The 60948-nt window shown below is 37.3% G+C and overlaps 1 protein-coding gene across 1 annotated transcript; it reads right to left on the bottom strand.

Annotated features, from left to right (window-relative positions):
• Positions 1–731: 731 nt before the first annotated feature.
• On the bottom strand, positions 732–46871 carry DPY19L1 (dpy-19 like C-mannosyltransferase 1). Its single transcript, XM_050317121.1, has 23 exons — positions 46565–46871; positions 45573–45641; positions 40457–40481; positions 39857–39944; positions 39096–39233; positions 34158–34278; positions 32431–32524; positions 30228–30285; positions 26761–26852; positions 25238–25337; positions 23840–23917; positions 22153–22239; positions 20651–20710; positions 18056–18136; positions 17224–17325; positions 16452–16523; positions 14960–15009; positions 13586–13610; positions 12143–12262; positions 5850–6024; positions 4927–5026; positions 3354–3479; positions 732–2328 (listed from the first exon to the last, which is right to left on the bottom strand). Exons 1-23 carry the CDS (start codon positions 46854–46856, stop codon positions 2172–2174), a joined length of 2310 nt encoding a protein of 769 aa, XP_050173078.1. The 5' UTR covers positions 46857–46871; the 3' UTR covers positions 732–2171.
• Between the last annotated feature and the right edge of the window lie 14077 nt (positions 46872–60948).

Here is a 60948-nt window from a genome sequence, read left to right as displayed (position 1 = left end):
TGATAAGCCTAATGTTTAACATGGTGGTCCTATGTGTAAAATGTTGTGTTATTTAAACTCAAATTCTTTCCTTTGAAACTGCGAGCAAATTACTGAGACAATAAGAAATTCATAACATGAGACACCTAACTCAAGAATTCTCGTATTTCTTCCCCAAAATCATATATTGCACTTTTTACTTCATATTTTTTCATGACTAAATTTTATCATATTAACATCATATGACAATTATTTGGGTTTAACCAGTTTAAAGAGAGGGACAGCATAATATACCTCAAGACAAGCTGAAAATTTACAGTGTCTGGCTGTGTACTCAGTAACAGTCACCTCCTCATCAAACGATGAACACTTTTACTAAAGCACGTATTTGAACTTTAACTTTCAAATGTTTCTTCATTCTACCAGTATTAGAGCTTCACTCTTGATCACTAGAGCTTAGAAACTCAGAACAAAACCAGAATAATACTGAACTGCCTTCCAAGTTCACTTTGCTTTCTAAATAAGTATTTGACGTTTTCTCACTGCCTTTTCAAATATTCTTGCACCGATATTTTGAATAAAAAAGGAGGCTAGAAAGAGGTGTGTGGGTTTGGTTTAATTGTCTGAAACACTTCTGTGCATTTTTCAGTTGAAGGTTCAGCTTCAATCGTATCTGCTGCAGTTAACTGTATTAAACTTCAGTTTACAGACATAAGAGACAAGTGTAACATCCATCAGAAACATGAGAACAATTTCTATCTTTCTCTTTTTTATTTAACCACATAAGTACATGTCAACAGTTGGCATAAACTTCATAAAAATACAGTACCTTTTTGTGCCGAAACACTAGTCACAATGTTTATATAAAGATTTTTTTCCTGCTTCCTTGAATTCAATTAACATTTTAAAAAGTGACTTTCCAAAAGCCCTTTCTTTGTGAGTTTCCTTATAGAAATTTTTCCAAAAGCTATTCTGTAAAAGTTAAAAAGCTAATGCATTTTCAGCCATTCTCCCTCACCCTCTCAATAAAACAGATTTTAAAAAAATAAGAAGCTTTACAATACTGATCAGTTGTTATACTACTACTTTATCACAGGTTCCCATTTAATTGATACTGTTATAGGCGTGATGGATGGTATCCCTATAGCATCTAATATTGCTAGATGCTATTAGGGCTAAAAAGACCAGTCATATCAATAGACTGATGTCTGAACAAAAAAAACCAAAACAACAAAACTAAGTCAAAACAAATCCAAAACATGAATGATATACAGCAAAACATCAGACTTTAGAAGTCTTATACTGTAGAATCACAATTACTGTGATGCTTCCCAATGGCAATAAACATACAAAAATTCTACCAAGTCAGGTAAACGACTAAAGGGTGTCCTTGCACTGGGTATCTTGGAAGGTGAATTCTCTATCTAATTATAATATTGGTGTGACACCAAGATGACAGAAAAACTGCAGAACCAGTCTAATAATGTTGGAGCAATTACACCCACACAACTGACTACACCCATATCACAACTGGGGCTTAATTTTTCTTTAATGCTGATGATAAAGTCCAGGCAGGATCTAATATGTGGGGAAAGAAAACAGGGCATAAATTTTGAAAGTAATTTCTTATCAAGTTAGGCGCTGAAGGTCTAGTTAAGGCAGTGAAGGATTTATTTTAGTATCTTTCTAAGGCTATGACAGATTTTTCCTGAATAAAGCATTTTCCCTTAAAAATTTCATGTATATTATGCCAGCTTATTGTGAATGCATAACAATGCTAAAAACCCTCGGACACTGAGAAGCTAAACTATTGCTTACTGCAAATATTACCCTTATTAGTCTTCTTTTTTAATATCAATAGGATTCCAGGAACATGCACCAAAAAAAAAAGAAGTTTCAAGTCCGTCTACAAACTTTTCCATAGCTACTTTTAACTCTTTTTGGATCAGTGTTAAATAAAATGTGCAAACATATAATCATTTGCATAGCAAATCTCAAGGGACTGACCCTGAAATAGAAATTCAAACTGTTAGGTTCAAGATATTTCTATAATCAGAATTCACTTAAAATGGTAAAAAATAAAATACACATTTTTCCATTTTAAGTCTAGTAGAAAAGGTATTTCTGATTTAGAATTCTTATAGTTACTAGGTTAAAGATTTGAAAGACTGATGCTTCATTGCATTGAAATGTTATTCCTTTGGAATCTTCAAGACTCTGTAATTGCTATTTTCAAATACTGTGATGAAATACGGCCTGGAATTCTTGCTCATAAGGGTACATAAAGGAATTTTTCCTCTATTGGCAGGATCTTCGACATCCCAAATTTCAGGCATACTGCAACCAGGCCTAGAAAACATACGAATATGAAAAGAGAAATTAAGAAATGCCATAAAGAACTCCAAACATACAACTTGCTGAACTCAGTTTTATAGTGCCCTATGAATACTTGATTGTGACATCTATATTTTTTTGTCTTTATACTAGACATTACCAGATTACAAAACTAGTAAATATAGTAGTAATTTAAGAATAATATTGAAAATGTGTAAAATGCATCTGCTTTTGTGTTTACGTAATCATTAAATAATTAATTTGGAGCAGGAAGCATATAAAACAACACAAACTATACCATACACTTTACCAGAGACCCTTAAGTCTTATAAAATGGAGGGTGATATTCACATTCCTAACATTTCTAAAGAAAATTCAGGACATAAAACACTTTAAAAAAGTAACTTCTTGCTTTTTATTAAGGATCATAGCCAACATCAATTCACTATACAGCTGTCTTTCAAAGTTAGAATTACTGAAAATTTTCTAATTTTAACAAAGATAATAGCAAAGAAATAGAACACATACATTTAATTTTATTCTAGATGAAAAGAAAAGAAAATAAAAAATCCAAACTAATTGTGTTCTGGAGGCCAGAAAGAGAAATCAAGGTGGCGGGGAGGGGGAAGGAAAAAGCATAGCTCTTTCTGAAGGATAACTTAAATGTGACAAAATTTTTAGTGACTAGTGGTCATAATATTTTGGTGCTCCAACTATCTTTTACTCTGCACCTTTTATTTAGAGTAGGCTTTCATTATACACACACATATCTGTTCTTGCCACCACAGGATGATGACTTGTTTCCTTAGTGAATCACATATACAACGCAGCTTTTCAGGTGCGCACCAAGAACACAAGGTTGATAACGTGAGTAAAGTCAATTATACCTATTAACATCTAGATGCTGGACAAAAATGTATTTTGGACACTTCTAATAAATAAAGCACAGACCAACATTTCAAAACTACCACCTGATATGAATCTTACACTACACATTTGAGCGGTGTGTCATTCTTGTGAGAAAGAGGGAGATTACTCACTTTTTTCTGCTCACACATAATGACTCTTCAAGAATGTAGTAATTCACTCCTAGTGCCACCAGTTCTCTTTTTACTTCGCTTGCAGGTTTCCGACTGTACATGGAATACACTACTTTAGTTCTGGCCCTTCAAAAAGAAAAATATCACAGTTAGCTAGCAATGGAGCATGAAAACGTAAGCTTTAACTTTAGACTGGAGAGGAAGGCTTTTTATTTCCCAAGATAACTATGCTAAAACAAAGTTTACATTAATAGCACCATTTGCTTAAACTTGATTATTTCTTCACAAATCTAATGATTCCAAGCACAGTGTTTACAGCCCTTTGACTTTTTGTAGCAGGAGACAACTTAGTAATGAGATCCATGGCTACTGCGAACAGAAAGCATGAAGATGTCAAAGCAATGCTTTCACTATATAATACTCAAGGCCAGAAACAACCTTGCTTGGACTGTAGGTGATCAGAAGGAATCATTTGCCAAGCCTCTCAGCAAAAGGTCACACTCACTGCCCTTTTTCAGACTCTGTTAAATGCAGAGTGCAAGACCTGATGTCCACCTATGCTGATCAAACAAAATCTGCACTTGAACACCATGATCCTGTTTCGGAACTAGATGACCTTTAAGGTCCCTTCCAGCCCAGGCCATTCCATATCACCCAGTAATATTCTCCTTTGAATGTGCAAAGCATGACGTTGTTCACTCACACGCATTTTATGATAAAGTACCGGCAATACAAGTATTTTCCCCAGACATTCCCTGTCCTGTATTTTTACAGCTAGAACAGAATAGGATATTTCAATTGGAAGGGACGTGCAGCAATCATCTAGTCCACCTGCCTGAAACAAATCAGGGCAGACCAAAAGTTAAAGTGAGTTAATGCCGACAGAGGACTAAGGACATAAGGCACATAAAATGAATCCCTGCCCCTTTTCTTTTATCCCTCTCTATCTTGCTGTTTTCTTGTGTGCTGGGTTTTTTAACCAGTTTTACCAAATTAACAAGAAATGATGCTACAATATTAAATTTATTAGAATAAATTCTTGACCTTTTCCAATAGATCAATTTCAGTTTAGGAAAATATCCTGATTTTGAAAACAACAGAATAAAAAGCTTAGTAATTCCATTACAAAATTTCAGCCTCAGCTACTCCTAGTATTTCAATATTTAATAAGTCATCCCAAAACAAATGACAGCAAATCACAGAAAGCTAGCAGAAATAACTAAATTCGCTATCTCAAGAAAAAAAAAAATTGAACCCATCTACAATGTCAGGAGTAACTAAAATGAAGAAAAGATATAATAGTACATATTAAAGTCAATTCCATAATTTAATTCTGATTTTTTTTTTGTATGTAAGTTTGAAGCCATGTCTATCCCTACAGTATATCCCTTTTGATGAACATAAATCCTGAAGAAATAATGCATGAGTTTTCAATCTGACTAAAAATAGCAAATCAAGTTCTATGGCGTTTTAACAAATTTTACAATATAACACAATTCCATTCCTAGAGTATACTGCAAACATTAAGAGAATTAATTGCAAGTACAAATAAACCCTCAACTGCAAAATTTACCTTAAACCTGCATCTTCATAGTGAGGATGATTTACAATAGGACGCAGTGTAGACAATTTAACACTTGCCATTGTAGGCATTGCTCCTGCAAACACTGCATCTGAAATGCACAATAAAAGGCATGTTTGACACGAAGAATCAAACAGCAAAAGCAGAGAAACAGTTCAAATATTTAAGCAGTTATCCTATAGAAAAACCACAGACAGGGATTTTAAAAGGCCTTACATGGCACCAACAGGAGATGCATAAAATCTGTTTTCTTTTTAGCCCTGAATTCAACATAAGCCATTAGATAACTCACCATCTAAGAGTGGAGATTTAATGCATCTTATTTTTCTTGAATGGGTAGAATATTTATTATTATGACAACATATTATTATGACAACATACATATTTATTATGACAACACACTTTTATTTGTCACTTCTTACACTAGTGTTAAATGGACAATAAAATCTCAGTCCACTTTGGCTTGAACATATTTTACTGCTAAAAAGGTAACTACTTTGTTTCCATCCAGTTTTCTGACTTTTCCTTATTTTAGGAAAAGGATTGGTGCAACCACAACAAACACACATTTTTAATTCTCTTCTAGCAAAATGGTGATCATGGACGCACACACAGGACCAGCACCATTTAAGCAAAAACCTATTTTAATTGGACTCGGCAAAGAGGCTTTTGTTGAAATACTGTACCAGTGGCTAGAACATCCAGACTGGTAGCCTGAAGTCCAGCAAAGCAAGTTTTCAGTGCTTTTCTCATTTGAAGTAGCTTCTTTATGAACAAGTATACATGACTTGGCTTTAGGACAGCCCCAAGGCAAAGCCACAGATTGTAGCAATATCTCTGCAGTCATTCATGACAAGTTCTACGGTTCCATCTGACAGTAAATGGGGAACATCCTACACTATTAAATAGGTTACCTTGTCTGGTATTGACTTTTATCCACTCCAAAAGTTCTTCTTGTGGCAAATTGCTAAATTCTCCCATGATGTTCCACTGAGTTTGAAGGTTTGCAGATCCCTCTATTGCCATCAATGCTAAAATAGCAAAGACCAATGTTTTGGGCTGGATTTTATAGAAGAGCCATCCAAATAACTGAAATGCAAGAATCAATTAATTCCTAGACAGCAATTCCGTAATGTTGTATGCAGAACAATTCATTTTTATTTCTCTATGAGGAACCTAAAATATATTACAGTATGAAATATCCCTGCTATTGCTTCTCCATTAACCTTCCATGAGACCTCGTAAGAATTATTCATGTTTACTGAATGTTGGGCATTAAATTTGTAATCCTCAAAATTAAAAATTACATCAATGCACAGCTTTTAAAGTTGTAGCTCAGATGTCAAATTCTGCAAGTAAAAGATGGTTCAATAAAGCCAACTGCACTTTTACAGTATTTTATCTCCTATCTACATCTAGAGTTTCTATCTGTAGTACACAGATTAGACATTGTTCTACAAAATTCTGATACACATTAGAAAAACAGGCTCTGGGAATATGAAGTTTAATGCTGCTTTATATCCTACTTTGAACTGGTGTTTGAATTTTTTCCTAAAGATAGTTTGCTGGAGGCTCTAAGCAAATATTCATAAATACGTGAAATGGATAGTTAAGAAAAAAGCAGTACTAAATTTGCTGTGTTGAAGTTTAGTTTGAGCAGGAACAATTTATCTCATCCATATTTGACCTAAACCTTAAATAAGACAAATTACAATTTTTTCCAAGCTATTGTAATTTGAAGGCTCCACATTTCAAAAATATTAAACCTGCACTAAATAAACACATTTCATTTACATTACCTGGGTTTTTTTACTTAAAGCATTAAACAATGAAATAAAGTCTCTCAGTAGAAGCTTCCATTAGGCTGATTATACACTTAGGTATATGTGTAGCATGTGTTGTCTTTCTTATAAACTAACCATAAACTGCTTTAATTATTAAAATTTTCCAGCCACCTCTGCAAAAATACAGTGTACTCTACTGTCCTCCTCAAAGAGTTGCTAAACACTCTAGAGCAAAAGCACTGATACTATCCAGGTATTCATTTGTAGGCAAATTTGTAAGCTCATTATAGGCTCATTTGTAATTCATTTGTAGGTTCCTCTATGTAAGAAAACCTTTTTTCAGAACAGCTGCAAAAAAAATGTCAATTCATGGACACCTTAGAACTTTGTAAGCTCCATGGTTTTTCAAATCAAAGAAAATCACATTCCTGTCATGTTTTTATAAAACCTCATTAATGTTCAAAGTCTCTGAATTTAGCACTATTTTGTTTATATAAAGAGCCTAGAATGGTCAAATATATATGCAATGCAAAAGAAGCACTTCTTTCATGGGATGCTGTTCCTCTTGTGTTTTGTTGTTGTTATTGTTTTGGTTTTTTTTATTTATTTTCTTTTTTTATCAATTCAAGTTTTTTAGTTTTTGGTTTGGTTTGGTTTTGTTTTTCCAAATGAATACTTTAAGTCTTTCTCTAGTTATTTTATTTTCCTTTCGAAATTTCCACTCAAGATCATATAATTTCTCCTAACTGAAAGCAGGAATGTGCAGATGTAAACAGCTAAAAATCTGAACAGAAACAACAGCAGGCTTGGGCCTAACTTGAAGGACAAACTTGAAGGACTTCTGAGTTTCATTAGTAAACTAATGAAAGAACTGAACTGAACCCTATTTTAATTATTCATCTTTGTTTAACTTTCAGAAGAAAAGGTTCTAATCACAGATTTCTAATACCTAAAATGTAGTTGTAGAGAAGATGGGACTTCACTCCCTTCAGAAAGATGCACTTATTTTTTTCCTTTTTTTTTTTTCTTTTTTAATTAAAAATCTTTCTTTAAAGCATGTTACAAACTGAATTACTTTCCAGTGAAAATCAGCATTAGGTCACTTTTTCATCACAAAGCATTCCAGACAATGAAAATACTTTTTATTAAGAAAAAAGGACATTATTATTTTTATTGTTTATCAGCTGCCGTGAGATGATGGTAATGGAAAGTACAAGGATTCATGCAATGGGCTGAAAGAACACAACATATAAAATTCCTTTTCCATGTACACAATAGTAATTTTTAGCCTCCAAATACATTAATTATACTAACATAACACTGCAGGTAAACTTCCATGGTCCACTAAATGAAAGGACAGTGTTGACCTCAACTGCAATAAGACAACTGCCTATGTTAAATTTCCTTAATTTTTTCTTGCATCTGTAAAACCAAATTGCTGCTTATTAACATATACTTTATTCAAACATCTAAAACTTTATCTAACGATAAATGTACCGAGTGTTAATCAATCATTTGGTCACAAGTTCCATCTTCCCCTCCATCGCAGCAATTCTGACTCAGTATTGCACACGCAGTCAGATTTTTCAACCTTAAAAAAACTACTTCTGCTTAGTAGCAGGATAGAGAAAGCTCATTAAAAACCACTTGATATTTTCCTAATTTTTCAAAAACAAACAAACAAACAAAATGAAACAAACAACAACAACAAGTTTCCTTATTGTATGCTGAAGTTTTAGAAGTGGTCTGCTCAATTGTAGCTGAACAGCCTTATGGGTCAGCACTTCTCTATCACGCTGAAGCCAGTCCTGTATTACCCGGCAGATTACCAGCCTCTCCCTGCTAAAGAAAGTATGCATCAGTCAGACCAGAAAAAAATCCAGCTTGTCTTCTGTAGGTATCAATCAGCAGCAACCATGGGGACATGCTCAACAGGCAAAAGAATCTTCATTGATAACAAGAGAAGGGAATTGATTTTATTTTTACTTAGACTGTTTACCTAAAGTTAGGTACTTCAACATAGGTATGTTATTCTCCTAAGGCCCAAGCCAGGGCCAGGATATTCCCAAGCCACAGTGTATGTGGCAGTTGGTCATTTATCACTTTCTAGCACAGAATAACTGTGCTAACTGCAGCGATCTGACCTATTGCTAGCATTCATGACCTATTGCTTTCAAACCAACTATGCCTCCATGATGCTGCAAACAAGGAAGAAAATGTCACTGAAACTGAGTCACCTAGTCCAACAAGGACAGGTTATCATCTGCAACAGCAGCTTTTCCAGAAGCTTACTCTCACTCTACAACCATCGGAAATAGTTGAACAACTGAAGTGCCAAAATGCAGTTGACAGCAGAAGAAAAAAAAAATGTTGATCAAATACTCTGAACCTATATTCCCTGTCAATATTTACACAGTAATTACATGTGCCACCCTCTAAGATACAACAGTTACCAAAAGCACCAGTTTTCATTAACCAGCCTGATGACTTTAGTTGCAGCGTTAAAGAACAACAGTGATCCAGAAAGAATTACTGAAATGCTACTACTCAGGTGCTTTAAAAACAAAAAGATCGCTATGTGGCCAAAACCAGAAGTACACATTTTATTATTTTTTCATTCTCAGAAGGCTGAGATGCCTTTTCCTGTGGCACAAAACATAGAAATACTTTTAGTTCTGAACTTCACTAGAAAATTCTACTACTACTACCACTACCACCACCACCAACACCAGCAGGGCAGAAAAGCCCATCAGTTTTCTTCTAGAAAAAACACAGTTAAAACAAGAACTAAGAACAAATTAACTTTGAGCAGAACTAATTTATACTGTAATTGTTATCAAGAAATCATGTTAAAAGAAATTGGACTTTTTCTTTTTGCTTTTGAAAAGCAATTTTCTGACTTTTGAAAAGCAACTTCATTTCAAATTACTTAGAAACACCTCATGAAAGTTCATTTGGAGAAATCTAACCAGTGTAACTACTATTACTTAAATAACCAGACCATCTAAGACATTGCCAGTATTTCAAGAACAACTAAGAACTGGAAAACTGAACACCTGTGAACCTTACAGAACAGCAAGTGTGTAGAGCAAAATCATCAAGACGCAAGCCCCAATACTCAGTTACGAGGTGGCTAAATAAATTTACTTTTTGAAGAAGTTTTGACAATTTTTTTTTCATTTTATATTTTAACTGTACAGATTCATTTGATGTTGTCCAACATTAAACACTTCTACCTAGGCCAAGTAACGAATCAGGCATGAACAAAGTGATGAGCACAATACTTAAGCAGATTGATACTGTGTAACCCGTCCAGTATTATAAAGAACTGTCCTTCCCTTAAAGAACCTGCAGGGAAAAACAATTCATTTTTTTGGGAAACAATCATTTGTTCATCTGGTTTAATATGGGATAGCTTTCCCCTCTTTGCATAATTCTGTCTCATTCACTCATCTTCCCACTGTTTGACACAGGTATGAGCTGTTTCACAGACAGTAAATGCCTTCATCATTCAATCCTAATTCACCTTTAGGACACTTTCTAAAAAATTACTGCGCAGTGGAGGGTGACAGAAACCTCTGAAGATCCAGCCCTGCTGCTCAAGAAGGGTCACCCAGAGCCAGGTGCCCAGGTCCATGTCCAGACAGCTTCTGAGTATCTCCATTATTTTGGGATTCATTTACTTATACAAAATTCTCCTTGAAGTCAGGGTCCAATTGAAAAATATGAAGCCCAGCTTGCTTGTGCATTAAAAATCCAAACAGGTCATTATTTACACAACTTTTTCATTTTCCCAGTAATCAAATGCTAGCTGGTAATAATCCCCAAAGGGCTGATTATACCAGCAAGATACAGCAGCTCTCTGACCACATCTCTTCCCTGGGAAAATCTCTATACCAGCACAAAAGGCAGCATGTTTGTAGCAGAGCAAAATTGGAATTTCGTGGTTGCCTGGAATTAATAGTTCTCATGTTCTTAGCAGAGCTGAGCTGAAAGCGTGTATCACAGAGCGAGGATTGTCAGGGGGTCTGTAACACACTTCCTTTCCAAAATTAAAAACTTGTTCTGATTACAAGCAGACTTCTCCAGAGTATATGCCTTCTCCTTCGCTCCTGAGAACAAGCCAGCAGATGCATCAGTGTTTCTAAAGCATTATGCTGCTGCTCGTCTGCATGTCTAGTGTACCAGCAGAAGAGTCCTTCCCCCGGGAATAATATGTGGCAATGTATTACGTTACAGCTGATTAAAGTAGCCTCTGCTGCTACTGTTTAACTTGGCTGGTAGTCATCCAAATATTTGCAGGCATCATCTTATAAACACAGAATACTGAAACTGTGCTCTAATCACTGTGCAAAAAGGCTGCTGAAAATGTGCTGCCTTGGTGAAATCAGGCACCCACACTAATACAGTCATACCTGGAAAGGTGAATGGTATTGTGGAGAGAAGTCTAACACAGGTAAACAAAATGCACACGTTAACTTATCAAGTGCTCAGTCACCCTCACAGTGAAAAAATTCCAAGATGTTTAGACAGAACCAGCTGTGTTTCAGCGTGTGCCCATCGCCTCTGGTCCCGTCATGGGGCACCACTCAAAAAAGCCAGCCATTCCCCCCCAGTTCTGTATCATCAGCAAACCTGCTGAGGGTACTCTCTGTGCCATAATCCAGACCATTAACAAAGGTGATGAACAGTCTGGATGCAGCACTGACCCCTCAGGTAAATTGCTAATTACTGGCCTTCAACCAGACCATGCACCACTGATCTCTGGGCTCAGCCATTCAGACAGTTTTCTATCTGCCTCCCTCTCTGCTTCCCAGACAAAGGACTACTTACCCTACTTTTGCTGCAAGTGCAAGCCTTCTAAAACAACTATCTAAACAGAGATTGAAAAAATCTAGTAACATTTTATGTTATAGATGATTTCAAACTAGAAAGATTAAATCTGAGTAAGATATACGACTTTTGATTTTTAAGACTGAAACGTTTCCAACATGCAAGACTTCAAACAACACTTCTGGAAGGAGTAACGGACAAAAATATGCATGGTAATAAGCTCTGAAGAGCTGTAAAAACACAGTGTAAACGAAGTCAAACACTGGATAAAATTAATGGTCAATAAAAACTTGCAATAGCATAGAGGTGTGTAAATCCAGTAAAATCTAGTATATGTCTCCCTATGTTCAAGCTGAATACACAGCATGTTAACTCATATAATAACACAATTGGACAAGTTGCATAAAACACATTTACTTTATTTGGGAAGAGGTGAGAATGGAACTATTTTTTTAAAGGCAATATAATTTGCTTTATTTTTAACTGCTACACACAGATTCAGTAATTACATGCAGAGAAATCTGCTTTAAGACAAACATCTTTGTAATACCGTAAGTACTGAGATAGCTACAGGATAAAAGAGACCTTACCTGTTTTGAACACACCAAGGAAGCCATAACACATAGATGTGGTGTCAAAAAGAGTTTTAGTCTCATGATTAAAATCGCTAGGACACTGTATGCCAACAGCTGCAATGCATGGAATACCAGCTGAAAGGAAAAAAAACCCCACAAGACAGGACCATAAAATTTCATACTTTTCATTTCTGTCTTAAACACGCAACTTTATTTTCCATACAGTCTAAATTATGAGCTTGTCTGAAAGAGTACAAGTCAAAGTAAGGATCTTCATATTTCAGATATAATTACTTTCTCTTATCTTTTTTTCCAAAGGGTATCTAGAATGCTAAGGAATGAAACCTGTCAAAGTGCCATAGTAAATCAGAGGCACTTTTTCAATCAGTGCTTTTATCTAAGTGATTGTTTATCATAGAATCATTTAGGTTGGAAAAGATCTCTAGGATCAAGTCCAACCATTAACCTAACACTACCAAGTTCATCACTAAGCTATGTCTCTCAGTGCCACATCTACATGTCTTTAAATACCTCCAGGGATGGTGACTCATGTCCTTCCCTGGGCAGCCTGCTCCAATGGTTGACAACCCTTTTGGTGAAGAAATTTTTCCTAATATCCAATCTAAAATTCCCCACAGGCAACTTGACAGACATCTACCAGCTCTCTGGGCCACCTGTTCCAGTATTTCACCAGTCCCGTTGTAAAAAATTTCCTCCTTGTGTCCACTTGAAATCTACCTGATTTCAGTTTGAAGTCATTATCCCTTGTCCTGTCACAACAGGCCCTGCTAAAAAGTTTGTTCCCATCTTTCTTATAGGTCCCCTTTAAGCACTGAAAGGCCTCAATAAGGTCTCCCTTGAGTCTTCTCCAGGCTGAACAACTCCAACTCTCTCAGCTTGTGTTCATAGAAGAAGTGTTCCATCCCCAATTGCTTTAGTGGACCTCCTCTGACAGGTCCATGTTTTTCCTGTGCTGAGGGCTCCAGAGCAGGACACAATACATTGTTTTGCATAATTTTACTAAAAAGAACCAAGTGTAGTATTATATTCATTATGGCATATTTCAAAACAGAATTTTAACATTATCTATCACATCAAAGCCCAGTAAAGGAAGCAATCTCCTCCTCAGTCTACAGGGAGAAAACTGAAGGTCCAGTCTAATTTCAGTGTCTTTTTGTATTGCTACAGCAAAAGGCCAAGACTCCTCTCTTGCAGTAGCCAGTATATTTTTTTAGTACAGTATATCTCCCATTAGCCAATACATTTTTTTTGTTCAACATTCCAGAATTGTTCTGGTGACATAACAGACCCAATTTAAGATGAGGGAATAAAAGATGCGAAGAATACTTAGCTTCAAATAAAGCATGTATATTGGCATCAGACCATTACAACCTGCATTTCAATATTGAGTATTTGCATTAATGTACAAGGAAAAATTGCGCAGAAAAAGAATCTTACCTCACCATGGTTAAAACGTTCTTCCCTGGAAAAAAAAAAAATCCAAACTCCACATTATTTATGTATTACAGAAGCACTGCTTTTATTTCAAAATCATCATAGTGGCACTAGACAACACAACTAATCTAGTAAGCATGAGTCAACATCTGCACAGAGGTTCTTTTCCACTCTATGAAAGTTTTAAATATACCACAAATCAGTAACTATCTTCCTCAATCCCTGTATCTATTTGGAAATATGAATATTATTTTTAGCATGGTTTTTTAATTCCATTAATTATAGAAGAGCTTATTTAGAAAATGAAACTTCAGTAATGTAAAAAAAAATTACAGAATAGTTAGGGTTGGAAGGGACCTCTGGAGATCATCCAGTCCAACCCCCTGCCAAGAAAGGGTCACCTCAAGCAGGTTACACAGGAACGTGTCCAGGTGGGTTCTGAATGTCTCCAGAGAGAGAGGCTCCCTACCCTCCCTGGGCAGCCTGTTCCAGTGCTCTGCCACCCTCAATGGAAAGAAGTTCTTCCTCAACTGAGGTGAAACTTGTGTTTTCATTTATGGCCATTACTCCTTGTGCTGTCGCTGGGCACCATTAAGAAAAAGCAGAACACTGGTACCAGAAGAAGAGCCAGTCAGACACTACATATATTGATTTTGGATTCTTAGACAGAAATACAAATGAAAAGAGTCAAAATCTTGTACACTTGTTCTCCAAAAACATCTGTGAAGACAGGATGCTGAATCCTGCTCACTTCTGTTGACATTTTGGTAATGTCCAGTAGACTACAGATACCAGACATCACTGAAATGATTGATGGTATTTTTAAAGAAAACCAGGGAGCAGAAAGACATGACAGGGAAATGATGACATTCAATTGGACAAACTGATATCTCTTTAGCACAGCATTAACAAGTGATTTCAAACAGCTGTGACAGGTAGAGTATGTATTTGATATTCAGAAAATAAAATTAATACGGTTGGGATCCCTTCCTAGGAATGAAACTCATGTATCTTTATAACCTGGGGAAAAATAATGGGGAGAAAAGAATTTGCATTCACTATTTATAGTAAAAATGCAAAAAGACATATAAATATTGGTTTAGGAACAGAGCAGAAAAGCAAAATATTAAATAGAAAATCTAGGCTTAAATGGATTAACATGTCTAAAACAGGTTCAGCAGCTAACCTTAGCTTTAGATATTATATAAAAATACCATATACAGTACATCCCAGCCACTCAGTTACTGAACTATATACAACTCACCTTTCAGAAAGGACCAACATAATGCAGAATTCTGAATTATGTAGTATATAGCAAATCAAATGAACCTTTGACAGAAAATTCAGTTTTACATTAAAAAAGAAGGCAATACTTACCTTTCACACTGGCCCGTCTGAGATAAGGACCAAATAATAGATTTAAGTGCCTGAAGAAAAGAAGGGTGAACAAAAAGTATGAATAAACTTTCAAAAACACTCCAAAGTATTTTCAACATTTGCTAAATTAAATTACACCTCGATAATCTCATTTTGAGAAAATGCTAGATAAAAGACATGCAATGTTTTAGCTAAAACTTCTTTCTGAAGATGTTTAATTAGCCAGGCAGTTAGCAGTTATCCCATCTGTTCCTGTGTAAACTGTAAGTTGTTTTTATGCAAATCATACATAATCAAATTTACAAAAGCAGTTATAAACTCCAGTTATAGCATTCATCAGCTAGGTGACAGAAATAATTTTGGCATTTAACATCAGAGCAAGTCTTACCACTGACTCAGGAATGAACCTTTGCAAAGATCTTCATATGGAGAACAAGGAATTGAAGTAAATGTTTTTGAAAACCTGTAATTTATCCAACTGTTCTGGGTTTATGTGGCAAGGGACCTGGCAGCAGAGGGCCTGGAGGGGCAGCTTCTGTGAGAAGAGACCAGAGGCTGCCCCCATGTCAGACAGAGACAATTCCAGAGAGCTTCAAACTGGATCTTACCACTGGTCAAACCTGAACCCATCGGTGACACTGGTAGGGCCTCTACTGATAGCATGTTTAAGAAAACGTAGCTGTGCAGCAGGTTTAAGAGAGGGCAGTGAGATAAATGGGAGAGAAACAACCCTGAAGCCACTGAGGTCAGTGAAGGAGGGAGAGGAGTACCACGAGATCCCCTTGCAGCTTTGGAGAAGGCCAGGGTGATGTAGGTTTTTTCCCCTACAGCCCATGAAGGACTAAAGTGGAGCAGATTCATCTGCACCCTGTGGAGAACTCCATGCCAGAACAGTTAGACATGCCCTGAAGGATGCTGCACAATTCATGGAGAACCCACAAGGGAGGTAAAATTTCTAGCAGGAACTGCAGCTCGTGAAGAAGAGCCGACAAAGGTGCAGGTTTTCTGGCAGGAACTGCAACCTGTGGGGGACCCATGCTGGAGCAGTCTGTTTCTGAAAACTGTGCCCCATGGAAAGGACCCATGATGGCCCAGTTCTTAAAAGACCTGCAGCCTATGGAAAGGACCCATTAAGCCAGAGGATGAGGGGAAGGTGTCTTTAGTTTTGCTTATGTTTCTTATAATCCTACTCTATTTTTAATCCACAATAAATTGAATTTATCTTCTTCAATTCAAGTCTGTTTTGCTCATGACAGTAAAATCAGAGAGTGATGCCCCTACACTTATCTTGACCCATGAGATTTTTCAACTCTTCCTTCCCGTTGTCATAATGAGGACAGGGAAGGTGAGAATGGCTTAGTGGGCACCTGGCAGCCAGCCAAGGTTAACCCATCACACTAACTTTTTCCTATCTCAAAACAAATAGTGATCCCTTTAAAAAAGCTGAAAACTAAATTCTAGGTAAAGGTGATCCACTAAATCAATCACTTACCCTTTTGACGATTACCCCAAAAACCACCAGGACAACTGGTAATAGGAGAGTCCTTGTGTATCTTACTGGAGTCTAAAATGGAAATTAACTGCATTAATTGCTTTCCATAAATCTGTAATTACTTCAGTGGTCATTTAAAAGGAAATAAAATAAAGAGTTCTTTCTTGAGTAAAATGTAAACTCTACCCAGCAATCATAATACTGGGGTCATCAGTAAATTATTTCCAGTTCTTTGGCAAGCCACTCAAAGACTAGAAGTAGATTGTATCTCATCTGAATTTGAGTACTATGGGCTGAGTAACCTATAAACATTCTAAATGCACACCTAGATACCGATGAACTAAAAAAGTCTGCTAACGCCATATTATGAAGTTTCAGTGCTGTTCTGTAGTCTAAATCTATGACATAAGGTCTTTGCAGCTCTCCATATATTTTCCATATACTCAAAACCAGTTACTGAGAGTCACATAAAATCTCAAGTTTGCAGAACTGTAACCTTTCATTTATCTCTGAGCAAGGACTTCTATCATTCAAGCAAGCATATTTCTGAGATCCAAAATCAGTGTTTTTAGTTCAAAACAGTGTTTTTAGTTCACTTGAATGCAATAAAAGCAGCTAAATTTAGCTTTAGCTCATTAATTTCTCTTTTCACAAGTACGCCCTTGAACTTATGATGGCAGTAGGAGGTGATGGTTCTTAGATGTTTTAAGTTACAAACAAAGATAAAACAAGAAGCTCCCCTTTCCATAATCAAATATTTTGACCAAATTACCTCTTTTTCCATGAAGTCAAACTCGGCAGCACAGGTATACATTAATGTATCAAAATCCTTGTAGCCAATAAATTTAGATTTCAATATATTTCCTATATGAGCCTGGTACAGGGAAAAAAACCAAACTGTAGTAAGCAAAAACTGTCCTGTTTTCCACAGTAAAGTAGTTTAAATGTAAGTTAGACCTGGAGTTTACACCATTTACAGTATTGTTATAAGAATTCCAAAAATCTACTTCCGTTGTATTAAATGACATCTTTGACTATAACACAGATTGGATGGTGTCAAATAAAAAGCAGAAAACAGTAGAAAAACGGATGTTATCACTCTGATTGGATTCAGGTGTACAGTTTCATATACTCATATTTTAAAATATGAGCTTCTCATCTTTTACATCTTGATAGATACCTGCAGATAAGTTTTTAACAACAGAATAAAGGGGCTGAAGTAAAGCAAGACAACCTTGTTACAACAATCATTTCAAAACTGTCCTAAAAATTAGCTTCAGAGAAGAGTGAGCTAAGAAACTGAGTAAATAAAAGGTGTAGGCAGAAGATATACAAAATAAACAAAGGTCTATAAATCCACATTTAAAAACAAACACAGAGTATTTACTAACTCAAAAGTAAAGACATTTGTCTTTTCGCAAACTTCATTAATAACATCTCAAAGTGATAATACATAATGATAGAGCAAATACACAATCTCCCATTTCCACAAAACAAATATTGGAACTTCATGGAAATATATCAGGAAGATGTCAAACTCAAAACACTAAGAATTATAAAATTTGTGGAAGACACCAACCCGATACTCCAGTAAGAGAACTTACATCATCAGCTACTCCAAGCACAAAAGAAGTCAGGTATTTCAAGGTGACTGTCCCAAACAACCAGGCACATCCTTCAATGACCTTAAAAATGTATTTGGAATGAAATAAACGCTTTTTGAACTTTTACAAAAATCTTTAGTTTTTTAAAAGGCATATTAAATTTAGCTACTACTTACAAACTCTTGTATGTTATCACCCATAAGCACAGTAATTTCTAACCAATGACACCTCACAGACTTCAGCATACTGGGGTGTTTTAAGTTTTTGTATTTTCTGTTACACTTGAAATAATTTTGTGCAGTTGATTTACACTGCAGCTGCACACAACATTGTCACAGAGGAGGCACCAAAGTTAACTTTAAACAGGGGCTGTCAGTTCCATCTGCTTTGCACACACCAGTGTGTAAGGGTTATTTTCCAACAAGAGTCATTTCATATTACCAGGTTTTGCTACTCTGGTTCAAATCTTTGGAGGAATTAGCTGATTAACAGCACTGTCGAAAGATAATCTCAAGTTAGAACTTGAAGGAAATATAAACAAAATATGTACAGTTACTACTTTTAGTCACGTATCAAGTTTATCCCCGTAGCAGAAAAATTAAATTCTTGGCAGTGACGCTTAATCTACTTAATTCTTTATAAAACCGGATCAACTGAATAGGACAACCTGTCTCAGTATCTTGTATTTGGGACTCACAGCAGATGCTTTCAGAGAGAATTCAACAAAATACAAACTGATCTTTGCCCTTATGTAACCAGGCTAGGATTTTTATGTGATGACGGTTTGCATTCAATCATCTCATTTAATGGCTGCTAAGAAACCTAAATACCTACGAGGCATCCTAATCCTTTACTGAATGCCCGTACTTTATTTTTTTTTGCTTCCATAGTAACTTTTCTCTTCCTTATAAGCTTATTGCTGTTAGCATCAGGGGCACTAAAAAAAACTATAATTATATCGTACTTCCATTCACTGGCTTTCTAATATTTACCTTTATTTTACAAGATGTAGAATTGTAACCTATTTTAAAATCTCAGCTATTTAGTGAATCTACATTAATAATTATCTTCATACTCTACCTAAAGCTGATGGTAGTAGATCTTGGGGGAAGGTATTCTAGTTCTTAATTTTTTTTTAAAGTAGGACACACTGCCTGAGACTGCATGCAATATGTATGATATCACGTGAATTTACAAAATAAAAAAAATTAGTTCTGCTTTCGCTATAGTTCCTTCTCCATGACTTCCATCATGTATTTTCCTTTTCGATGACTGCTCAGTAATGAATTGACGTATTCAGAGAATTTTCCATAAAAATACCAAGATTTCTCTGCTGAGTGGCAAGACCTTATTTAGGATCAATTATTTTATATACACATTTAAGGTGGGGGTGGTGGTCTTCCTTTGAAAACTTACCACTTAATCCCACCCTTTGTTTCTTACCTTCTGATATTTACACTTTACCCCATGAGTTTAAATTTCTTTTATAGTACCAGTTAGATAACTTCTCCAAAAGGCTTCTGAAATCCAAGTGCATTGCATCCCACACACCCTTAACTACATCCTTCAGAGAAGTCAAACACATTTGTGAGGCATGACTCCCTTCCACAAAGGCTGTACTGGATCTCTCTCTTTATGTTGCATGAACATACAGCTTAACAACTTCATCACTGCACATGTTTTTATTCTTTTACAAAACACAGATTTACTAGTCTACCATTCCACAAATGCCTTGGATCTCCTTTTCAAAAAGCTGACATGAGATATGTCTATACTGAATTTTCCTGGTACCACAGCTAACCACGCTGGCAGGCACATATACATGCACTGTAGTTTGCTATAAATATTTTAATTCCTTTCTATTCTAATTTTAATTGTACAAATTCCATCCAGTTTTCTTAACAAGTTACCCTTCATTTAATAAGAATGCCTGTCTTAAGTCAATCATAGTCTAGGTAGGCTCCCATTTCAGATGTTTTGACATGTTGATGTTATGTCTTAAGCAGCAAGTCACTTCTCATGTTTTCTACAATGTTATATTCTATCCATGACAGTTTTAGAAATGTCTCCTGTTTGGGCATGACTTCTACTGCCCTCAAACCCCACCCACACACCCTACAGTGTTTTATTCCAATATGCTTTCTTACGTAATTTTAAGATGTTTGCTGTTGTTATAAAACATCTTTTACAAATTATACAGGACACATTTTAGTGAACATCTAAAGCAGTATCTTAACTCCATTTCTGCAAGGACTGTTAGGCTTTCATTTGCCTTTTCTAAATTAACCTTTATTTTAAAGGGATTTCCATACAAATCTTAGGTTTTGTAAACATGTTAACTTTTTAATTTAATGTGTTGCCATTCAAAGACTATTTCAGTTTTCTGATATAAAGGTATGTTTCTGCCCTTTTTCTTACTTTAGGATTTTAGGATTAATTGCTGAGAACATGGCTAATCTATTAAAGACAGTAGCTCAGTTATATTTCTTGATTTTCCATTATTAAAAACTAAATCAGAAGTTATTTCTGTATTTCACTAAACTAAACTAAAGTCTTAGTTTTTCTCTAAAATTCAAAATACATGAAATTCCTTACCCACACACAGACTTCCCTTCTGCGGTCTTTCAAGATTTTTGGACTCCAAACAAGAATTCTCTAATAAAAAATGAATGCACATCTTCAGGTAACATAGTAACAATAAGATATTTTAGTACTCTGGATAAAGGTTTTTTTGTTTAGTGAGCCTATTGCAACACACAGCTCCTTATTAAAAAACCTTCTATTATTAATCCAACCTGAAATATGAATGAATATGTAGCACTACAATTTCACCCTGCACTAGCAAAACACACCAGCATAAAAACTCTTACTGCAGTTTATGTACAATTAATGGAAGACTACTTCTCTCCTTAACAAGGAGATTCTGTATTATACAGTTCTAAGCATCTTTAAATCGAAGCCAATGGGAAACCGAATTATGTCTGTGTCTGTAAATGACAAGAAACATCTGAAGCAATAAGTAAATACAAACAATTTTCAAGTAAGGCATCAGAATATGGAGAGTGGTAGGAGCTACTCGTATTTTTCTGTTTCACATTATGTTCCTTGTTTTATGACACAAGGAGGACTCATTTTAGCTAATTTGATGAACAATGCAATTAAAAGCTTCAACAAATCCAGTCCATATGTGAGACTGAGGCCACTATAAGCACCCAAATAACATGCAAACAATAAATACTTTTCTCAAAGCAGAAAATTGGCAAGGAACTCAACATGCCTGTACTTACTACATAATTACAAAAGCTGCTACAAGAAACTAGAATGCATTTATAACAAGCAAACTATACTACAGCAATTACGTAGGCCAAGGCAGTTTATCGTCAGCATAAGTGGAAAATTACCACTCTTTTGGTGATGGACAAAATATAAACAAACAAACAAAAAAGAGACAAATATAATCAGAAATTTAGATGATTTGTAGCAAGCTAAACAGATCTGTTCACACAGTCCTATTTCCTAAATACATAAACTCCTCCAGAGAAACTATATGAAACTGGAAGAGATGGTGGATTGTTTTCCTATTTAAGGAAAAATTAAGATAATGAATGACGAGATGACAGGTCTCTGGTGAATAATATCACTAACATGGCAGTATGATTCAGCAGTTTCAAATAGTCTTAAACTACTGTTATATATGTTTTAGTCAGCTGTTCTGCATTAGTGAATTCACTATCAATAAAGAAACATTTAAGTGAAACTCTTCCTTGCTCATGCTCTTATTTTACAATTACTCTTGTTAAAAATACAAACCTGGTAAATTTTATATTTTTATAAAAAGAAGAGAGCTATAAAAATAGGTGAACTGAGTCTTAATTGAATCTCTCTTATGAAGAGGTATTTGGTGCAAAACCATGATTTCTTTAAATTAGTATTTACCCGTTCACTAGTTATCTTCATGGTCTAATTCTGCTTCTCATGTGAAAGATTTCCCACCTGTCTGGTAATGCAGCAGTTTCACATTTTACATCAATACATATACAGCAGTACAGCATTACAGCCTTAGCACGTCATACAGGTTTTTTTCTTAAACAACTTACCGAGATAACTACTAAAGATGCAGCATAATATGATGTCAGTAACATTGAATTACCGAACATCAGAATAAAACACACTAAAAGAGATACCTGAAAGAAGAAAACAAAAATAATTAAATTTAATATAGAAAAGGTAAGAATTACCTGTTGTGTCAACAATTTTAAATTTAAAAGCACCCACTTCACAGCAAGTAAAAGCCTGATACTCAATATTTCTCTTTGCCTTAATGGTAACAATTAGCCAAATACATTATTGTGTTAATTTATATCTTAAAAGTATTTAAGGACAAAAAAAATATCTGATCATAGGATTAATTCATTTTATGTATACAACAGCTACATTTCTGAAGTTACTTCTGAAACATTCTTCTTTTTTTTTCAAGTTATTGTATTACTTCTCCATCCTGTTTGTTACCTTTCAGAATTCTGGACAAACACCAAAATGTTGAACAAAATATTTGTCGTGTTCTTTCTTCCTAATTGACAAGCATATATTTAAAATACAATCATCCCCAAAGTTAAGGAAGCAGAACTCTGACCGTTTGACATACGCACCTAACTATATGAGTTTGAAACCAAGGCTGAAATGAAACTTTAATCCACCATCCTGATCTCCTACTGTGCTTTCATTTTGATAGAAAGCAATCTGAATTACATTTTCTAACTCAGAGAGCAAAATCAATGAGCAATCCCTGTCTTTTATGTACAGGAATAAAGAAAAAATAACAGTTATTTTTCTACTCCCCTCCTCAGACTTTCATTTTCCACAGAAGAGAGGGGGCAGCAAAAATTGAAAACACCACAAAACAGAGACTGGCAGTTTACCCAGACTCATTAAGCTTTCTCTGTAATATAACATGATTATTTATCTACCTGAAAATAGGCTATTTATGCCACTCTAGCACCCATATAGCTATTGACATAAGCCAAAAAGTTTAAGTATTTCATCCTGCTTCTCTCAAAAAACTTTGGAAGAAATATGCTTATTTGCAAAATTTTCCTGGTAAATCTGACTGGAAAGAAGTATTTGGTGTCCAAGGTTTATATGAGAAGTGAGTTGCACAGAAGTATTACTGCCTTTAGTTTACCATTTAGAGTATTTAAAAAATGTTTCAAAACATATGAAATACAATTCAGTTTCTTTCCTGAGGTAAATATTCTTTTTTTGGCCATTGAGTTAGCGTAGCCCAATTTTAGTAACAAAATATTTTTAAAGACAATCGTATTTCTTTAAAAAAAGTTGTTTACATCTTCCTTTACATTTAAAACTGCAACCTCACTTCAAAGAGCAAAACTCCTGGTAGCAAAACTTGATAGTTATCTTAACTTTAAAAATTAAAATCAGATATTATGCAGAAACTTACATATCTTTTAATTACCCTTTCTTTCTTAACTTTCTCACCAGTTTTAAAAAAAAAAAAAAAAAATTTTTGCTCTTCAGACTAGTAGTTTATTTTCTTGTTTGCCTTTCTAGATAACTCCCCAAACAGATAAACCACAAGATCTTTACATGGTCAAGACTACACTAGTTTTCAAAACCCAATTTTAGTTCAAATCCAGGCCCCCACCCTCCCTCATTACTGCATTTTTCCAACCATTGTGCAGCTAAGGAAAACACTTCAGACAAATGATCTCTTTAGATGCTTTGACATGTTTGAGGGGATTAAAGATTTTTTTAAAAAAGTATTACCATATGAGCATTTAGTATCTTCTGTAATTTGTTGGAGTCAATATAACCCATAATACACACCGCAAATAATGAAGCTATCTAGAATCAAAAGTGAGAGAGAAGTTAAAATAATTTGTACTGATGTATTCTTTCCAGCAGAATATACACTCATGCAAAAAAAGATTATTCAAACAATCAATAACTTTTATTCTTATTTTTTTGCTAAGTCAGTACTTAGTCATTTCATAATTGTTTCTATCAAAAAATCTATTGTGGTGCTCTGAATAACAATTATCAAATACAGTCAGTTGTTTAAGAAATAAGTATTCAGCTTTATAAAAAATGCAAGTCACCAACATACAGCACTAACAAATTAACTTTTACCCTTAGATTCAGAACAAAATAAAAAAAAACCCCACAAAAATCCCTCCAAATCAGTATAAAAACCCCAAATAACAACTCATTAGGATTATTTAACTTTTAACTTTTCAGGAAAATATGGAAACATCACCAATTTGCTGCTGAGGAAAATAAGAGTGGTTGATTCATTAATTAGGCAACTTGTTAAAAGTCACATGGGAAATTAATGAAATTATGAAGTGAACCTGTAATTTCATATTTCAGAAACCCAGCATCTTAAACAGGTTATATTGAAGAGTTTCTCACAATATTTTACAGAATTTACTGGCTTTCTCTTCTGCAGTTAGAACACTTACATACCACAGCAAATATTAATAGTTCAAAGCTATCAATTCAGATCAAGCAACATCTGCTTCAAGTAGGACAGACAAGCAAAAAGGTAAGGAGAGGTGGATGGATTTCAGTCAACGGGCTACATTTCCACTGACTCAGACACTAAGTAAGTGTGCTGTATGACAGTATCTTACTGCTCACATTAGCATTTGCTTTATTTCAACACTAACTAAAGTTGCCTCAACTGTCCAAAATCTCAGACAGTAAGATTACAGCACCACTAACAGACTCATCAAAATTAAATAGGAAATCATGCAAAATCATGCCAGATATTACATGCCATGCAAACACTGCTTCATTTAAAAATTAAGACCAGTCTTAAGAGATGCAAGATCAATGCTTTTATTTATTTATTTCTGTACTTCAAAATACAATTTTTTTTCTTGTTCTGATGTACTGATCTCAGTCTGGAGGCTCTTTTTAAGGGAAAAGTAAATTTTTCTGTCCTGGAAACAGAACACTGAGTGGTGTAAGTGGTCAACTGTCAAACTTAAGACTAGAAAAATATTGATATGATAAACAGTGAGAATCTTTGCTGAGAACAAGAGTGACATCTGGCTAAAAGGAAAGCACTGGTATAGTTGTGAATTCAATAGCTGTCTACACAAAGCAGTTAATTTGCCCAAATTAGACAAAGAGGTTCTCTGGAGGTAAATATGGGCTTACCTGAGTTAGAAGAACGAACTGAGCAAACTGCCAGGGAAGCATGAAAAAGACATTAGAAACACACAGTGCAATCAAGCTTCCTGTATTAATATTCGGAATCCTTGGGAAAAAGAGACAGAACAGGCATCAGTAAGTACAATTACACAGGTGTTTGCAAATAATTGAACAGTACAATAGGAAATGCAATAAAAACACAGTTACCTTGGGAGTTAGCTAACAATACTGATCAACTACATATAATATTGCTCAAGTAAATTTATTATCCTTTTTTTCTTGAATTTCCATGACAGCAGTTCTGATGCTTAATGTTTCTTAACTATTTGATGAGTCACTGATTACCAAACAAATCTCCAGCTACATAGCAAGCCAAAGTATGTTGTTGGCAAGTGGTTCACCTTCTTGTAACAGCTCTACAGTCAGGTCACAACCATTTCCATTTCAGCTGGAATCACGACTGTTCTCAGAACAGTCTGCATTTGGAATTGATTTAACTCAAACACTTCTTCCATATTTACTTTTTGCTAGCAATCCTGAGCGATGTTTCAGGGAAGGAGATAATGACAAATATGTGAAACTCATCTGTAACTGAAACCAGCCCATTCTCAGTGTTCTGAAATAAGCGTTATTTAAAATATTTAATCCTGTGTTAGCTTCAAGTTCAATTCAGAAAAATGTTATGTTTCAAATTTCCCTAAATTCTAGAGAGTATGTATCTTTTCCTCACACAAAAACACAAATAAGTGAAATGCATGTAATATTTTTGCTATAGACATCAATAACTACAAATCAGTATGACCTAATAAAGGAAAATCTGTGGTTATAAATACTAAGTTCAACTAAATAATAAATACATTGCAAATCTGATGCAATGGAGTTGGTGGAAGAGCCCTTAAGTACAAACAATCATGCTTATTTTCCAAAACAGAGGCAAGACAGTAACACAATCATGTAGCAAACCAGAAACAATCACGGAAAAGCAGGGCTAATGAACTCAAGAGTATCCCTGCATTAATGTAATTAGACTGCTCTAAGTCATTGAACTAGTTAATTAGACTAGTTAATTAGTCACAGAAAACAGCAAGAACATACTAGCTTATGGGTGCCTATAGCATCCTCTGTTGCAAAGCATAGGCTTATTCTAAGTGCAACCAACATACCACTCTCCAAGAAGGACAAAACCAAATGATGAAGTATCAGCTTGTTTCTCATGGGAAGGGACATCAACCAAAAATTCTGATTTTTACTTTAGATACGTATTTGCCAACACAGTAACACTGATTTTTATGTTAATCATGTCTTCAGGTTGCAAAGTTTTTCCTTTTAATAAGTGAGTAATATGACTGCAGTTCTACTGGTGCAGCGTCTGCAATGTAACAGCCACAGGAAAGTTTCTACGTTAATGATAACATTGCTACAGCACACAGAGGCACTTAAATATTTAAATAAATGCATTTAAATAAATGCCCTGTGACATTCAATTTTTTTAAAGCACTGTAAAGAACCAAGTATAAATTGAAAGGTACCTGAGAATATAGGTCAAAAGCAACATCTGCAGCACAAGGAATGGGTATGAGAAACTTTCACGAAGAGGTGGAGTCCACATGACGCGAGTGCACTAAAAAAAGAACTGGGTTGGATGAGAACATTCACTGATACATTTCCATAAAATCATGCACTTTTATTTCAATATTAATAACTACAGATACTTCAATAAAGCAAAAACCTAGTTACATGAGTTTTAGACAGAAAGTTAAAAAAAAAACAAGCCAGGAAGAAGAAAAGAGGATGGAAAAGGAAGCAGCTTCCAGACTTGAGGCCTATGATGCACTGTTTAATTAAAATAGATCACTGCTTTTCCAAAATTAAATGTGGCAGTTAGAGAACATTCAAGAAAAAAAGCCAGGACAGCAGCTGCTTGTCCCGCCTTCTGCTAAAATTATCAACTCCTTCAGGTAACTAAAATCATTCTCAAACTTAGTGATTTGCCACACTTAGAAGAAGAAAGTGTGTGGGGGAGAGGATCTGAAGGATAAACCAATACACTCTTCATTAAGCTAGAGTTCTCTAAGTTGTAAACACATTTCTACTAGCAACAGCACATAAAGTATAAAATCTGAAGCTGTTCTCCAAAACAGGCCAGTAAAACTGAACACATGAAATTAGGCTCACACAGAGCTCATACTAACTTATATATTTCACTCTTTAAAACTAATACAGTAAAGCATAATACAATGAAGTCAATTGAATAGCTTTTTCAACAATTTCCTAAAGGGATGCATGGTAAATAAATAATGGGTCTCATGGCAAATGGCTCAGCTATAACTGCCATCGTTTACATTCAGTTCTTTATAAAAGTGCTTGCAGGTGGCAGTGACCATCAAAAAAAAATAATTACAACTTTAAATGACAACCCTGACATACAAAAAATAGCTTCAAAATGGCTATGAACAGATTTGCACTACAAATTTGAAGTAGGTTCTTTACAACTACAAAATAAAAATGGAATTCATCTTAACATGGACCATAACAAATCTATGAAAAGCCTGGAGGACGTTGATGCAGGAATGTTCCTTCTCCTTTGCTTCCTATCATCTTATAACTGTTTTTCAAATACTGTTTTACTAAAGTCACTAGAATCAACATCGTATGATTCTTCGCTTATTGTTTTGCTCTTTCAGAAACATATTAAATTAGTGGTGTAAAATAAATGCATAGAAATAGTGTTAAATAAAAGCAAAGTACAGAAACCCATCACATTAATAACAGTTCTTGCTGTCTAGAAGCACTCTTTGCAAAAGCTGCACCAATTATCATTAAAATAAAGCTTTCATAAATATATATACTAATGTCTTGTCCTCAGTTGACTGCACAGATATGATTGGTTTTACTTTATTTTATAAGCAATAAATATAATCATGATTATTCTAAAACAGTATAGTAATTTTGAATATTTTTCAAGATGACAGCAATATCTGATTTAACAAATCTTTCCATACTGGAAGAGATAAAACAGGAAAGAAATTATGAGCCCACCATAATATACAACCATAAAAAGGAAACATTATCTTAAAAGTGGATTGACTAACATGGGCCATGCTGTTTTTCTGTATTTGAAATGTAATACTAAACTCAATCATCTCTGGATGATTTATCAAGGCTGTAAACTAACTCTGCTGCAGGTAGAAATGTATCAGATTTGACTAAGCTTGAAATCACTAAAACATAGTAGCACAAGGACAGCACAAGTAAAAACATACAGCTTGAGGATCATTAGCTCAAAGCCAGAAGGCATTTTTACATACCTACTTTTACATAGCATTAGAGTTGAGATACCAAGACTTGCAGATCAGGCTTACTCATGCAGCTCAGTCCTATCCTTCCCAAAGAGGAAAGCCAATTTTTAGCAACTGGTCCAGCTCGACTGTACATACTGTTGAACCACATGCAAGATGATTTGCTCATACTCAGAGGCATATGGAAGAGTTACCTATATTTTATAAACACACGTGTGCACAGACGCACATCCACAGCATGTGATTCACACAGTGAAGCGAGACCACCCACAGTACATGTAACTACATACACTACCATAATTATATACACAACTATATCCAACAACTCCTGAGTTACTTCATCAGCTACAGTACAAGCATAAAGGGCCAGCTGAGATCCAACACTGCACCCTCTGCGAGTCACTCCTATTGTTTTCCAGAAATCCATACAACTGAGCCTGAATCGGGGTCATCCTACTTAAACTCTACCTAAGCCCAGACTACATCTGTGTAAAGTTATGGAGATCTGATTTCATGCCCTTCTCCAAAATACATCCATTATCTGTGCTTTTCCCCCAAGTCAAATCATCCATAAAGAGAAAGCAGCTCTCCTACAGTCTACTATGGAGAGGGGAACTGCTTGCGCCATACTGAAATTAGCATTTCTTTTCATTATTGCTACCACTATCTTTGAAGTTTTCAGCTCATTTCTTTCTGAAGTTACACTTACCACCTTCACAGATTTGGCAAAAGAGTGCTTACTCTATGAGTATTCCCCACTTATTTCACTTCAGAAGGTCTTTAAGAAGAATAGAAATCCACACTAATGTATTTATGCCTTTATAGCACCAAAAACAGTTTAGCAACTCCAATGTTTACCTGGTTTCAACCAGGCAGTAAACATTGATGAGTGAAAATTCTTCATGTGGGATATTGAGACAAAAGCATTGTAAATGAAACTTAAAGATAGCTATTTCATCCCACAGGTTTTCTTTATAATAAACTGTCAAAGCTCACTATGAATAGAAGCATCTTTAATTCTGTTATGTGCAACTACGTACTCTTACTACTCAGTGTTCTCTATCACGTTCAGCTCAGTTTAATAAAAACCAAGACATAAATTCAACACTTAACTAGATTATAAGGTAGTTATTTTCCATCTGCACTTTAAGTAAACTAAATATTTATATATATTTTCTATATATTATTTGTATTTCTATACATTTCCACACATAAAATGAACACTAAAAACTAACCCAAACCAAACCTTCAGTACCACAGAGGTTTCTCCATGCTTTTTTTTTTGTATTCATGAATTTCCAGCAAAATATATATCAATTTAGGGAAAATTTTCACCATTTCTGAAGGTTGCTCATATGGTACATGAAGCCTGGTGATGTCTAAAATGGGCACAAAAATAGAGTATTTTGACGTTTTGAAATTTGTGCTACTAAGATTTAAATCTCAGGACCACTTTATAATATATTTCCTTTCTGATTTTTTATTTTAAGCACCAAGGTGACACACTGAACTGTGTTACACATTTTCTAGTCATAGCCTATTTTGTTTTCCATGTCTTATTTGTGTATTTAAATTAAATTAAAGTTATTTAAATTCATTCTCTAATACATCAGCAACATCATTACATTTAATGAAATTAGAATTAGGTTTAATTTCCATAATAATTAAAAAAAAGGGGGTTGGGGAGGGAGACCTACCTCTCCATGATTGAAAAAGAAACACGCCACAGTAACAAGGCCTCCTAGACGGCTCCCACTGTGAAAAGAATAAGAAAAATAGGTTCAACAAGGTCTTATAATAGTCAACATTGCTTAAAAAACATGAAGCAGGACTTGTGTACAGGTAAAGTTTATTGCGGGGGGAGAAGGGAGGAATGCTTTGAAGCATCAAGGGAAGGCAATCAACAAATTACATTCAGTATTAAAATACTAGTTAGATAACATTTATTTCAGAGCAAACCAGTCTTTATACATGAACTCCTTTCTGCAGAACACCAATTTTAATGTTAACAACTTGTGAAACAGTCATTCCACTCCTCACAAACTTTGGCTTAGATCATTACATCTGGGTGCTTTTAAACACCAGGCAATACAAATGCAGTATTTCTTCCCTAAAATGCTGAGCAGTAAATTTCAGAGTTTGCAAGCTCAATCACCCAACAGGGAATTTTGGTATGAATCTAAGATTAATTAGGGTAATCAAATCAAGCATGTTCAAAAAACACTCACTATATGGTCAGTGCAAGATACAACTTAATTCTTATGTGAAATACTGTGATGTTAACACGAGGAATCTTTAACGCCCTTGACTTAAGGATTTTTTACATTTCCATATCAATCAAATTCACCCATTGAATAAATAGCACCATGAAGTCAACCCTAAACCCAAAGATACCGCTTAGATTTAACTCATCTCAAAACAGCAATAGATAATTTCATGTTCTGTGACATAAAGCAACATTTTCACTACTACTGTGAATGACAGAATATACCATTTCTGCTACTAAACAAAAGCATCAGCCAGTTGTTACGATTATTGAAAAACCCCACAATAACAAAAACCCCAAACAAACAAGAAAAAAAACCCCTTCATATCCTCTTAGATCCTTCACCCACCACTAATATACAAGTCAAACAGAATCAGTACATTCTAGGTACAAAATTTGAGGATTTAAGATTCCACCTGAGTGGTAAAATAACCTTCAGGAGTTGTGCATTCTCGCACATAAAACTCGACCTTACATTCCATAAATTCTAAACATTATAATGCAAAATGACAAAAAGAACGTGCTTAACATTAAAAATGTTAATCTTGAAAATAAAGCAATAATTTGCAAAAAAAACCCACCCTAAACCAGAAACAAAATTTAAGGCCTATGCTATCTAAAGAAAGTAGTAAGAAATTAAGAGCTTACTGATTTTTCAATGACATTCATACACAAAATGTGGATTTCCATATACCTCCCTTAAGAGAAACATTACAAGTGAATTGCACAAATATTCAAAGTCTATCTACTTCCTCAAAACATGAGATATTCATTTCCTATGCTAAGGAATACAAACATAGACACTTTACTCCCAAACACTTCTCTCTTTTGTCAGTGTCTGCTCTGTGCTGTTTCTTATTTGAATGATCAGCACATGCTTCAGAGAGAAAAGGAAGAAAGACGAGACAGTAGAGTCAGAGAATAAATGAGGGGGACAACCAATGACATCTCTGAGAAGAAAATATAGCTGCCATTTAATTTTTTGCAAAACCAATGAGGTAAAGTAACCAGTGAGATGAAGTAAACAGAAAAGCATTTCCACTTCTGCTTTTCTGCTGAATGTGGAGTCTATTTTTGTATGAAAGTGTATTACAGTTCCTGAAATTTAAGGAGAGATACTGAAAACACAAGTTTATAGAAAAGGGGAAGTGTATACAATCTATCCCAAAGAATGCATTATCTTAAAAAATATTTTGCCTTCTCAGTTAAGTTAAAATTGAAAGACATGCAATATGACTTGAGGCAAAGCATTGGGAAAACTCCAATCTCGATTAAAAGTACACCGTCATTTAAACTTTGTTCAAAAATGAGCTAGAGTGATAATTTTAAAAGCAGAAACCTGTCAAAAGCAGTTTAAAACATGTACAGCATCTTGTTTTATCCACAACCTGGTGGTACCAATGAGATACCTCTTCACTGGAATTTTATGCAATTTTTTTCCAGCATCATCATTACAAAAAGCTTCTCTATTTCAGTAATCTTTAGTGACTATATATATGTAATAAAAGCACTCCTGCTGTAAAAACCAAAAAATCCATATCCAATAAAAATATTTTAACATTCACATTTTCAAATTCCACGTTTCAAAATGGAGAGCGAGTACCAACTAAATAGCTCAGTTTCAACTGCCTTACCTGAGGTATGTACCGTATATGAAGAACAGTGACATCATTAATCCGTTCAAAAGAAAAATCACAGCAACATAAAAGAAAGCGGGGTCTCCCAACCCTAAGAACAAACAGTTAACACATGTTATCAAATATAGAAGAAAGGCCATATTGCTTACAACCCACCACAAAGTCAGTACACTGTCTTAATATATCTACAGAAAGACAACAAAAAAAAAAGTTAACGTCATCAACATTAATGTGAAGATTCAATGAGAAGATCACAGCTCTGAAAACATAGAAAGAGGAGGGATAGAGACTGCACTGGGGCAGTCAGCAACAGAACAAGCCAAGAAGGACACATTAACTGCAGAGAAAAACCTGCAATGTTTAGAAGGCATAAGCACCACTAAGAACATTCTCTACAGACTGCATTTTGATTTCATAGAGCTTTTTAGAACAGGTTTGTTCTCCCTAGACTCTCACTTCCCATCCCTTGCAGGAGTAAATCCATCTTTAAACACATCACACACAATGCTCCTGGCTTTCTTTGTTTCATTATAAGCCAAGAGATTTTCCAGGATTGCAAGTCTTTCAATTTTTTCATTAACAGGTACTTCTGTGTTCACGCTTCTGCTGTTGTTCTCTTTCCCACTATTTTTTAAACCCTCCTGACTCTAATCATTTCAGCAAAACAGCATGAAAAGCCTTATTCATTAAAGAAAATGGTAGCAAAGCTTCAGTTTCGTATGCAAAACTGATTATTCACCATTGCTGAAAATACAGCAAGACAATTCTCTAAAGTAGGATGATGATATGCTCACCAAACACAGTAGTCTCAATAGCTGGTGTTTTCACTGGTTTGCTTTTGTTGTTACAAAAACCAGGAATGTAAAGTTGTACATGTATTTGCTGCTTATTGCTTCTAACAAAATTAGAGAAAGCGAACCATTCAAGCTCTGAAGAAAGTTGTTACAGCCTCTGTGCAAAGGAAAAATACTAACCTGTCATCACACAAAGGCATTTTAAATGATAAAATAAAACAACTTCACAAGCTACCATCTATCATTCAGCTTTAACCGACTGTACAATGTCTTGAAAGTGCTTCTTGGTAAGGTACTTTTATCATATAATTCTGACTTGACAAGCCAGTATTTCAGATGTGGGGAAAAAAAAACCCAAACAAAAAAGTGGAAGTGTCCAAGCTTTGGCATCAAAATCAAGGTATATGGTAGAAATTCTTATGCTGAATAGTAGGTCATAGATAGCCAGAGGATTGTTCCCAGCAGAATCAATACATATGATTTCTCAAAAAATCTCTGAAATTAGGGGAGGAAATACATAGGGTAAATTCTGAAATGAAGGAACTTGTACTGTATTTGGGATTGTTCAGAAGTTACAGAAATTTAATACATATATATAGCAGCTTCCAATTACATTTAGGACGTCTTATTCTTTATAACAGTCCAACATTATGAAAGCTTAGACTACAACTATGAAGTTTTGAAGTGCAGTATAGGAATTCAACCCAGGTAAGAGGAGTTATCTTATAAGCAAAGCTCACATTCTCACCCCTGGTGTTCTTAAAAGTATCTCTTTTTCATGCTTCTCACTTATGCTGTGAACCTGACAAAAACACAGGTTTAGCCAAAAAAAAAAGCATGTCAGTGACACAGGAATATTTATTATTTCTGAAGCACATAAAGCCACAGTGATATGCTTCCAGGAAACAAGCAGAATAAAACACAACTTACCCTCACAGCTTTCAACAGGACTAAGCCCTTTTCCTCTGTTTACTGTCCAACATGTTTTTGTTGGGACACCAAGGAAATCCATAAGGTTAGTATACATGCGATACCAGCTGGCAAGGACCACCTAGGAGGAAAACAGGATTTGAAGATTCTGAACAGGAACTCTGAGATTAGCTCAACGCCCAAGGTAACCTGTCATGACAACTGGCCTCATCTGGGATTATTTTTAAATTCGGTATTTATCTCAAAAAACTTGGGATTTTTGACCCAGGTTTCCTAATGTTATCCAACACAGACCAAGTGTTCATTAATAGACTAAAATTATGCCTGCTTTACAACAGAAATAATTTCATGCATCAAACTGCAATATTAAAAAAAAACAAACAAACTAACAACCTAGAAATTTCATTATTGTCTGGAAGGTTCCTCATTAGAGTATTTTTGTTTATCAGATATTAAAATCTCAGATCTTGTTGACAGAGGACAGTTAGCCAAATTAAATCCATTAAAACCAATTAATTTTTATTTTACCTGGCAAGAATTCTTCGGGGTTTTACTCTGATAAATTTTTATAGGTTAAATTTAAGCATGCATTAGAAAGGGTTTCCAGATGCAGTGTAAGACAGCATTTCCGTTTTCCATGCAAAGGTTGTAATGTCCTTATAATAACAACCCAATTAAACCTCAACACCTGACACATCAAAAACATCAGAAAACATCAGTACTTTACACACAGAAAAATGACAACTCATCTCATAGCAAAATCATTAGTTAATAACATTACCAACCTATTCTGTCAGGATATAACCGACTTTATAGAGTTCATAAATGAGTAATGTGGTCATTCCAGTTGAGCTGCTTTGAAAGTTATAACCCAGGGGTTCCCAGACTGAAAATATGTTTCACCACTGCAGTATTAGCTGCCTCAGCTCTGTGTCACAGAAAACGTGTATAAGAAAGATGATTCTCTCTTGTCTTTCCCCACACAATTAATACAAGTCTTTATATCACTTCTGTCTTCAACAAGGGCAATAGAGAAACACAGAGAACATATCTGAGAATGTGATGGAGTAAATCCTCTTGGAAAACACTTCCAAACTTAAAAAAGACAAAAAAGTGATTTGAAGCTGTCAGCATGAATTTACAGAGGTAAATTTGTAACTAACACCTGCCCAACTTTATAGCCTCCTGATATGACTGAATTGATAGATAAGGGACAACTGTGAATATTTCTCTTTATCTGGCACCAATTCTGTTCTGCATCTTCAGACTAGATGATGGTACAAGAGAACATCCTCAGAAAGTTTGCATGACAATGATACACATTGGAAGGAGTGGTTGATGCTTGTGCTGCATCTCAACAGGCTGGAGAACTGGGCCAACAGGAATCTAATGAAAGGGAAATCCCCTGCACTGGGGAGGAACAGTGCAGTGCACCAGTACATTTGGGAGCTGACCAGTTAGAAAGTAGTAGACCCTTCCCCTCTACTCAGCACTGCTAAGACTGTATCTTCAGTGCTGAGTCCAGTTCTGGGCTGCCCAAGACAAGAAGGACACTGAATAAAGATGACTAAGACAGACTCTTTTTGACTGACAAGAGAAGAGACAATGAGTACAAAGAGAAAAAAGGGAAATTCCACTCATACATAGGAGAAAATCTTCTTACTTTGAGGGTGGGTAAACATTGGAACAAGTTGCCCAGAAGTGGAGATACAAAAAATTAAAAGGAGATGACCCTGAGCAACCTGTTCTGCTTCACCCTAGTTTGAGCAGAGCATTGAGACTACATGACCTTCAGATATCCCTTCTAACCACAACTGTTCTACGATTCTAAAATTCATTAAGTTTTAATACCAGGGCTCCAATCATCATGGCTCACTTCATCTGTGGCCTTTACACACTCCCAATGTAAATCTTTTATATTTAAAATACATCTTTCTAGATCAAGGCTCCCTGCCTCAACACTGTGCCTTGAAAAGTACATTATCCTGAATTCCTGGAAGCTTTCTGAACATCTGTGCCCTGGCACTTCTGACAGTGCATGTGTGCATACATGAATCCGTGCACACCTGCCCCATCTCCAGACAGGCATCAACAGGACTGGGGAACCAAATCCATATCTTTCTTCTTATCACCTGAGCGTGCTCTGTACATAATCAACAGAATGCATATGGCAGCTTAGAGACATCTGTCTAGCATATTTGCATCACCAGCCCTGAAGCTGACATTACCCAAGCACATAAACCATTCTTGCTGAACCAATGACACACACAAAAAAACACCAACAAAAATCCAAAACCAACTCATCTTAACCACTTAAAGATTTTATGCCACAAGTGTTTATATCTGCTGCAGGTGTTCCAAGTGAATACTTCCTAGAAAGGTAGCAGCAAAGGTATCAAGCAAAACAAACATTTCTTGCCAAAAGCTACTTTACATGAAACAGTTAACACAGGCATAAAAATGGAAGCAAATCAGTAAGCAGTACAAAATTGCTAGGTCAATTAGAGCATAATGGTGTTTCTGGAATTTTTACTGTTCTGTATTAGATGAGGCAGAAAACACAGAACTTGGGAAAACAAAAGACTGGCTCTCAGACCCAGGAGATCTCTGCAGACCAGGTCAGCCTTTTGCTGTAAAAGAATATGTAGAACAGTCAATCTTTTTTACGAGGTGCCTTTGAGTGAGCACTTTAAAGCCATGTACACGCATCTTTGCAACACTCCTCATTTCAACTCAAATTTTCATTATCACTGCCACACACTGAAATATCAACTGTCCCATAAATAACAAACAGCCAGAGAACCAACTTAACACATTATCTCTCCACCACAGAAATTAACACATTATCTCTCTACCATTTTGCATCAGAAATGAAGCCACCACAATTACTAAAACAACCTGACTATGCAGCAAATACTTAGAAAATCAACTTTACTGGGACTATAACACTGTACAAAGACTGCCTTGCTGCTTTCCATAGGATTTTTTTTACTGTTTATATTTATAATTTACATAAACAATGCAGTGATTGCTATAGACTCATTTTACCTTTTATTTTTCCTTCTTTCGAAGTTTTCATGGCTAGTACTGCCTGTACATACAAGTGCATTGTTTTACTTAATGGGTTTGACATTCTATTTAGCAATGGCATTTCCAGGTTGGTTTTGATGAACTGAATTTTGAAATCCACTAAACAAACAAACATTTTATTAAAATTCAGCCTTAATGCTACTAATGGGTCAAAAGAGCTGGAAAGATCCCAAAATATCATACAGGAAATGAAACACTTTCAGAAAACATGACTGGATACTGCATATCAAAAACATTTCACTGCCAACAAATAAATCCGCAAGCATCTTCCCACCACGCATTATAACCATAAGTAAAATTAGATAAATCTGGACAACACATTTCAAATGTCAAGTTGCACCTACTGACAGTTTTATAAGTGTAGTTATGTGGAAACAAGAGTACTCAAGAAATGCACTTAAAAAAACCCCAAATCACTATTTACAGAAAGGTTAGACATTAAACAGTAAATCACTGAAAAGAGCAGAGGAGACTATTTGTCTGCTTTGCATGCCCACACAGGCACAGAAAAGATGAATGAATTCATACCTTATCACCAAATTCTATGAGCCTGTATAACCCTAGAAAAATCTGAATGAACAGACAAGCCTACACATTTTGCACAGTAATCAACCTAATGTTCTTACAGAATGTCAGCCACTACATCTGATTGCTCTTGTTTTGATTTCATCATCTAATTTACTTAGTCATATTTCATGGTGATACTGATGACTCTCAAAACGAGTTCATTTGACCAGTATCTTTGATTTTCGAAAGTCAGACTATAGCTGAACTCAACAAATCTTTCTCAGCTAAAGAAAATAATTTTTAGTATTCAAATAAGGCATATGTTCCTCATGCGGCATTGCTACAACTGATTTGCAATCCCTTTAGAATTAAAACAAACAAACAAGCAAACCCAAAACAAGTGATATGGCAACAAAATCAGTCATCTATTTAGCATTTAGTTCTTCCAGAGCAAGGAATTAAGAAGTCAAACTAAACCCCTACATGCAACTTGTACAAATACACACGTGCCAAAAACTCTTAACACATACAGTTCCTGAAAGCAGCTCTGCTCCAACAGATCAGGAGAATGAGTATAAATGCTAGTACTCAATAATTAGTCATTATTAGCTGGTTCTTCAAAAAATAAGCTGTTGCTGATACATGGAGTTACAGAAATGTACATTTAAACAAAGCAGTTTTCCCTTTGGAAAATGTTTGAGACAAGCTGGCAAAACCATAAGAGACTCCCAACATTTCTGTACTTAAACACACGTTCTTTTTAGAAGAGTAGGAATGTTATTTTACCAGGTAACAAGTCTAACATCAAGTATGTACAAAACAACAGCAGTCTTCCACAGAGGAATTTCCTTTGCAACATCTAAGTAAACTATTACCACTCACAGATTTTATGGCCATGGTGAACTGTTAGTTTTGTGTGTCCTACACAAAACAACCTCTTGCTACCTGTATCACTCCAGTCATTACTGTCACATACTACCGATATCTCATATGTCATATTTCCTGAAGTACATAATGTCAGCAACCTACTTGCTCTCAGTGAAGAGAGCAAAAGAAGACAACTATAGAACTGGACTGCAACTTTAGGACTGCACAAAATACTAGGATCTAGAAAGCATTTGCATTTGACTGAACATACTTGAAGTCTGAAAACTGATCACAATGTATGAAGTAGCTTTATCATTTGAAATCTGGAACTAAAATTCCGTATTTAAGCAACACTTCATTAGCCACCTTATCTTGACAATTACCTTTTCCAGAGTAACATCTCTTAAAAATTTGTAGCCAAAGCTAAAGAAACCAAAGATTCACAGAAGGTATTATTTTTAAAACACAGCTCACCTCTGGGTAAAGATTGAACCTTTGTAAGGTGTTAATCACTAAAGGATATTCAGTTAGTCTGTCATTCATAATTGCCCATACTCCATTCCAAAACGATGGTGCCTCAATAATGATCTTGAAGTAGGAATAATAAAGACCCTGCAGGAGAGAAGAATTATTAGTTACAAAGAAAGAGGTCACTTCTGCTTCATGAACTGCCATATACAAGTTTCATTTTTAAACAAACTCTGTAATGTAACACACAAGACAAACTTATTCCAGAGGACTACCCAGTTTTTCAAATCTCTTCTATTACTGCCACTGAAACAAACAATGTGAGTTTCCTTTCACCTTGTTTCATAGCATATCTGGAATCTTTCATTTCAGCTGTATCTATGCACTAGCATAGCACTTCACATTTCTCAAAATAAAAGCAGACAAAAGGTGCATACATATGCCAATATTTATTAAATAAATAAATTATTTAGAAAAAAGGCTGAACAACAAGACTAAAACTGAAAGCAAGGTATAAGGTACTTGCACACTTTTGTATTTTAAATCCTTTAGAATCATACTTTTAAATTGTACTTAAAGTGAACTGTGAAGCTATACACTCATAGTGATGAACTACAAGACACACAAATACTCTGCATGTAAAAGTGTAATGCATGTTAGCTGTAAGAGATCAATATATTCACTTATCCAGAATATATTAAAAACTTTGGAAAGCCCATGATCAGATTACAGACAGAAGTTTTCCAGCCACTGAAACATAATCTAACCATTTCCGTGCGAAAAGCCATTTCTCTTTCTAGTGTTGACAGGTGAGAAAAATGACGGTCATTTTCAAATAGAGCTGTTATGTGACACCTGTTAAAAAATAATAATAATTAAAACTGAATAAAGAGGTTTAGAATGTATTAAGTCATAGATACCAAGGAACATTCAATGAAGACACAAATTTTACTTACTAACTGCTATTTTAATTTACTCATATATTATACCAATATTCCCCTCTATTCAGATAATTTTAAATTGAAAAAATATGAACCCATAGAGTATTTATTAAATTCTATTATGGCATTAGATATAATGCAATATAATACTGTAATGCTATATAATACTATCATGTATTTTAACTTAAGGGTAGACATTTAATGATTAAGCAACAATTTTCTACCTGAAAAGCAGACTCACTCTTCTCTGAAAAGGCTTAAGAAACCTGTCACATCAGGTTCACAAGAAAAGAACTACTCAGCTCACAGACAATTTAGTTTTGAGAGGAAAGGTCTAAATATAAATTAACCCAATATCTTGTCTAAAAATAATTTTTTATTATTTTAAAATACCATATTACTCTCAAGCAATAAATTGAGCCTTACCAATGTAGGACTCCTGCTACAACAGCTGTAAAGGAAACAAAAGGTGTGAAGTTATTCAAATAAATAACTGAACATGAAATCATGTTCATTGTTGTAATTACAGTACTATTTCAGAGATGCACAGAAGGTACTCAAGACTCCAGAGGAACAGAGGAACAAGAACATCTGAATTAATTTTCATGGTCAGGTCTCTAAAAATCTGAAATTATGCTGTGGTAATCAGCAATAGGCAATGTTTCCACCTATGTCCAGCATCACTCAAGTTGGACCACCAGCATCTAATGTACATATTACAGCTATCAAGAACAGATTGCAAGCAATTTCTGTAACAAGTATAAATATTTTTAGCATTTTTATGACACCTCCTGTGACTGTTCACTCAACTCCTGCTCAGATTTTCACCAACACACAACTCAAGCCTGATGTGTACTACAAGCAGCACTGCTAGGTCAAAGCAAGGGCAAAAAACAGGCAGGGCCTGGTGACCAGAAAGGGCTAAAGGTCACTATGCAGCCATTATCACCTGCAGCTTGCTGTCTCCTGCAGCCATAATCCTTGCGTATTGATTGTCTGGGAGTGTCCTCAGAAACGGATAACTCATGGAAATGCTACAGATCAAACTTCCAAGCTGGAAGGTATAAATTATGTCATCTTAGCCAAAAAGTTTTTGAAGCAGATACAGAAGCAGCTGGACTGGTGAGGCTTTCATACTTCCCAGTGTGATAAGGGAAGTGATCCCACTTTTGAGAGGGATGCTGGCACCGTGATGAGAAAGGAAGGATGAACACTCTCACCATCATCTAGGTAATTATTTTGCTCAGAGGTGCACAAGTTAGAATCTTCAAGCTGAGTTGTGAATTAGAGAACCTGTGAGTTTGATCCCTCTTGCCTTAAGTGATGAGTTAGTGAATTCCTATGTTAGACTAGTCTCTACAAAGTGGACTGAGCCCTTGTTTGTCATGTTTGTTTTCTTTCCCCTTGAGTTCATGAAATAAATTTTAATTTACAGACTACATTATGCTGTAAATATCAGAAATCCAAATGGACCGTGACAACTAACACAGATCTAACTGCAACTATATTTACTAAAAAAGATTGACTCTGCATGCAGTAAGGTTCCCTTTGTCCATTCCAAGACCATCTACACTGCTGCCTCATAAGTACAGAACAAGGGAGGTAATCTGAGGGACAAAGGGAAAAGACAAATGATGATAAAGCAGTGGGTTTAGCAGACAGTCTAGGTCTCTGACCTCTTGACCACGACAAGATCCACAGAGAGCAGATACCACCCCATTTTCCTTGGGCAGCACTGACAACATATAGAGAGCTCAGCATGGAAACAAAGTCAGCATAAGTGAGGGATAATGGGCAGGCATATATGGGGATCACAGTGCTCCTCCTAGACTGAAGGTGTCTTGGTTGCCCTCTAGGCACACAGTGGCTTTCTGCAATAGAAAGGTCTGGTAGACTAGTTGTCTACAATCCATGAAAGTCTTTACGGTTAATGAAGAGCCCTCTTATTCACATAGGCTACGTGGAGCAGAGGGAATGTGGAGAAGATAATCACCTGCCCTGCTTATACCCAGCTGGGGCCAGAAAGGTGCTGAGCACCGTGTCTCTCTCCAGGGTGCTGACCAGCACAAAACTGCCCCCATTCCCAGGCACAGCCCTTGCCTCTATGGTGACATGGAATGGATCAAATTGCTTACGCATCAGTAAAACATAAGCAATGCCTGCATATCAATGCAGAAGACAGCTGGAGAGTTCATGAATGCACATGTGTTCAGACTGAATTTTACGAGAGTATGGTTGTCTGCTTCTGGAAGGCAGCAGGAACAAGAGAAAGAAAAACACCTTTGCAAAAGCACTAAATTTACGTGAAATGGGAGTGGACTTAATGTATACTTCATGTCCTAGTTCATATACCCAGACAAGATATTCCTAGTATATATGCCAGACCAGCACAGAGCCTGGAAGTGCTGGTGATGGTAGCACTTGTTATCACTGTCACCACAAGGCTCATAAACATAGTTCGCTGCATTATGATCTAATTTTAATTTTAAAGTTTTCTATATGAAGATGTGCAAGGTGAACCTGGGCAAGACAGAAAATAAAAATAATTTAAGAAAAAAATTACCTAAGAGGGAAAAAATTTCTAAACTACCTGCCTGCACAATTTAACACTTAGCTCAAGCTAAACACTTCACATAGTAGTTGAGGTTGTACAATACCACACTGAAACTTCACTAAGAGTTACAAAGCTCCACTTCTGTCACTGAAGCAGTTTTTCCAAAGGCCAGGCTGGATTCCAGTTAGAAAATGAAGACCTCAAAGTTTTACTTAAAACTTCACATTATTACATATACTTTCTAGAAAAAAAAAAATCATCAAAGAATTGCTCAGTGTAAGCAGAACTTAATGTCTTCTGAAAGGTTCAGGAGCTGCAGGCTTTTTTTATACCAGGGACATTTACATTAGTTCTCATGGAAAGCTGCAAATTTCTTTTTCAGAAAAGCAGATATTGATCTGACATGGAATTCCAGGTAAGCACATTAGCTATGTCAGCAATGCAGCAAACCATATTCCATAAGAAAAACACGTTTTGCAGTAATTCTATGGAACGAAACAGAGCAGTTTGTATCTTTCTTAGTTATTACTTACTGACTAATAATTGCACATTGGCAAAGGGCATTATTTAATTTCTCAGCACCATTCCTAAGATTCTCAGTAAGATTAGATGCTGAAATAGATTCACATATACACACCTCAACTATATAAAAAAAAAAATCAATTTTAAGACAGATTACTTGTTAAGAATATACAATAAAGTCAAATGCATATTAGCTACCAGTACTGTTCATTATCTCAAATGTAGTGCCAAATAAGCCAAATGTGCAGTATTTTATTGATGCAAATAAATTATCTATTAATATGGAAATTACATTTCACTTTCAAACATACCACTTATTTCATCGAGAAAACAATATCTCTCAATCTTATTCTTCACTATGTTTCATTTAAAGTCAATGCAGTAACAGCAGATACATTCACAATTATTTTGGAGAATTTCATATACATTTTTACAAAAATTCACAATATTGCTCTACTATAAGTACAAAATTAAGACCTTTTATAATCGCACAGCAATTAATGTAATTACTCACATTTCAAGAGACAATGGGCTTAATTCATAGACTTCCACTGTGAGTACAAATCGGCATTTTTCAACACATTGCATTAATCTAGTTTCTGATGGAAAACATTCAAATCACCTCTCTTAAATTACCATTCTTTGATCCCATTGATGTCCTTATTGGGGAGGGAATGAAGTAGAGGACCGGAAGGGAATACTACAGTCCTAATGCTACAAACACTTACACAGCTACTATGTACTAGAACTTGCAGGTGCCATTTTCTCACCCAACCTAAGAATCCCTAAAAGCAAAGCATATGATAAGATTTTTGCAGACTAGTGCTATTATGCAAAATCTGATAGATTTCCTATTTTTGCCTGTGTGCTGTTCTAAGAAAAGCAAGATGAATGGCATCTAAAAAGGATTCTAATTTTGGAAATTAAATACTGAAGAATAAAGCCATTCTTCGGCTTTATTTACCAAGAGAACAATAAATACTGAGATACTGTAATCCAGTAGGATGTGAAGTGTACAAGAAACTACTACTTGGCAAATACCCACAAAGTGACGAGGTAGGAGTAAAGCAAAACTGGAAACAATGAGGAACCTGCAAGCATGGACTACTTCTGCAGCTTAGTCAAGTTGTTACATTTTGAGATTCTGTTCAATATAAAAAAGACATCTTCAAGAATAAGGCCTCAAGTCAATAGTCATTTAAAGAAAAACACAACATAAGAGGGCAAAGTGTAGTATAAGACTGTCCTTGAAATTTTTGACAATTTTATTGCTGCACATGAATTGGAGGTAATTTGCATGAGAAAAAATTTCATGCTCTATAACAAAACTAGCTCCAGCTGTGGGAGCCTGTTTTTAAAACATGGGCCTTATAGCTTAAGCAAAATGACAACAAACATTCAAATACCAGTAAAACTAATCAAACCCCACTATTTCATATTTAGTATATATACATTCTTTGCTACTGCAAATGCTGTATGTTATCATGTAATGTTATGTGATAACATAACATATGTGCTGTTAAGGTCTTACTGCTATTAAAAATGTAAATATCTCCCTGACATATTTAATTGGTTATCCAGGTTTCACAGACAAATTCCAGTTATTATAAAGCTCTCTCCCTAATCTGTTCTCAAATTTCAATCAAAGAAAATAATTTTTCAATTTTGACCATCAGTTTAATGTTTCTATGTCATTTAAGTAACTATGAGTCTAGGAAATGCTGACTAAGCAGATGTAAGTAAAGCAATTCAGGAGCACTTTATTCATCAATTAGCTTGTAATCTAAGGGTTGTTTCCCTGCTATTCCTTTGCAGTGTAATTCATCAAACTGAAGAAACTCCCTTTGGCAACCAGGACTACTGGTGGGGTGATTAATAATACCAGCATCTTTGGAATACTGTAACAGTCTTTCACTACAATAATAGCTTTAAGGGCATACATAACTGTGCATCTTACAAATATGCTATTACTTAACATTTGTTGACCCTGGGAATGCATTTCTTATTTAATTTCACAAACACTTTAGGTGCTTTTTTCAAGACTTTCTCCATTAGGCATTTCATTATTTACTCAAAAATATTCCCAAATAACATCTGAATTTAAATGCCTCTACAATTGTATGTTCTTCCACACATAATTCTTCTCAAGGAAGCTCTTTTGAATAAATTACTCAATAGGAATTGTTGCTTTTTCTCACCCCCCTAGAAATTATTGCCTGAATAGGAGAGATCCATAAATATCTGGAATTTTTTTTCCTACAAATCCTGTGATACCACATCAACTGCTACAGTAACAGCTTTACAAAAGTTACCAGGCAGTAAGTTATTTCCTGTTCATTTTCAGCATAAGCTATGTTTTTGTGTTATTCCAAGCTGTATGTCCAAATACATTTTGACAGTTCACAATTCCAGAGAAAGGAAGGTAAAAAGAAGAGCATTTTCCCCCGATGTATTCCTTCTACTTACCCAGAAGAAATGTGAGCCATATCTTGCTATCAGCTTTTATGATGAAGGCCTTTTTGTCGACAACAAATACTGCCAAAAGAACACAAGTACCTTAAGAACAGCCCCTTTAAAAGGAACTCTGAACTTTGCAACATCAGTTTTATGTAAAAATCTTGACTAGACATCAAAAATGCTGAAATTTCATACAGAGAGTTCCTAATTGCACATAAATGCTTTAAACGGCACAGATAGACTACTCAGGTGACTATACAAATCACCATTTTTTTTAATTTCTGAAAGAATACCTACAGAATAACTTGTCGAAAGAGGATTTCTACGCAGGTACGTTACTGACAAATGTGTTCAAACAGAAAGTCAGGACTTTTAAAGAACACACAACCCTCCACGCTTTCAGCAGAGCGTTATCAAGAAACAAGCCGGTCATGCCAGCACTGTGAGCTGCGCTAGTCAACACCACCAGAGGGACTGTTTTAACAAGAGTTAGTTACACAAACAGCACGTTTCCCCACTTCTCCACCAAAGGATGCTGAAGCGGTAAAAAAAACCAAAACAACTCTCTTCCTTCCCCTTGCCCCAGGATCTCGCCGATCCCCTCGTGTGGGTCTTGTCAGCTTTTCTCTCTTCGCACCCTCCCCGCGTGAGGGGCTGGAGGACGGGCCCGGGCCGGGCGGGAGCGCGGCCGGCCGCTGCCCCGGGCGCTGCCAGACACCGCCCTCCCGCCTCCCTCCCTCCCTCTCTCGCTCCCGCCGGGAGACCAGCGGGGTGCCCGCTTCCTGCCCGCCGCCCCCGGACCGCTGCTTCCCGAGGAAGGACGTCCCGGCGCTCCCTGCCCCGGGAACAGCCACCGCGTGCCATGGGGGCTCGCCTGCCGTGCCGGGACACCCGGAAGGAGGGGCGGGAGGCGACACCCAGCCCACCGCGCTCCCGCCCGTCCCATCCCGCCGGGGGCAGAGGGAGCGGGCAGGGGGCAGGGTTCGGGGTAGGAGCCTCACCTCGGAGCTGCTCTCCGCAGACGCGCAGTAGCCTCAGGGGCCCGCGGCCCAGCAGGTCCCGCTCCCCCTCTGCAGCGGGACCCTCCCGGCAGGGTCCCCGGGGGTCGCCCCGGGCTCCACGCCGGCCGCCGCCTCCCCTCCGCATGGCGCGGGCCCCGCCGGAGAGCTGCTGCCTGCCCGGCGAGTGCGGCCGGCGGCCGCGGCTGGGGCTGGCGCCTGGCGACTGCTGTTGCTGCTGCCCAGGCTTGAGCGGCGGCGACTCTTTGTTCCTGCCTCGGCTCGGGACGACCATCTCCGCATAGTCCCCGCCGGGGCCGGGGCGCCGCGCCGAAGGGGAGGGAAGCCGAGCCGAGGAGGGCGGTGCTCGGCAAGGAGCTTCCCCCACCCCCTGGCAGGGCCCGGAGGCCACGGGGCGGAGCCGCAGCCGGCGGGCTCGTAGTACCGGGGCGAGGGGGCGGCCGGTCCCTGCTCCGCCGCCGCCCGCTCCGCCCGGCTGGACACGTGGGGGAGGGGGCGGCCCCCGCTCCGCTCCGCCCCGCCGCTCACGGACGCACCGCCCCTCAGCCCGGCGGGGAGGAGGAGCAGGAGAACGAGGAGGCGGGAGCGGAGCTCTTCCCGCTCTCCCCCTCCCTCTCTTCCCAGAGGGACGGTCGCGGTTTTCCCGCCGGTAGCTGAGCAGGCGGGACTGCCGCGCTCTGCAGGCTGCTGTGGCCTCCTGCCTCGGGTGTTTCTCTTGGTTGCTTCTCCCGTTCCAGGGCCGTTCAGCTCTGTAAGCGTCGTCGCGGTTACACCAAGTCCACCCCGGAAGAGCCCTTCTCTTTCCCGCGCCCAAATTCCCAAAATTTTAACTGCCAGGAGGTGACTTGGCTGTGGTTTTTATTGCTATGTCCTAGGGGCTTCTCCGGCACAGAAATCACTCTTCTTTCTCCTCCTCCACCTCTTCTCTTCCTCGTTACGGAGTTTTAAACGTTGGTTTGCCTCACCATGTGCCAGCAATGTGGCCTCTCAGCCCAGGAGCACTGGACAGCTCCGGCCCAAACCTTGCTTTGGATTCAGAGGTTAAAAGGCCCTGTTGTGCACAAGTTCTGCATAACGCCAACCCTTGAGACAGTGGTGTTTTATGACTTTTCCAGAACAGTTCTCCTCAGGAGCTTCCCAGCAGCAACCACCGTAGCTCCTACTGGAACAGCTGGAATTACTGTTCTTTGAAGAGTGTTGAATATACAGCACAACTGTTTAACAAGACCCAGCTACAGAAAACTGTCGTTCCGCCTCCTACCAGTGCTCTTCTGTTCAGCACAGAACAGTGCTTAGGCAGCAGCTCATGGGATAGGTATACGTTAATTTAATTACCACTTTTATAGCATTGATTGAATATAGCAGAATATAATGTCTTCAGTAACTGCAACCTCTCCAAACAGATCCATTTCATTCTTTCCTTCCTGACCTCTTTTGGTCCCCTGGAAGTCCTTTCTTGATTGTACCTATTCCTTGCCTCCTAGATGCTCCTCAGTTCCTGTCTTCAGGGTTTTCTTTATCCCTCTGCACTCTTTATTTCTCTCTTTGATTCTGCTCCCAAGTTTTCTGCATTTGAAACTCTCTGCTTCTTTTTCCTGGCTTTTCCACATTTTTCTTCTGGCATAACAGATGTAGGTCTCTTTATAAAATGTTTACAACCTCTTTATTTTCATCTCCTTTTCCTAATGATTTCTATGAATCCTAGCCTGTGAAACACACAGTTTGAGCCTTATGTGGCCAATACCATACTGAGATAGTATTTTAAAAATTGTTCAGTAATATATGTAGTTTTATATATATATATATATATATATATATAGTTAGTGTATTGCTAGCACAGGAAGGTAATTTTGGTCCAGATTCAGCTACTGAGGTAACAAATGTGTAAGGACAGGATAGCTTTTGCTGTCTTTGTGGTAGTAAGAAGGCTGTTTACATCACAATAAAGGTGTAAAGATACAAACCTGTAAAGGTACCGAACAAACATGTTTTGGGGAGATAATTGTAAAAGGCCATGTCTTAACATTGATCTCAAAAGGTGAGCAAGGGAGAAATAGTATTTGTCATATAAAACAGCCAGTCTCCTGAGCACGCAGGCCCTTCTTCCAATGTGAATTACATGTACCAGTTTCATTTTGCAATAAACATTTGTCTGTGCTTATTAAAGGGAAGACACTTCAAGTGTTTGAAGAATACATGCTATTTTTCCCACCTGCTTTTCAAGAACAAAAGTTCCACAGACCGCTCTTTTTCATATTTGATTTTAATCAAGTAGCCTTGTCATAAATTTAGTAACCAAAGGAGTCTATTGTTGCTGTCTGAGGGATTGAAGTGTACAGGCTCCAGTAGAGTTCTGCATGTAACCGACGTAAAAAAAGAGTAGTATGGTATGTTCTGCTGATTTTTAGCTCCTGAGACCTATTTTCAAATTTTGCCAAAATCAATAGAGTCATGGAACACTTAGAAACTTGAAGGGTTGATATTATTAAGGTTCAAGTAATCGCTGCAGGATGACTCAACCATTGAGGTTAATTGGGCCTTCTCCAGCCTTCAACAAATCAATTACCTTCAGGCTGTTTTCTTTTATTAAAACTCTTCAGGCAATTTATTTCAAAAGGTACCACCCACAGAATCTGATTACAAAGGCACATACTACTAAACAACTCCAAAGATTTTAAAAGTTACTGTAAGTATGGAAAAACAGAACTTCTCATTTTTAAATGTAGAGGTGCCCATATTCAGCAACTATGAATTGCTACAGAAAACCATCAACGCTACTTCAAAAGAGCTGCAGCAGAGCAGTACACCTCTAAAAATAAAATGACACATTTCAATCTGTAAGACACAAGTAGTAAGAAATAAACCTTGGGTTTATATCATCACAAGAATTTCATATTTTTTCCAGAAGTGCTATTTTTAATGTCTTAACATCATGTTTCAGATGGAGTAGTTCATTACTAATCCTGCACATCACAGCGAACGGAGTCATTCCAATAAATCAGCACAGACCTTGCTGTTTATAACAAAAAGGAAGGGGAGGAAGGAAATATCTCTCTGAAAATGAATTTGATTTCTCTTAACTCTCAAGGGTGTTGAAGGATATATGTAAGTCCACAGGAGAGGCATCATCTTAATCAGTTTATCCTAACTGCTTTTGTCCAGGGAGTGCAAAATCTGTAAGCTGTTGCTCCACAGTTTTCTACTGTCCCAGGACAAGGCATCCTGGAACACAACATTCCTCTTTCTGCTAAGTCTTATCTATCTATCTCTTTGCCCACACATATTCCATGATCACTGGACTGTCTCTTCATATTTCCAAATCACTCTGATAGATATCAGCAACCTCAGTTGGATAGTGATTGTGGCACACTGTCAAAGGAGATAAGTCATAGTCCTCAGGAATGAGACCCTGCAAGTGAAACACACTGGCCTTGGCAGTTCCTATATATTCTCTACTATTATTCATTCCTCAGGACACTGGACAGGCACATCTCATTACCAAACAGTCCAGAGCTTGCTTTCTTTTCCTCCATTCATTCTCATCTTCTGTACTGTTTCTTGACACCAGTTCTCCCTCTTGCCTCAAGTGAGACCTTTACTTTACGGTTTATAAGCAATACAAACCCCTTCTCTCTCCCAAGGTGATCCAAATAAGAGTGCCTGTAGAGATTCCCTTTTTCAGTCTATAATGATGTTTCTTGTATTGCTCTGCTTTGTTCCAGTGGCACAGCCTCAGAGTATATTCTGCAGATTTTCTGACAAGCCTGCCGTTGCCACCTACCATGGGGCTTTGCTTCTGTGAAGTTTGTGTTGATCCCACACACTTTCACACGTTCAGCAGCAGACTTAATAATAGCAGGACTGCATTGTAGCAAGTTAGGGAACTTCAGGCTCTTTTTCCTTGGTTTATTTAATCCAAGGTTAGCATGTTCTGGAAAGTATGTCGCTTCACCAAACAATTGTGTGACTGCTGCGTGGTTAGATGTGCTCAACCTAGCATCAAACTAGTCATTTTGAGTGCTGACAGCAACAGAACTGCAGCAATGTGGAGCTGAGAGCCCCAGGTAACTAGCCGGGAAGTTAGAGGGTTTTGAGCTCCACACCATATGGCCATATCTGACTTAATCATTATTAATACTGATTGAGCTTCACTCAAAGCTGAGCAGACAAATTCTTACTTACAGAAAGAACTTTATGAGAACAGAAATAGCTGGGATCTCTTCTTGTGAAGACCAGGCTGAATAGAGGTGCAGAAGGCAAAGGAATCTCTTAAGGCAGAAGTAAAAATGCTGGATTGCCCTTGGAGGAATCTGACAGAAAAAAAACCCCAGCAGAATGCATTTGCAAACTATTATAGTGTGTATCTTGTCCTATTTAACAGCATTGTGGGACCAGTTCACTTTCTGCAGGATATCAGTATTCCCCTGGAGTCAACCCCTTTAAACATATATTGCCTACCTCCTGAAGAAGGAAAAATATGCTTCTGGTGAGTTATTTATACAGCAATCTGATCTCTACTTGCACATGTATGTTCATATGTATCTTCTCTCACTTTTAAAGTTGTAGTTGCATTTTAACTATATATATGTAAAACTATAGAGAACTGGAACATCTGTGTCTGTATGGCTAACTGCTCAAATAAGCAAAAACTGGTTTCTACGAGAAACAAATAAGAACAATTTGCCCAGCCTGCCTACCCTGGCAATAAGAACAACAACAAAAAAATCACGTATTTAGAAGGAGAGGTCCTGAAGGCCGTTCTTTCTTTGACACAGAAATTACTTCCTTCATTTCTATGACAGTGATTTTAAGTCTAAAACTTCCTGCTGCCAGAATAACACTGAAGAACATTACTGAATCAGAAAACCTAATTAGTCTCCACCAGACTTTTTCAGATTTCTTGGCTTTCAGTTTCCAGTACCATATATTCATGCCAACTTAAATGCTTCCCTGCAGCTCTGAAAAGAAAATAACTAAAGAAAAAAGGACAATAAATACTGTGACTAGCAGGAAAAAAATTTAGGCTACACTGGGAACCTACTAAGATTAACATATCTCCAGTTACCTTTCTTTCCTTGCTGTAGACAGAATGATGAAAGCAGCACAGCCGTTCACTTGTCCTATTGAGCAGCTGATTTGTGAGATTTGCCAATGCCCCTTCCTAAAGCATGGAGGCCTGGAATGTTTCTGTAATTCTTCACTGCCCTAAGGACTTTTAACTCCTCTGCATGACATAATCTCCTTACAGCTTTCAAAATGAAGATCTCTTGCTGTACACTCCACACTCTCAATGTGTGGCATTTGGCCACTGTGAGTAGTCATGCTAATTTGGCATAGATGCCATGATTCACAGCCACAGCAACTGCATCTCATTATGCTTTTCTTTGCAAGACAAAATTGTAGACTAAGTTATCTGAGGACCCCAGAACTCACTGTTATAAGCAGAAGTGATGGATCCAGCTTCCCCTAACCTGATTTACTAGCCACTGTGGTTTTACGTTAATTTTTTGTGGAGTCAGTGTTTATCTGCTGTGTCTCTAAGTAGCAGTCCTGCAGTGACAAGCAGGAGCTAAGTGATAACAACAGAACAGGACCATGTGAACATGGGCTGAGCTACTTTTCATGGCAGATGCTCCCTCATGAGATTGAGAATATGGGTACCATTTATGGTGGAAATACAGGAGTGCCAGCAGCGGACTTAGAATAGAAAGAGGAGAAAAACAATGATCTGGAAGTGCTCACAGATTAGTTTTTCAGTTAATGACTGGCAGAGCAACCAGACGTGAGAAACAGTAGGGCTCTTGAAATATGTCGCCATATTGAAGTCAGTAAATCTACACTGATGGGGATTTACTGGCAAATCTGTTTTGACAAGAGTGAGAGAAGCTTGTGGACCACTGTGAAATACAAACAGCTATATCAGAAACAGCAGCAGGGTCTAAGCTTGCCTGTTCAGATGTTAACAAGTTTGTTTCTGTTTCACACTTTGCTTAACCTGACACTCATTTTGGTGGAGATTTCAGTATGTGCTATGCTGCCCTAGTTAGTGAAGATAGAGAACAGGCAGATTAAAACAGCAGTAAAAAGTACCTTTGGTAAACTAAGCAGAATGGCAGACCAGACTGAAAGCAAGATAATCCTACACAGCGAACACCTCTTAAATGACAAACAAAGCTGTGGCTTTCGAATGCTGTTTGCTTCTTTTACATGACTGAGAAAAGGCAAATTCTTTATGACAAACTGAAGTGACTAACATTGTCACTTCAAGGCTGCAGGACCTTTCTTATGGTTTTCTTGATAAATTTTGTCTTTTTACTGGGTACCTTATCAAGAGAAGAAAACAAGTTGCCAATGCTACAAACCCTTTAATTTATACCCATAGAAAACTAAAAAGAGGACATTGTCCCTGTTGGTGACTTGCAGCAGCAGTTACATCTCATCTTCTTCCTCACCTTTTCAGTTTTTGATAATCTGTCTCAAAGCATGATCCTGAATACTTGTGTGCTTTCACGATACATTCTTAAACCTTGTTAACAATAGCACCCAAATCAAGCTTTAAAGGTTGTGTTCCCTAAACATAAAGTTGTACCACAGTGTCAAGCAACTTGGTGGAATTCATCCCTTTCTTTCAGTTTTCCATGTGAGTATTTGTAGGCATCATGGCTTTACACTGCCTATCCCTGTGTCCTTCCCTTGCTTTTTCACATTGCCTCTCTAGTCTCCTGAACTACTATTAAACAAATAGCACACATTTTCAGTTGGAATACGGCGTTTGTTTGTGTCCCGTCAACTTTGCTCACAAATAGGTACAACTAAAGCCCATTTTGGAGCTTATTTTTGAGGTCACAGTGCCCTCTACTGTCCAAAGCATCCTCTTTACTTCTGCATCGTCATAGTTAAAAACTATGCCAAGTCTTAATATACTTTTTCCTTCTCTGGAATTAACACATTCATTTCTGTCTCAATATGCACTTTCGTCTAGACTAGCAGGCCAAGTCTGGGTTGTTTGATTGATTGAACAGGCCATTGTCATTTCTTGCTGACTCTAATGCTGCTTTGTCAGAGTTGCTGATAATTTAAATTAAGCCACTGATCTATGCAGAGCTTTAATCACACCTGACTTGTAAATGTTGAGTAATTCTACATGAGGAAGTGCTTTGACATGCATGCAAAGTAAGAAGAATCAGGCCTGTGTTTCAAGTACAAACTGTAAATCCATCTGCCACAGATTTGTATTGCTCCAGGTGCTGATTCTGACTCTGCAGATATGAATCACCTATAGCATACAGAGGTGTCCTTTACAAACTCCTCTTCCGTTTGTGTTTGCCTTCACCATCTCTCTTCATGACTAGTGTGTGGTACTTCAGGTAGTTTCACTTCCCCATGAGGGTTGCCTGGAGCATCACAGACTGTCCTGCGAGTGAGCCTGGGACCATCCTTGCCCTCACACCAACCCATTGCTCACAAGTAACCACAGACCCTTTGTGACACTCCCTCTCTGACCCTGAAAGCCTTTACACAAGATGTGGGCTGCTCTGTCCACCCTATCCCTACTGCTAGGAAATCCTCCTTTCTTTTGACCTTAGCAAAGAGAATTCAAATCAAGAGAAGTATCTATAGCTGACAAAAATCCCTAGCCTAGCCCACTTCTCAAGAAGCGTGCAGCAGGTAGCACTGAAGGGGTTATGTGAGGGAGAGGGGAAACATTTCTTCTTAAATATACTGTTTGTTTCACATTCTCTCTCTTTTTTTTATTTATTTTTTTTTAGCTTGACAGAACAACTTATTATGTCAGAGAGCAGCAGCTGACTTACTGTTTCATAAGGCAGGTGCAACCACTCCAGCTCCTCGAGGCGATACAACTTGTTTCTCAGTGGGGTATTTTATAGCATGATTCCCCATAGCATGACACGTAGGAGTTCAGAGGATTTACCTTCCGGGGAGATTAGATTGGTGATATATATCAACGTACATATTGATGGTGGACTGAAGCCTGCATATAGGACAGCATTCATTGTCTCCTGTTAGCCTGATAGCAAAATGAGAATTCACTAAACAATGCACTTTCAAGTGTGCACATACAAGTGTATGTGTTTCCATGCATGTATATATAAAAAGCATCTATAAAATACTAAAAATCAAACAGCACTGCTGGGCATGGAAGGCGTATTTCAAAAGACATACTTGTCTTTAGCCATTTCTTCCATGCAACTGTCTCATCACAGAGTTACAGAGAATTTCACTGATACTGAGCAGAGCTGACATTCCAGAATGAGCTCTAGGGCTGCCCTGCAAGGAAACTGGCCCACTAGTAAACCTGACTTTTGCTGAAGAAATACTTCATGGGAAGGATGCTTTTAAAATTGCCACTTAATGGAAGCATAAGAGGGCGTCAAAGAGCAGAACGCAGAATCAGAAAAAGGTGGTAAAGTTTTACTAAGTGTTTTCTCTTTAGAGAAATCTTTCCCATCTCTTTAGGTGATACTTGGAAAAATTCTATCTGCGTTTCAAACAGAAAGAGATTCATTGCCTACTAACAACTCACAAGCTACTGTACCATGTTTAAAGTAATTTCCTATTATCATACCTTATGCATATGCAGAATTGCATTTTGCAAGCAGCACAGAACGTCCACATTTCAGCTGTCATTATAAGCCTTATTGCCAGCATTATTAGAAAAACTACTGAGGAAAAAATGCAAAATAAATTATGACAGTCTTACTTTACAGTAGACTGATAAAAAAATCTCTTATATTAGAGTCAAACGGTCAACAGTGTTGTAGGTCTAGGAAAACAAAATGTTACACTGGACTATGTGAAAAGGAGTTTCATATCTCACTCATGAAGTCATCCATTAAGTCCAGTTAGTACTGGTGAGATCTCAGTTAAAGGAATGTGTCTAGTAATGAACATTGCACTTTGGGAAAGATACAGACCCACCGAAGGATAGAGTTTTCCTAATCTCCTTTACCCCTTACTGTCATTCTTATTTTACATCAGCAATGGTAGTTGCAAAGCAGATTTCCACCTCCACCAAGCACATAAACACAGCAGAAAACCCCCTTGAAGTCTACACAAGGAAGATGTCAAAAATAGCCTGGAGAAGAGTAATCAGAGGGAATGCAATATCAGTTTTCAAATAGGCAAAAGGTTGCTACAAGAGGAGACAGAAGTGCTGGATAAGTAGTGAAGGGCTAAAATTTCAGTCTGGATCAGGTTAGACCTTAGGACCAATTTCTAAGGAAAGAATAGTTAAGCATCAGAAACTTTAAAGGACCTGCGGAATCTCCATTGTTGGGGCTTCTTACAAGGAAATAAGATAAACATCTTTCAGAGGCAGTTTAATTATAAACTGATCTTGGCTTGAGCCAAGGAGATGATCTCTGACGATCCCTTCCTTTTTATTATTATATACCAGCTAATCCCTCAATGAGTATTTATGAAAAAATTTCATGTCAAGTATGCCCTGATCCAGCTTTGAGCTGGAGACCACCCAGCTCTTCATATACCAAGGAAAATGCTATTATTACCCTGATATGCCATTCCCTGGTTGTTTATCGTGAAGGTTGTATGTAACTTGGAGATTATCGGTCTCTACGATGAAATACATCAGCAACACCTTCCGATTTTGGCAACACACGAAAAATCAAAGAGAAACCAAACAAGAAAAGAGAAAGAACTCTGAAAGCAAAAGAGCAAGGACATACCTGTAATATTTACTTGGGGTTTTCTTCTGATGTGGGAGAGCAGAATAAGAAAGAGGAAACACTGGATGTGCAGTTAAAAACTAGCTTGGGCCTTAAAGAGGCGCACAAGTTTCACTAATGGGTCTGCCACAGATCTACTTTGTAAGTACAGTGGCTGATCTAAAATGAGTGATAAACAAGGAAGGAAGGGACTTGTGACAGTAACTGATTAATAGCAGTGAGAACAAGGGCTGTGTATGTGGAATAAGAATGAAGAGGGACAGGCAATAAATGAGGAAGAAAACGAAAAGTCAGACAACAAAGAAAGAAAGAGGGAGGAAAAGTCATATTGGAAAATAAACTTAAATGCGCAAGTGCAACAGAGGCCTAACTCAAATAGAGATTCTGCTATTTTCAGTGTTCCATATGTTTTTAAAGGAGTGCTATGAGTAGAAAAGAAATACCTAAATCTGGAGTGAATTTCAGCCCTAGAACCTGGATCTCCTGACCTACTACTTATAGTAGTTCAGAGGCCCCAAGACCTCATACTCCCAAGGATGTGTAAAAGCTCAGTCAGCCATAATTAAATTTTTCATGTAATTCAAGAGATTGAGAAGGCATCCTTCTATGTCCCTTCTCACCTCCAGGATACAATAAATATTGCTTTCTCAAAGAACCATATTCAATCAATTGTCCGTGTTCAAGAACGGATCTCTGTGTCTCTTGTGTGATGGATTTTTGCTGCTGTTTTCTTTAGAACTGACTTGAGGTCTCTTCCTCCTCGGGATTTCCACAAGTAAGTCCCAAAGGTCTGGTGAGGAGCATGTTTATGGTCCTCCCTCGTCATTGTCACTACCACCTGAAATAGAATCATATTCAACTTGCCATCAACCAGGATCCACATGTCCCTTTCTGCAGCACTGCTCTCCAGCCTCTTGTTCCTTAGTCTATACACACAACCAGGTTTGCCCTGTCCCAGGTGCAGAATAATGCACTTGCCCTTGTTAAACTTCATAGAAGAAAATAGAAGAACTGCACCCCTTAAACATGAAGGAAAGGAAAATTAAAGCAGGCAAAGGAGTTCATACCTACAGATGCCTTACAAGAAGAAAGATTGCAACTGCACCTTCAAGTTTTTCTCACATTTCTCTTGTTGTAAGCTTGACCTCAATAAATACTGTCAGGTTTCTGTCTTGTCTCTGCTTTTACTCTCCAGAGTTGCCCTATCCTTTTGTTACAGTCCCTGTAATTTTAGCACTAATGGAATCTTCTTTTCTATGGTATAGCCCTCCTATTTCTAAAAAGCTCCCCAAATATGGCTTGGAAGAAGAAGGAATTCAAACTCAAGACCAGTCATACGCTTTTACTCCCTAGAGATGGTAGGGCTATGGCAGACACATACTCTGGATTTCAGCATTTCCATTAAAACATATTTATTCCCATTTCACTATGGAGTTCAGCTGAGACAACCTGATCCTTTCTGAGAGACTAATTCATCCATTTCAGGGGTGAATCCATTTCTTCCATTGTGTCCACTTGAATGTAAAATCCAAAATCATGAAGATTAAAGAGGAAAAGAAGTCCTTAAGCTCATGATTTTTACTCAGTTACCTAAAGAAATAAGTCTCTGTATATATTACACATCTTTGTCTAATTATACCAAATGATTCTTTACAGTTTAGCCAATTTCAACCTAATTCAACATCACACTTTAAAATATTAGGGTGTATTTTCATATTTGGATGCCGTCTGTATCAATAACAATTTATTTCAATGCAATCTGTGGAAGGAAAAGAGGGCAAAATGTTGAGACCACCGCAAGAGAATAAATCACAAGGTCTCTTTATAGCTCACTATCAGCATGCTTTGTGAGACTCAAAAGCGAAGGGCTGCAAACGTATGAAAATGATTGCCACCAAAGAAAATACGTGCATCATTATGCAAACATGCAGTCTACATAGTTTTGCCCTGACTAAGGTGTTAGGTGTGGCACACTTACCCAGTTCAGCAGCAGCAAGTCCTGAACAACTATTCAGTTACACAACACTGGTGTGGAAAGAAAGCTCTTAAGTGGGTGCAGACATCTGCTTTAATCCTTGCAAGGCTTCCTGAGCTTTATAAATTGCCTTTTGTGTAAATGAAAATCAGGCTGTGTATTTTCTGCCTGGTATGGTGTTGAATACATGTTCCAAAAGTATTTAAAGATTACTTCTTTGCTAAGGCACAGACTGATAGACTTGTTTTGTCTGCCTGGAAGAAATTAGAAGTAGTGAATACAAGCTCTTTTCTCTTGTTCAGGTTCATTTATTGCAGACAACACTGATATTTGCTGAAAATAAGAGAGTGAAAAAAATACATGTGTTACCATCCGTAATCCAAAAAGGCATTACAGTTTATGACTTCCTGGATGCCATCCAACCAGTAAGTAGACAACAACCACTAAGTAGACAACAACCAAACAAAACTGCTGAGATAAAAACAAACCAGGGAACATCCTAATCAGTTTAAGGAGCATAAATAGATAGCTGATGCAGGCCAGCACCCTTTCAGTCACCATGTGGATTTTGCACCTGAGGACCTGGTGGAAAATCTGGGGAAAAAACACTGGAGGCAGACCGGAGGCCGCCAGCAGAGGGCACAGGGCGCCCGGGAAAGGCCCGGCCGCGGCCCCCGCCCCGCACAGCGGCACTGCTCCCTGCCAGCCGGCCTTTGGCTCACGGCTGTACCCGCGTACGGGAGGGACGGGTCGGAAGGTATCCTAAAGATCGCTCAGGGTAAGGCTGAGTGTTGGGCCACAGGTGAGGAACTCACTGATGCCTGACAAGAGATGGCGAAGGCGGCCGCCCTCCGTTTAGTGCGGCACGCTCCGTCCTGCCCTGCCGTGGCCTTTGCGGTGAGTTACTCCATGGGAAGAAGTTCCCCGATGGTGGTGGCAGCCTGAGCTGGAAGCATTTCCCTTGAGCACTGAAGTTTCACGGCAAGGTTGTGCTGCGAGGGGACACACCTGGGCCTGGAGTTGTGTACATGTACACAGGGACATCAGCGTGGGCAGCAGGTGCAAAGCTTCCAACCACTGGAGCACGGCAAAGAGGCAGGATTGTGGCACAGAGCACACGAAAAGGAGCCCTGTCTCTCTCTACCTGTAAAAGGAGGCTGGTGGGAAAAGGAAGGGTTGTGGCACTTCCATCCTTCAGCACTCAGTGTCTGCACTCCACAGTTCAAGATCATGGTGGTACCTGGGGTAGCAGGGCCCTCAAAGTACTTGCTCTCGCACATGCAAGATGGTCTAAATCTGTCACAGTACCCCAAGCCACAGAAGAAGGTGTAAAACTACACACTGTCTCAGCCTTTACAGTAGTCAGAACAATTTTATGTAAGGTTGAGTTTTTCATTGGATTTTTTTTTTTTTTTCTCTCATCTAACAATTAAATGTGTGATGGAGTGGTAGTGTATAATAAAGATTAGATATTCAAATGAGGGAGTGTCTTAAGACCCCACGTGGCCAAGAAGTTCAGTGACAAGTGAATTTGTCAAAAGAAAGATCTGGTTCCTGGAGACGGAAATGAGTTTCTAATTCAGACCAAATGATTTTCAGCTGGAAATAAAAAGAGGGAACTACATCAGAAGTTAAAAAAAGTTATCTGATAGGTGATAGAGTGTTTTAATACTGCATTTGAAACTGATATAAATAAGTTAATGTAGAGAGATAACTAACCTGAGGACACAGTCAATATTTTCCATGAATACAATGTTGTGCATTTAAAAAAAATGCATGCATCTTCTTGTTATATTAAATCAGCCCTTTATTTTCATTTAATTCTGAATTCATTTCTCCCTATTTTTCCAGTTCATCAACCAACCAGAAAACATACACAAGCCCATTTTTTTAGAGTCCTAATTAGGGCTGTGTAAAGAATGACAGTGAAAAGTCACTTTGCCGTCATTAATTATTTTGGTTATGTAACTAGAATAAATTATATTAGAAAAAAAATTATTTGCAGACATAGCAACAACAGTAAAAGTTATTCTGTTTCCAGTCATAAATATTTGGGAAAAAAAAATAAAGTTTACAAACAAGAACTATTAAGGTGTTTTAAATATTATTATCCTGAATTTTGAAGCAGATTTATTCCCTGCCACCTTTTTTCTTTCTAATGGAAGCTGGGGTTCTTATGCAGTTTTGTTTCTCTTGGCTATGCTTTTAATAAAAACAGCAAAGCAACACAAAATTTACAATAAAATTACAAAAGAAAAATCAGAGGGTTGCTTGGAGGGAAAAAGGTTTCCCTAGTGCTGAGCTGAAATGATTTAGTCTTAAAGTTAGATTACAAGGAAGGCAGCCATCCCATATTCAAATTTAAAATTAGTTTTGTACCTTATAGCTCTACACCTGGATATCTGATACATGTGGGTCTGGGTGGAGCAAGAAGAACAACTAGTTTATAATGTCTCGTATATATAAATAAGAAAATCCAGTGAAAAACAGCTGAAACCACACTTGTGTTTCATGAACAAAGCTCCCTGCTATGGTCCTTTCCATCACAGAGATACATAGTACCTGTAGAATCAGGTTTATGCCCAAACTTTGTTGTGTTGAAGAATCAGTGCTTTCTTTGCTAGCAAAAGTGCAGACCACCATGTAACATTTTTGTAAAGGCTTGCCTTTTTTTTTTTTTTTTT

The sequence above is a fragment of the Myiozetetes cayanensis genome, unplaced genomic scaffold (genome assembly GCF_022539395.1).
Source record: "Myiozetetes cayanensis isolate MyiCay16 unplaced genomic scaffold, myiCay2020 scf1, whole genome shotgun sequence".
Taxonomy (NCBI): Eukaryota; Metazoa; Chordata; class Aves; order Passeriformes; family Tyrannidae; genus Myiozetetes; species Myiozetetes cayanensis.
Note: the sequence above shows the minus strand (reverse complement) of the source record. Positions and strands in the feature narration are given on the sequence as shown.

Excerpts from the sequence above, each read along its gene's own strand:
- DPY19L1 (XM_050317121.1), bottom strand. The coding sequence starts at position 46,856 with ATGGTCGTCCCGAGCCGAGGCAGGAACAAAGAGTCGCCGCCGCTCAAG. Across the intron at positions 20,711-22,152 it reads CATCTTTAGTAGTTATCTCG|AGAATTCTTGTTTGGAGTCC; the intron begins GTAAGTTGTTTA and ends ATTTTTTATTAG. Across the intron at positions 6,025-12,142 it reads CCTTGGTGTGTTCAAAACAG|TTATTTGGATGGCTCTTCTA; the intron begins GTAAGGTCTCTT and ends CTTGCATTTCAG.